We start from the raw sequence: 72,089 nt of genomic DNA on the forward strand, positions 1-72,089 counted from the left end.
TCATAACACCGCTTTTCAGCGTCCTTTTTCAACTCACACACTTTTCTCTGCAGTGATTTTTTTTTTTTGCTGTGCTGTCAGCCTCTACTGTACAACTTACAGAACATCTGACCTGCAGTAACCATCAGCACTCTCTATACGTAATAGAAGATGATGATGATGATGATGATGGTGATGAGGAAGGAAGGGGAAAAGGGGGATGGGGAAGTTGAATGCACTTTGGTAATACATTCCAACAAAGTTTTGATATTGACCCTGATTCTCATGGACCAGTGGTGTTATTAGATTCTCAGTAAACCAGTGGACTGAGGTATCTCACTATCTTCCATTCTTTTAGTTAGTTAGTGTGCTTTTCTCCAGCGCCACTGGCAGTATAGTCAATCAATAAGAAAGCTCACATGCCTGTTTCTATTTTATTGCATTTTTTTTAAAAAAAACACTCATGGACATACAAATGCTAACTAAAAGTGTGTGTGTGTGTGTGTGTGTGTGTGTGTGTGTGTGAGAGAGAGAGAGTATATTGATAGGGCCAAGTAGATACTAACTAAAAGTGTGTGTGTATGAGAGAGAGAGAGAGAGAGAGAGAGAGAGAGAGAGAGAGAAGGCGAGAGACTCTTTTCCTTTTCCTGATTGCAGGCCTCTGGTGATTTATCATTGTATTTTGATGAATGTTATTTTTTCCACTGTTTGAAAGAATGTAGAGCGTGAAGCACTTAACTGAGGCACTGGCATTTCACACGATGGTCAAGCAACGGTGGCTACCCGCGATGGGACTCATTTTCCTACCATCAAATGGCATGCAAGAGTGTGTGTGTGTGTGTGTGTGTGTGATGAGGAGGAGGATATCCCACTCATGATAAAGATTGATTTGAGCATATGCATAGACCCAGGCCACTGTCCTTTCTGCACGCCTGCTGATTGTGTGGCTTGTGTGCACACATGATGAATGACTGCTAGTTACGCCGCTTGATGGGTAATTTTCTTTTAACCTGCAAGTCTATGAGCCGCGCCATGCAAGCAATATGCAGCCGCTGAATGGATCTGTCGTGAATCCTTCTCTATAGAGGGGGTAATGGTGTGATCGTGTGTAGTTTGTATGTTGAGCATAAACTTAAAGTAAGCTTGGACATGTTTCACTGAATTTACACGACACTAGTATACACAAAGCAGTACATGGAACATTAGTATTCCTCATTGAATTGCTAGTTAAACAGATTCACACAGAACACTGTGACACAAGTATACTAAACAGAACATTTCACAAAACAATACACTCCACCATACTCCATAGAACAGTACAGTACATGATACATATAGAAAAGCTATAGAAAAGCACTGCATTAAGGGGCCTCCTGGTTTATAGAGCTGGAGCCCATGGAGGGAATGATATGAGGAATGGCCACAAGAAGGCATTGAAGGACCATCTGATTCCCCCAGCTTTGTGTGTCTGTGCAGGAGGAGACCATATCTGAGCATGATGGGGAAATAAATAATTGACTACATCTCAAATCCCAGGTTTTAATCATGTATGAACAGAATATCAAATAAAAAAAAAACCTCAATATAAAAATAAAATACACTTATATCAAACTGTAGTACTGCCAATTCAGAATGATCATGCCACAGGAGCTTGTTTGGAGATTAGCTTTCCAAAGAAACCTTTGATTTGATAAAATGCTGCTGTGTGTGTGTGTGTGTGTGTGTGTGTGTGTGTGTGTGTGTGTGTGTGTGTGTGTGTGTGTGTGTGTGTGTGTGTGTGTGTGTGTGTGTGTGTGTGTGTGTGTGTGTGTGTGTGTGTGTGTGTGTGTGTGTGTGTGTGTGTGTGCGTGCGCGTGCGTGCATATGTGTGTTTATGGATGTATGGATTGTGTGGGTAGACTAATAATGGAATCAAATGTAGTGACCACTTGACACATCTCCCAAGGTAACCAAGGCCTCCTCTTCCTCCTCCTCCTTATCGCTGACTTCACCTGCCACTGTGCTCTGGAGGTCAGTTTTCCTTCCTGTGTGTGTGTGTGTGTGTGTGTGTGTGTGTGTGTATCTTTTATTTCTCTCTCCACAGTGGCCTTGTGCAGTTTGTTTTTTTCTTTCTTCTCATCCCCCCCCCCCTCTCTCTCTCTCTCTCTCTCTTCTCTCTTCTCTCTGTGGCCCAACCTTGGTGCAGCTAAGTACAAAATGCATCTCATTAGGGAATATCAGCCGCCACTCGCTGGGCAACATTCATCAACGTCAGTGGGGAGGATTGTGCCAGGTCAGCTGCATCTCGCCCACTCTCGCGCTGCTCTGCGCTGTCCAGACTTCACCTGTCCTCTGCTCTTCATTCACTCAGCCCCTCAGTGGACACACAGGCGACTTTAAAGATCTTTTGGGGCTGCCTAGCTCTCATCCAGCTGGTAGGCTATTTATGAAGTGGCTCGAGGGCACTACGACTATCCCCTTCTGAACAGAAAAATCATTTCAGTAGATCTTTATGCTACTGGCAACCATGTGATTTGTGAGCGAATATACTGGTTGACAGCTGAAAGACAAAATGAAGCAACAGTTTTATCATGCTATTGGCAGAGGTGGAAAAATCCTGTTTCAGAAAGTAAAAATCCTACCACATACAGTATCTGTGCCAACCATTCATTTAAACCAGCTGATTCTAATTAGCACAACTCTTCAGCTAGGTAGAGCAGCTAATTGATGAGATCACCTGTGCTAAGTGCACAGGTAGAACCAGTACATGAGCAGACTTTTACTCTCTGAAGCTGGAGTTTTCCACCTCTGGATATTGGGGGCTGTCTGCCTAGAAAGCATGTGGGATCCATGCACCATTGCACAGTAGTCACTGATAAGCCATGCTAGCAACCTGGCATGTAGTGTTTTTGTGTGATTTGTCTGTATGCAGGATTACGCAGGAATGACAGGCCCAATTTCCATGCAGTTTGGTGGAAAGGTGCAGCATGGTCCAAGGATAAACTCATAACACTGTGGAGCAGATCATGCGACTGACGGACCAACTGTAGCATTTCAGTTTCACCTTCGTCACTGTTGTGCCAAATGGCATTCGCACGTTGGTTTGGCCTCCAGTGCTCAAAGCAAGATGGCATGATATCATATGCATGATATAGTGTGTATGTGTTCTCATAATGAAGCATTAATTCATTAATGTTACAGTGTAGCATTATTTTCATTTTCAGTATTATCATGTCAAACTATTTGCTTAATGATAATAATGTCTAGATGGACTGACAGATTAATATGTAAATGTCCAATATACTGTAGTACAATCAAAATTGATCATAGTGAAATGATATTATACAAAGTGCCAAACCATAATATACACTACCGATCAAATGTTTGCTTTATCAGTTAGCCTTTTAAAATGATATCAGATTAGTAAACAGATTATGCCTTTGGAACACTGAATGAATGGTTGCTGGTAATCAGCAATGTAGATATTGCATTAAAGATCAGCCATTTCTTTCTACAAGTCAAAAACCCTTTTGCAATTATGTAAGCACATAATGTACTCTGAAAACTGCTGCCCTGATTAGCTGGTATTCTGTCTATAATGGAGTGGAATGGACATTTCTAAATGACCCCAAACTTTTGACCGGTAGTGTATAAGGTAACAATATGGAACCCCTATGCAGCCCAAACTTCAGCGACGCAGAGAGAGATGGAGACTTGCAAACAGTGACCACCACTAATTGTGTGTGTTAATTAATGGGTAAACAGAATCTTCCTCGGTGCATCAGAGGCACACCCAACCCACCCACGCCCACCCCCACCCCTCCAGGCTGACCCGTGCCCAGCTGTGATGCGATGCTTGGACAGCGACGACCTTCTAACAAAACTCCCGAGGATAAGTGCTGTACTGCCATCGCTCCCAGCCATGTGGAACCTACGCACAGCAGCCAAAAGTCTGGTAATGCAATTTATACCACACATTCACACACACACACACACACACACACACACACACACACACACACACACACACACACACACACACACACACACACACACACACACACACACACACACACACACACACACACACACACACACACACACACACACACACACACACACACATTCTCTCTCTCTCTCCTTGAGAGCCAGATGTATGGAAGCATCCAAAATGGCACCAATCAAATCAGGCTCATCCCTATCTTTATATATTACCAGAGATGAATGGATGCCTCAGGCGTTGACATTACCTTACTGATGTATGTCTTCAGCATCATTTGACTTGTACGCGTCGACTGGTCGGACAGCAGACATTTAAAAATGTGTTTTGTAGATGATAAACTACAGAGAGAGAGAACACAAGTATGACTAAAATATGCATGGCAGCCTTGGAGCGTATGCAAATCAGGCCTTAAGAGTCTCACGGACACGGACGGGCTTGTAGGGGGAACATGAAAGATGTAGAGGAACAGCAGGACCACATCCAGCATCCGCATGCGTTTCACAGCCATTACGGCTCAAACAACACTTAGGGGGAACAGAGAACAAATCTGCTCAGTCTCCGAGTCCAGCGGATCAGCTCTCCAGCTCCCTTCTACTGGACACCGTCAAGAGTACGGCAGCTATACTTCTCTGAAGCGCATTTCAGTCTTCACTAAATGTGTAGTGTTTGTAGTGGAACAACTCTCTGGTCTTTTTTTTGCGCTGCTACACACACTGCAACTGCCTGGCACACTTGCCTCCAGTGTGCTTGAACATCACATATAGTGTAGTGTGCCTGCTTCCATATGTTCAGATGCGTGTCCCCCAAGGATTACTGGCATGCAAGCTAATTGGGCGTTAACTCAATTACGGCAAGGTTGTTAACTGCAAGAAGTTCTACTGATTTGCATATATATACTGTATATTGCATTGTATATTGACAAAATGCTTTCATCCAAGTACCTTGAAGGAAAATTATACACTTTAGTATGTGAGTTTCCAGTGAATGGTCATTGGCGTATAAATACCAATGGAAGTATACGTTAGTACCTTATAAACCCACTATGCTCTCGAATTGTTTGTTTGTTGTTGTTTGTGAATATACAACATGTGTTGGTAGAGTGCAGTGAGGAAGATGCAGTCTCCCTGGCGTCTTCATCCCCGAGCGTCGCTGTCACCTTTATGGCTGGTAACAGCAAATTGCCTCTGGTGACATCTCAGTAAGCACACTGAAGGTTGACCAAAGGTAATCTGGGCTGTTGTCAGCAAGACAGCCCTCGTCAGGCTCGCCATGACAGGTTCAGCGTAGCACGACGGCGTTCCTTCCTCCCCGGTGCCGACGCTCCGCCGACACCTCCGCCACAGCTGCTGCCGCCGCTGCCGCATGCAGCACACACGCCGCGGGAAACCGCTCCCACACCACACGCACAATGCGGCACCATCCCACGGCCCTCCGAGCGTATTGATTGATTCCTCTTAAACTAAAAAGGAGTAGAGGGAATGCACGCACACACACACACACACACACACATAAACACACACAGACACACACATAAACGCGCACACACACATAAACACACACAGACACACACATAAACACACACACACACACACATAAACACACAGACACACACATAAACGCGCACACACACACACACACACACACACACACACACACATAAACACACACACACACACACACACACACGCGTCGGTCTACTGCGTTGAACCAGACCATTTCAGTGGAGTCACACACACACACACACACACACACACACACACACACACACACACACACAAGGAGACACCTATTTTGATGTTTTTGCAACAAAACACGCTTGAAGCCATGCTAGTTGTGGTAGTGTATTTGTGTTGTGTGCTTGTTTTTATGTATGTATCCCTTCTCGTCAGAGCACTCAGGGATGGCTGGTATGTATCAGCTGCTCTAACAGGCTTTGTTTTTGCAGTCGAAAAAAAAAGCCGACGCCATCTTTTGGGCCACGAGGGCTTTGTCTGCATACCCCCTGGCCTGTCGCCAGGGACACCACCTGAAACTTTGAAAGGTATCGACGCGGCGGAATGCAACTCTGACTCCTTTTGCATTCCGCTGCGTTCCCCTGTACGCACATATTTAATAACGCGCCGACTCCGAGCCTTCTGACTCACCGCGTTTTTTTTTTGTCCTCCTCCCTTCCTCTCTCTCTCTCTCCGATGGCGGCTGTGCGCAGCGGTGCGGAGCCCCTCTCCTCGCCGGTGGGAATTGCGATCATACGGCAGCACAACTGAAAGCATTTCAAGGAGGTCCCGCCGGAGCCTATTCAGCTTTATCTCTGCATAATTACCCCAAAGTGATCGCGGAAATCAATGCGAGGCCTGTCCCATCTGTCCCAAGTGTGGGCCTTCGTAATCAAAGTGCACATACCTGTCCTGACGACGGGGCCCAGAGACAGCGAGAAGCATTCCTTAATATGCCAAGTCGCCACGCTTGCCAATAACAATGCCAAGGGGCCTTGGAAATGGGCTTGCTCCAACACTGGCGCTCAATGTGACTTGTCTTCTGCTGCATTCTCTTTTGGTGCCAAAGTAAATCCGCATTCAAAGTCAATTTTGTTGCTTTTTCGTATATATATACTGTGTTATCCAAGTCATTTCAGTGGAACTGTAATTGGGTTATGTTGAGTTGATTGACCTTTACGCAATCATAACAAAACAACTGCATTTTTATTGAGATTACCTGAAATACACAATTAAATAGCATGACTTATTAATGTTTTCAAAAATGGATTTATGGAGTTGGAAAAGAGCTCTTCATATATTCTATTCTGTCCAGTGTGATTTTTAGTTCTGTTGTGTCGTTAAATTGCAGATTATGTCAACCTTTGAGCAAGTGGACCTCCCAAATGACTGAAAGGCTTTCCCAGTGAGCTCCTCTGGTGCATAATCACACTACTGTGAGACATTATAGCAGTGCAGGTGGATTCGGAGAAAGAGGCCTATTCATGGCTCACGTGAGCGACGGCGTTAAGTGCCAGTCCGAGGTGGAGACTGAGGGCCATTTGTTCTGAGCCCACCAAATCAAGAGTGACGGGCGCTAATGAAGACAAAGGGTATTATTCAAAAGCCTCCATTTCACACTCTGCAACATCTGGCGACCGGAGGACAGAAACGCGTGTAACGGCGGAGGCGGCTGCCGCTATACGGCTCCGTTACGACCGAGCGAGGTCAAAATCTCTCTCCCGCGCCGTAATTAATTTCCCCTGTTGGACCATGCTGGAGAGGTCACACTGCTCCACAGTCCACAACTTCACTGCAGTGCACTCTCAGTGCGTCTGTACCAATGACTTTACACTGAAGAAGGAAAACGCTGTTGGTTCGTAGCCTGGCAGAGGAATGCGTACTTTGAAAGGATTCTGCCAGACTGTGCTCAATCTCCTGCACCACAGAGGCTGTGTGCTTTGCTCAAGCTTGTCAAATGTCAGCCTAAATCCATTAAGATTTACTGCCCAATTCATTGGATATACACTAAATATTCCATTACATCTGCTGCAGAGTAATGATGATGTAAATGCATAATTTAAACTAATTAGACGTGGCAGTGTATGTGTGTCCCCGTGTGTGTGAGTGTGTGTGCGTGTGTGTGTGTGTGTGTTTGCGCTTGTCTGATTGCTTCACTGTTGCCATATATTGCCAGGATTGGCCGTCCTTTCGTACGACTACAGGGGCCTTGGATGCTGCATGAATGAATGAAAGAGTAGGTGGAGGAGAGGAGTGAATGGAAAAAAAGAGGACTGACCTCTGTGAGCGGAGCTTTCCATTCACTCAAACGGCACTTCTGAATAAATCTAAAACAGGTGTCGCAAACGCCAGCCTTCTCTACGCTGAGGACTTTTTTTTCTCTCTCTGTGCGGCTTTTTGACATTGTTCTTTTTTCTTTTTCAGAAATCTTTGCTGCAGAGAATCTGGGGACCGCCACTATCAGTTGTTTTGACAGGCTTTGTTTTCATGTCAGATTAAGGTGCGACCTGTCCCAGATATCAAAGCCATGTCATCTTTAGGACTACTGAAGAGTTTTTTTTATGCTGTTCTCCCTGGTCCCATGCCAAGAGAAGCCCAAAACTTTTCAAGACATCAGTGATATGATTATGCATTTTTAGCATGTCTCCCTGTAGGGATTATTTCATAGGCACATTGCCTCCGTATTGCCATTTCTTACCAGTGTGGACCTTCATCGTATCGCCCCATGGACCTCTTTGCAGAAAGGTTGATAAGAGCAGGGAATTAAGACATGCGTTTCTTAATAAGGGCTGTCTAGTTTTCATTCAGATTGACTCATTGTGAAAATCTGCACATCTCAGAGACTGCTCGCTGCCGTAGAACTCACTTGCTTTCGCAGGGATGATAAGAATGTCATTAGTGTCTCTGTTTTGTCATTTAATTCTAATTTAATATGAAACTGTGCAATCTCTGAAGGTCCCTCAGTGACCCGCAGTGGGAGTAAACAGCTTCTCGACTCCGTCTCATTCCCTGCCTGTGTTGCCACTGTGGATGTAGCAGACTGTGGCGCAATCAAGCACCATTTATCAAGCCCCCCGATGCTGCCCGGATCCCTTTTAATAACTGTCAGAGTTAGTGGCTATTCAGTGTCCGGCACGTGACCGCGCTATCTGGCCCGCTCGAGTCGCCCGCGGCCGTTTTTATTTGACACGGTGATGTATGCGCTGCAATTGCCATGGTGATCAGCGCGCTGATTGGGTTTCCTTCTCACCTACTCAGCCGAAGCCCTTTTTCGCCAAAATGAACTGCGCTGTCCTGAAGTCACCCGTCGGCGCACGTGGTCGAGTTTCATCGGGCCGGGTCGGCGCCGCGAGGCTGTACAGTTCCCATCTCCCGTGCGCGACTCCGCGCCCATGCTCCACGGCCCTTTGCTTGGCCGATGCTGACGCGTGTCTTTTTCCTCCCTGCTGTAGCCTTCTGCTGCAAATTGATTCCACGCATCATAGGCTACGTTAACATCGTGTCAAGACAAGGTAAAACGCCTTTAATGGACCTCAGAACACGGAGCTTATAGAGATGATATTTCTTTTTCTTCGTTTATTTTAATTAAGCGACTAAATTCTGCTTAGCGAGGATTAGGTGAGGAGTCGCTTGCGTTTAGTAATGCACAACGCAGGAAAGTGTCCCGAAAGGCCACCTTTCCCCCTCACTTTTATCTCAGTGCTGTTACAGCACATTGACACCGGTTATTACTGCCATTGTTTTAGCCCTTCAGCATTATTCGAGACCATTTGCCCTTTCCTCTCAGAGGACCTCTGCGAGGCCTTTCCAAAACACAGCAGCCACCAGAGTCAATTCTCCATTGTAGTGCAGTCACTTTACTCAGGGCATGATGGTGAACATAACCATGCTGCAGCTGTCAAAAACGGTGTTTGTGTCGGTTCCAATTTCATTTTATATTGTTTTATGAACCATAGGCCTACATTACATAATGACGCTGGTCGCTTCTCTGAGACAAATGTTACAAATATTACAGATGGTCATGTACAGAACATCGTGAAACATACTTATTTTAATGTTTTCCATGATTTTTTTGCTGTGTTTTTTTGTTGTGTTGTTCCAGTTATTATTCACAAAGTAAGTTTTGTAGGCTATACGCATGGGAAACAATCGCAGATAGCAGTTTGCTTTGAAATGTGCTGACATAAATCAACTTCAGTCTGCAACACAACACCTGTGAAGCATATTGATAGTCCGGCATGGGTTTCCACACAGATAAGGTTTAACTATTAAGATATTGCTGCACTTTGTCAGCGTGGAGGTAAACAAAGATATCAGCTCAGCAGACATGAAGAAATATGCGTTGAGACATTGCGGAGTCACCGGTGCACAAAAGATTTGTCAGGTCGTGAATCACCACAGGCTGAGGCCCCCTCACGCTCCGAGAGTCTCTCGTCAAAAATGCCGCAGTGAGTTTGATCTATGGTAATGAGCTTGAGCTTGATTGTGCACGGCTTGTCAGGCGCTCCAGTCCACGCAAATTCCCAGACACGTGGGTGCCATCTCACTGAAATTTAGAGGTGTTGAGAGAAGGTAAGCGAGCCTTATGGTGATGTTTTTCTTTTTGTTCATTTGGGGGGTGGAGTATGTGTGTGTGTGTGTGTGGGGAGGGGGGGGGGGGGGGGAGAGGTGTAGGGGTGGGGGGTGGTTACACAGATAACGGTGGCTCTCATTGGGAAAGGCATGTTCCACTTTAATTAACACAGAAAACGCCACATAGCCTACAGGTGACCTTGACTATCCCATGAACTCCAGACCTGAGGCTGCATATTGACCCTCTCACAGTTCACATTCCTGCAGAATTTCAATAGTATGATAAATTGACTGTCATATTTTATGTGTATGTGCAGCAGATTGCATAACCGGAAGTACTGTAGCATGAGGAAAAATACTAGCTAATACTTGAACCATTCACTATTTTGTGTAGTGCGTAATGTAGATAATAACAGCCTAAACCCCATTAAATGGAAACAGTAGAGAGGGCTTTTGAGCGCTGTTATAAATTACTAACAGTTGAGATCAGGGTTAGAGCCAAATATGTGATCTGAATTCTGTGTGAATTTCAACATTAGCTTTTCTCCCTCTCTTCCGTTTCAGGGATGGGAGAATTCACACAGCAGGGGTCCTGCTCTCTATGACTTGGTAAGTGTTTTTCTGGTACTAATTTTATATATATTTTTAACCATTTTTAATTTGGTTCATGGCCCCAATTATCAATTTTAAAAAGCATGCTGTAACTACGTTTGCCAACTTCTGTTCAGCCACAGCAATTGCTTTGTAAATCCAAACCCTTCCACGCCCTCTACTGTACTTTATGTCTCCCTGATCTGCCTACACTGGTGACAGCCAGGTAACCATAACAACACTGTGCCCTAAGCTTCTGCACTCTTAACTACTTCTCTGAAGCAACTATTAAAACATTTGGATGACCCAACCAGCTAACCCATCTTAGCTTCATCAGCACAAACAAGCGTGTCCTACTAGTTTTGTTATCAGATAGCTTACAGTGATAAATGTCAGTTAGGCCTACATGGTTGATACATCTCTATAAAATCATACCAGATATGTCCTTTTCCTTGAAGAACACACCAACCAATCTAGTATTGACTCATCAATGAAAATCATATTTGAACGTCAGCCCATTGCAGCAATGAGCTGACGTTCAAATGATGTGAAATGACAAAAGATACGCTGATGTGAAATGACAAAAGATACGCTTGGTCAACATCATCAAAGATTGTGGGTTATTATTAATAGTGTGACACACTAGCTCATACGCCTACTTGAAACATTCAATTAAATAAGTAAATATATGTTATTTTTGTAAGAAAGTAATTTATTTTTAGAGCACACAAACACAGCTTGCACTGACTAAAGTGTACATAGTGCATAAGCCACAGAATAATAAAAATGGAATAAAATAAATACACTTACAGATCTGTGATTTGTGATCTGAAGGACCTGGAGGCTACATGGGAGAGAATGATACAGTAGCTGAGGGCCAGGGCGTGAACTAACCAAACTGCTTTACAAACCATCAGCAGTTTTTTAAATTGCATCCTATACACTAGACTGGAATGGAAGCCAGTTCAAGGAGACTATGGCAGGTGTAATGTCTTTATGCTTTCTTGTTTATAAAAATAAATGTTGGTGAGAGGGATGCCCTTTTTCACTTTGAGCACCTGCCTCTGGAAATGTCTGTGCATGGCCCTACGCTTGGTCAAGAGTTATGTAATCCCACTTCTGTAGTGGCTTTACATGGTCCCACACAAATGATGGTTCTGTTATCTCCCACAGCACGTGGCCCATTATTTTAGGCGAGGGGTATTAATTGAATCCATAAAAGGGTTACTCTTTGAAATGTGGAATATATTCCCTCTCGTAGTTTCTTCGTCTTCCTCTCCTTCTTTCCCCTTAAGCCAAATTATTAATAAGATTTAGCCCGGACACTTTCCCATGTTTCCTTTGTAGGCCACAGACTGAGCTCTACTGTGCTGAATGCATTACCTCCATCATGGGGTTAGGCTGTGAATGAACATTATAAATGCATTTAGCTCTGTAATGTAATAAATGGCTGTCTTGTAAGAGGTCTTGCTCTGAATAAGCAGCAAGCTTTCGGTACCAAACATTACATGTGCGCTGTAGGTACAAGATTATCCTTTGAAATCGACATATGCCTTACGTGTGTATATTCCTCTTTTTTCTTGGTGTTGGCGGGGGAGGGGAAAAGTGTGGGTGCACTGAAAGACCTGCATGGTGAATTTACAGAGGAGAGAACGAACACACAGTCGCTGTTATCTGTGAATATTGGTATGGCAACACAATGTTTTCACATGTGAGCAACTTTCTGTGTGACAGTAGCATTTCCATGGACTCGGCACCAAGGAGCAGAAAATTGCCTCAGCCGAGAGTCAGTCTCAGTACCCATTGGCTGTCTCTCTTTTTGATTTCTCTCAGACAAACAGTCTAACCTTGACGGAAGTGAATACATTTGGTCTCCACAGGTTCTGACCCATGGTCTGCTGACACAGGCTGTCACAGTCATAACCCGTCCTGCATGAATATAGAGCTTTTTTTCCCCTCATAAACTCCAGACGGTGGTTTCCAATTCTCCTTGTTTGACTGACAGTGCCCTGTCTCACACCGGAAAGTTATATTAAACTCTATAATATCAACATGAATATTTTCATAAGCAGTTTCCAGCATCCAGCAGAAGCCTTAATATATGCAGTGGCCTCAAAGGGAATGCTCCTAAGAACTGAGCTATTAGTTTCTGTCTCGGGAAATGCACTGGCTGTGAATTAAGGTTGATACTCTGATGCCTGGATCACCGTTGCCTGATGCATGCGCTGACCACAGACAGTGACCAATGTCCACCAGAGTGCAATAAATGCACACATTACCCTGTGTCTGTGGCATGCAGTGGAGGCGCGCGAGCAGTTATGCAGTTATATGTGTAAATGGTAAGGCCTATAATAATTTAATGGGCCATACATCACGCCGCTCGCCCGTGCAGATCTGCACTTTATTACGCTAATATAAAACCAGGAAACACATGGCATCATGCCTGACACCGCTGACCCACTGGCTTGTGCACAGACATTTTCTTGGAGAGGGAGGTAAGTTATCTTAGCAGTTTCCCCATTGACACAAACCTGATGGATAACTAGCGTTAGCTTAGGCCACATGTATCACTCTGAACCAATCCGGAACAAATTCTCTGATGACACTGAGCATAAACTATTCTAATTCACTTACATGAAGAAGAACTGTCACTTGTCTTTTTTAGATTTAGTCCTTATTGGATGCCGTTATAATTTTGGAAAGATCATAACAGTGGTAGTATAATTTGAAAGGGCCTGAGTGGTTTCACATAATAGAAATTACGGGCAACATTAGCCACTTTCCCCATTGGATTCCTTAGCTTCTGATGCAAAAATCCCAGACTCAACCACTGCTAAGCTTTTTCAACCAAACCGTGGAATCTCACATTTCAGATGATCTGCCTGTGTGAGACCCAGAGTCACAGTAGACCCAGTGAATCTGCATTCATTAAGAACAAGAACTATGAATGTGGGTAAATAACACTTAGCACATGCCTACAGCCCTGGGGACGTGCCCAGTATGAGGCCTGGAGAGAACTCAAACCATTCATATCTATTCCAACAATTCCAGAAAACAGTTCAGTTTGAAATATAAATGTGCTAACATAATGAATACACTCTTGAATGAATGACAAAAAAAAAATAAAAAATACTTTTCCAAAGTCATATATTTTACAATCCTTTTGTTTCTTGGTATGGTTTAATGCCTTTGTTTGAAATGCACCTGAAGGTACAGTACATATCATTGACAAGACAGGGTTCTGTAAGTCAGCCTCATTGAACAGTCTGGGCAGAATACATTATTCCCCCTCATATTCAATTGCTCAGTGAGTCTCATTCTTTACCATGCTGTGGTGTTTTTGTCTTTGTAATGGCTGGGCGCGAACTGTCCAGTTTGGGGGGCTGAATTGGGTGCCAGGACCAGTGTAGGACCAGAGTAATTGTATGGCTGTGTGTAACTGTATGGCTGTGTTTTCATCCGAATGAAATGTGGATTTTCAAGAGGGAATCTTGAGTGGAAGTGCATGAAATCTTCCAAGTCGAAGAAGAAATGAATTCGCTCGAGGGGGTGGATTAACTTCCCTATTGGCCCTTGGAATTATACAACTCAAGTTGATGGAAACGGGTTTATTAGCATCCAATCGTATGTGTTGAGCTCTTATTACACGTTTCCATTAAAGCTGGCCTTTTGAACCCGCAGCTGTTCACAACTCTTCCCTTGATTATGCTCAATAGGCATTACACAATGGGTGGAAGGCTGGGGGTAGTTCGCACACTGGAAAAGGTGACTAGTGTATGAACCACCCCCAGCCTTTTCCTCACAGATCTTTCTGTTTCTAACGCACCTGGACAAGAAAATGTGTCATCTGAGCGCAACAATGTCTCTGTACCCTCATAACACCATGGGTAGAAGAACACACACGTTTAATCATCAAATTTGCATAAATGTGCTTAGATGATGAGAAAGACTTCAGTGATAACCCAGCTTGAGTTTGTAGCTGTATGCCTGCAGTATGGTGGTGCTCGATTTGATGCCTCAGCGCCACCCTTCAAGTGTCACCCCACCTCCATCTTTATTGGAAATCAAACACAGAGAAGTCTATAAAATTGACTTAAAGGTGCATTCATTGATTTTGATGACGGTTTGTTGATTTGCAGGCAATTAGCAAATTCAGTTCAGCTCGATTCAGATGTATTCGTAGCATGCCCATAACAATCAAAGTGGTGTACAGGTTTGGTGGTTTACAGAACTCAGAGCCTGCACTTCTGATGACTATGGGTGGAGAAATTCCTAGAGACCCATGCGCCTGCAGCTATAGAGATAGAAAGGGAGTGTGGGGCCAGAAAGAGAGGAAGGAGAGGAGGAGGAGGAGAAGAAGAGAGAATCAGACACGGGCAGATGAATTCACATACAGACATCAGGAGAATACATTAGCATATACACGGCAAATATACATGATACATGAGGGGGAGAAATGGGACATAATGTCGGGCATATCCCTACTAAGAGTTTATGCACGTACTGTACAACACACACAAGGTTTTCATTCAACTCTTTTCTCATAAGTGCATTATAGAAAATACAACAGAGTCTGTGAGAAGCTGTAAGCCCAGGGCTTCTGCAAGTGGATCAGGTGGAGAGACTGCAGCAGTATCCCACAGCAGAGGAGGTAGTGGAGAGTAGGAGAGGACGAGAGGAGACAGAGTGACCCTTACCCCTCCCTTCTGGGCTTCGCCACCAATGTGGGAGCTTGAGCGGACCTTCTTAATCGGCTGGAATAGTGTATGCCTTGGTCTGAGCCAATTTGATTCACATTTACAGGCCAAGGACTACTGGGTGTCAAAACTAGAGTTCTTTTTTTTGTTGAGTGGACATTCAGGAGAGAAAGCTATGGGATCACGAAGAAGGACGGTTTCTCTGAATTGAATGAGAAGTGTGCCGGATCATAATCAAGGACTCCCGGTCAAATCCTTACTCATTGCAATGCACAATTTCTGAGCACTACAGAGATAGCAGCATTGAATGGCACTGCCGTACATTGAAAAACCATACCTGCAGGGCCAGTCTCTTTGCCCCTCTTTCCTAGCAGTTCCTGCGGAAGACTCTAGCTATGTCAACGTCTCTACCACAAAGAGCAACAGCAGAGAAAGCACCTGCTACAGGCGGCTTTTCAAGCCTACACTGAAATTACTGAAGACAGATGCTTGTACATGAAATCCAGCTTCAAAGGCTTCACTGTCATGTCTTCAGTTAGAGCTTCAAACATGCGCTGCGTATAGGCTTTCTTAATCTGTCATGTAGTGCTGTCATGTTTGTGTGTGTGTGTGTGTGTGTGTTCGCATGTGTCATTTTGAAATACAAAAATGTTGTTTGTTTATTTAAGACAAACAGAAGTGGCGAAAATAACTGTTCCCAAATCTCTCCACAGAGATGGATATTCTGGAAGTAATTGACAAGCTGGCTGATGGTTTTCACAGGTGTTTCCCAGAATCCCTCTTGAGAGCCAATTCTGTCGAGTATTTAAACGAGTCAGCATTTTTCTCTCTGACACACCATTAGATAGTCTATCCATTTTAATTTGACAGCTTGCACTATCACCAGTGGAAACTTCTAGATAATTCAGCCGCACTATTTTTGGGACAAGTGTGGCATGTCGGTAAGTAATGAGGTCCCTGCGCACAATGAAACATGCTCAATGTACACTTGGGTTGCCATGGCATGCCATGAAAACAAGGACACAACTGGAAGCAAATTGAATGGCTGCAATATGGAACAAAAATGGCACAGATCTGGCTGATTCTAGAGCCAGATTCTAGATTCTCTAATTCTAGAGCTGTTTCCATGATTGCAGGCTAAGTCATTTCATCCAACACAATTAGAAAGCACTGTGTTTCATAGTCCAAAGGTGATAGTGTCTGTCAATTACTAGAAAAGTGAACAAAACATCCGTTAAGAGAAGTTGCTCCCTAACAAGGTGGGTTTGTCCTTCTCAGGACCAAGTCTTTGGGACGGGTTAAAAAACTGGGCCATCTAAATGGGAGTACTGGTGCCAACAGCTAACTTCCAACTCATTAGTGGATTCTAAAAGTGAGTGCTGAAATGTCAGACCTTTCTGTGTGAAACTTTGTTCATTTATTTATTTATGATAAGTTGGAGCATTGGCACCATAGCTGAATATAAAATCTGTTATTTGATCTCTAAAAGTATCTATTACTCTGTTGTTTTCTAATATGTTATTACATGGTAATAAAACAAAGTATACTTTAAGTTTACATTTTCCTTTATTTGTTTACTATGTGTTGATAGAGCCAGGTGGGTGCTACAGTACACATTGGTGGTGGTTAGTTAGGTTCACCCTTCACAGTGAAATGCTTTGAGTGTGGAGAAAATTGCTATTAAATGTAATGTGTTTGTTGTTGTTGTAGGTCTGCTCATAAGATGATACTAAGAGAGTTCATGTTCCATAATTTGACACATTGTTACAATTGCTATCTTCAGAGAAGTTGATTCTCCTAAGTGTGCTTGCATAGTTCACTGAAAGTTCAGATGCTAAGTGGTTTAACATCTTAGCACACCATTCACAATCTTTGCTGACCAAGAGAAAGTATTTTCAGCAACCAACTGCAGTACTTAAAAACGTCATAATCTGCTATGGTCTCCTACACACACACACACACGCGCACACACACACACACACACACACACACACACACACACACACACACACACACACACACACACACACACACACACACACACACACACACACACACACACACACAATGTGAGATAGACACACTTTTTTGAAGAAATTTTTCATGCTAAAAGAACCATTAAAGTCCTCTTATTAACTTGACTGAAATAGAACAAAGACCAGGACCGGTCCAATGAAGCTCCCCAAGACTTGGCTTAGGCTACATGTAAAAATGTCCAAAAACAAAGTGAATAGCAAAGAAAGCTTCCGCTACAGGAAAACAGCTTTTAGTAGCAGCTTTAATTAACTCAGATGCTTCCCAATAATGCATTAACTTTAAGACAGGCAAAGCTCCCAAAATCTTCAGTCGTGAGTGGCAGAGAAATATCTGTCCCCCATGTTTACACAAGTGTTTGCTCTGCCTGTACTTAATGAGTAATAACTGAATAATGATCCTATATAATCTTCCAGTGTGAAATCCTGGAAGGGTTGAAAGCTTTGTATTCCGACTGCACAGGCATTCATTTCAAGGCTTCTGCCCAGCGCTATCGCAGTCATATATCTGGTGATTAATCCTTGAAATTGGATGAGAACGACTCTCGGAATTAATTTTGATCACAGCATTCAGCTGCAACCCAGTTACCATACTATGGTACTTTGTTCTCATTCAGACATACCTAACCTACATGGCTGAGAAAACTCTATTGGCTTCTCCCTTATGAAATGTCTAAATAGTATTTGGAAGTATTACATTTTCTGAGATATGTATTATTGTCGTAGCATAATTTTTTTGCTGTCTGTGTTGTGTTGTGAATTACAGCACAATGTGTTGAAGATTAAGCTAGTATCACGTTGTCGGGCTATTCTTTACACATCTTGACACAATGAAAGTGCTCAAAAGTTGCAAAACAGACAAAAGAATTAAACAAAATGCCAAGCACTACAAACAAGCAAAATCAACTAACGCCCAGCACCCTGTACATTACAACTTAATGCAAGAAAGAACTTTTTGGATCTTTTTTTTTTACCCATGCAGGCTCATCCGCTTTGAGGCATCAGAGGCCCGGATCTACAGTATGCTGTAAACATTAGAGCGGGTGCAGAGACAAACATGTTGCACATACTGTATTTAAAAGCTCAGTTTTCAAGCACTTCTAACACTCAAGGCCATGCATTAGAAACTTGTTTGTTTGAAGCACACCTCGGTTAGGATGTTACAATAGCCTGCCTGCCGTTTGGCAGCCAGCTAATGCGGAACAAACATGGAAGCAGAAGTGTACTGACTATATTTTTGGAGCATTTGGTTAACAAACAATAACATTAAAGCTATAACACAAAAAGATCTTTACCATTGTTTTGATATGATACGGTACACTGAGTGAACTTTTTGCATCGGCAAAATATGACACTATGCAATGTTTCACACTAATGCTCTAATGATCAGTAATGAATGAAGGATTGGAGGCCCTCCTCATCCGCTAGTGGTATTTGCTGAGCAAGACTAAAAGGATTCACTCGGTCAGGCGTTTCAGCCATTTTCTGCACGAGGTCAGTGCAGCCGTGTACTTGAGAGAGATCTTACGGGATCAAAAGTTCGATCGAACCAGAATTCAAAAGGTCACTCCCCCTCCTGCACGGGAGACGGATTTTGGATTTGGCAATCATTAGGTCATTATCGTGCAGAGAGTCCTGAAGGCACAGGAGAGGCCATACGTCCACCTTCAGGAAAACAACATTGAGCCATGCTATACATACTAATGTATCCGTTGGTCACTGGTGAACACACAAGGCAGACCAGTGGTCTTGTGAGAAAGATTGATCCTCAACGTGACCACACTTTTTAATCGTACCACTCTGCTTGTGTGTCTGTATTTTGGAGTTGTTTTATATCATTCCAGACACATGTTTTAAACTGAAAACCAATCAAATTTGCTTCCTGCCTGTTAAAGGTGGCAAATGGCCAGCACCTCCTGGTCAGTTCTATTTTGGGTTCTCTCCCAGGTACGCGAGTGCTCACCAGGCCAGATAGGTAATTGCAATGTCATTATGTTCTCCCGCGCCACATTAAAAATGGCAGACCCAAGACAGCCCAGCCTGCAGGAGGGGAGGCCAGCCTACTTGTCACACAATTGGCGTGGCGACGCTGTGGCGGGGTGGACACAAGGTCTCGGGACAGTTTGTGAGTTTGGGGCTGAAGGGGGATCCATTCCATTAACCTCGCCGTCCCGGCAAATGCGCCTGATTATTTACTCTGTCAGAGAGGTTTTGTTTGCGGGGGAAACAAACCTATTGTCACCATCAGTACAACTGGCACTCCTCCTATGAATTATGTATCAAGCTAGCAAGAGTGAACAGGCCTGTTATCTCTCCTTCCCCTCTCCCTCCCTCCACCTCTCCCTCTCTCGCTCCCTTTCTTTATCCTCTCTTCTGCTATATCCCACCTTCTGTTTCATTCTTCCTCTCATTTATCTCTCACTCCCTCTTTCTCTCTCTCTTTCACTGTCTCCCACTCTCTCCCTCTTTCATTTTACACTCCTTCTCTCTCTCTCTCTCTCTCCCTCTTCCTGTCTGTCAATCTGAAGAAAAGGGTCCATTGAGCAGGCATTAGCCCTAATACTCAGCTTTGGTTGGCAGGTAGAAAGAAAAATAAAACGCAGCAGGCTGCGTCAATCCGGCTTCCATCTAATTATTTCTCCACAGTCATTTAACCTCCGTAGGGGCTCCCCTGTCACGCGCATATTCTAATCCTCCACGCCCGCGTGCGTCCCGCGTCCGCCCCGCATGCGCCCCGCGTGCGCCCCGCGCCATCTCTCCATTGGCCGCCGCGCTGGAGGGCGGAGAGCCGCTCTCCTACCGCTCAGCGCTGGCCTTTTAACGGTTATTCCCGATCCTCCCCCCCCCTCTCCAACGGCCCCGCTCAATAATTCTCAGAAGAAGGGTCTCTCAAGATGGCTCCAATCAATACGTGTTTTTTTTCCCCCCTCTTCCCACCCTCTCCTGCTGCATTCATCTCCCAGCGCACATTTGCCTCTTCAGCAATGGGGAAAATCACTGCTTTTCCGCGCGACTGTCAGCTGGGTAAGTAGTGAGGGAGAGAGCTTGGAAGTGTTAGGCTCGCTGCTTCATGAACCCCGGCATTTTGATAGCAGGGGGTGCTAGTTTGTCTGTCAGTCATTATGGCCGCACATGGTGAGAAAATTGTCAATGCATACACGAACACATACAAATACAGACACACACACACACACACACACACACACACACTTGAAGTTGCAATGGCAAATGTGTAAACCCCACCCCATATGCTGCCAGTAGATGGGCTGGGAACACACACACACACACACACACACACACACAGGTGGTTATGACCGTGATTAGGTGTATTGTACCTTGTTCTGAGTGTGGGTTAGCAGCAGGCCCACTGGCCTACAGTATAGGTCTGACTTTTAGCCTCGAGCACTCCAACCATTTTGTCACTGGAGACTGGAGATTTCTAGATATGAGGTATCTTCACTTCCATGTCAAGTTTGGTCAAGAAAATTAAGTCAGGAATTTAAGCCAAATTCTTTCTTTTCACACCATGGACTCTGGTTTAAAAGGTGATCACAGAACCAATTCTATCAACAAGTAACGTTCTTCATAAGCTGAAGCTATGTCATGTGGGAACACTGAACTGATTATCAATGTCCGTGGTGAAGTCCTTGCCCATGGTTTTGAATTAGCAAATTGATTTTGCCTCGTTATTAAATTAGCTTTAGTTAGACTCATGACTTTGCTCACCATTTAAACTAAGGCCCTGCATCTTCCAAAAGTTCCAAACTTTCCGTTTTTGTTGTAATGCTCTGGTGAAGGTCAATTAGACCGTAACGTTATAGCAACCAGACATTTTCCGTCTTGGGCTTGAAAGGAAGCAGTGAGCCCAACGCCACGCCTGGGAGGAGTGGACACTGTGCCAGGGACTCGGCTGCTCTGGCTCTCCCCCAGGCAGTGGCTGTGTGGACGGGGGGAGTGGACAGACTCCATGCCTGGACCGGGACGCCCCAGTGCTCGTCCTAATGAGAGCAGCAGACGCAGGTGTGCGGACCGGGAGAGCGGGATCACAGGGGGACACAGGAAACTCTCCGCAGGTGGGGAGCACAACAGAGGATTCTCTTCCTCTCTCCTGCTCTTGTTCAATCTCTCATTCTCTCCTGGTTTTTCTCCCTTCTTTCTCTTACTTTCGCTCATGTTTTCTTCCTCTCTTCATCGTTATCTCCCTCCCTGTGTCTGTTTTTCCCTCCCTGCATCTTTTCATCTCTTTTTCTCTTGTCAGCGCTACCCTCTCTTTCTATCACTCTCTCTTTGTCATCCTCCCTGTGTCCCTCTGCCTTTATCTTTGTCTTTTCTCTCTCTTTTTTTATTTCTCTCCCTCTTTCTCTCTCCATCTCACTCACTCTGTCATTGTTTTTCCTTCCATCATTATCACCCTCTTTCTTTCTTTCTCTCTCTCTCTCTCTCTCTTTCTCTCTTTCCCTCCCCCCTTCCCTCTTCTCACTCTTCCTTTCGTTGGCTCTCTCTGGAGTGTAAACTGGGAATGTGCAGCTGAATGCGAGCCTTTTTGGTACGCAGGTCACACTCACACACCCCAACATACACAGCTGCCCCACAACAACAAATCCATTTCTTCTCAGAATTAGCTAGCGAGCGCGTAGACATGATTTTTGCATGCAATTAATATGAAAGCAATTAATTCCCGCATGAAGCCATGTATTATTACATGGGTAGTCAAGTGTTAACTTAACTTCTCCTTCTCCAGGCACTTCAATGGAGGCAAGCAAAGCGAACAAAGGGGAAGAATCCCTCACGAGTCTTCATGAGTTTACTTTGTGCTTCTGTAGTACATGCCTTTGCAGTATTGCATTTTCTGCACCAAATCTTTGTTGTCATGTTTGTAAACACGTTTCATGTTTTTGTGCGTTTCGGCTTCATACGTAGCATAGAGGCGTTGTTGTGTTGTTGGTGCGAGCCACGTCTCGGTTGTGTGGTTGCTCGGAGGATGTTGACCTCCCGCAGTCTCAGGAGAATGAAAGGCTTGTTATTGTAATTGGTTTCTTGTAAGTGTGAAATTTGGTTCAGGAATCATATTCTCACCTCTGATTGATTGGAATGCCACCCTATCAACCCAAAGCAAAAAACACGCACGCAAGGTGATTAATGTGTGTTGTCAGCACAAAGCAAAGCACTCACTCGCAAGATGCATGAAAACACATCCATTCCACACACATCCTCTCACAGCACACTTTATGAACGCGCTCCAGCACACACAAACATGTACTCTGTCCCATAAGGCAGCGGTCTCAGACAAGCCTTTAGTAGGCACACACACATCTCCTTAAACACTTCCAATCCACTGCAATACACACACACACACTCTCTCTTTCTCTTTTTCTCTCTTGCTCTCTCTCTTTCTCTCTTTTTCTCTCTGTTCTTCTCCTTCTCTTTCTCACACACACACACACACACATACACACACACACACACACACACACACACACATACACACACACTCATGCATTCCGCCACACATGACAAACCAGAAGAAAAAAAAAGGGTAAAAATGCTGATGAAATACACATGCAAGTGGCAGACAATTTCTTTAAAAAAATAAATAAAAAATAAACAATAAAATAAATAAATAGATAAATATATAAATAATGGACTTTGGTTTAATTTGTCTTCCTGCGCCACAGCCTGCTGAGGGAGCCGGTGCTCAGATGGCACTTTAATGGAAAGTGTCAGATAGAGCAGGCGCTCCTCAAAAGCACAACAACAACTGCATCAGAACACGGGCCTTCTGATTGGAAGTGTCAGGGCGGAGGAAGATAAAGGATGGACCCTATTGATGATGAAGGTTGGGGATTGTTTTATATTGGCCCTGATTAGAGGAGGAAACCTAAAGACAATCACCGTTTGTCAGGCTCTGGAATGGATGGTCATATGGCAGGTTTCTAACAGTAAGGACTGAAAGCTAATTATAGATGCATTCATTAACTTTCTTTTTTAGAACATGCTTTCTTTCATATAATCGGACGGTTGAGAAAGCGTTCTTCAGGATCTTTGATATAATCCTCATGTTTTGCAAATGTATCACAAGAAACAAGAACATTTCTACTGTATAATATACTACATTCATATTCAACAGCCTACTTGCCAGCACTTCTACTAACACACTTTCCTGTTATGGGCTGCAATTAAGAGTGCTTGGATAGAGGAATGCATGCTTTACTGTATTCATTACATTGGAAAGTACTGATGTATATTTTCAGAGTACTCATTTATTTAGTCTCATACCCTACTCTCTGCCTGTTCCACGGCTGATCATTAAACAGTGTTCCTTTTTTAAGGTGGCGGCGGATTGATCTCGTGAGATGTCGGATCAATCCGTGTCAACTGGCAGGAGATGCGCGCGGTGTTCGCACGCAGTCCCCCCGTAAGTATCATGCCAATTACTCGTGTCCTGGGAGAGCCATATGGGCAGGAGGAAGACATGACACTAGCGCGCGACAGCTTGTTATCCCCACCCTCGTATTCCCCAGCGCCGCTGGAGCCTGGCTGGCTCAATGAACAGCAGAGAGATAGGATCTCGGCAAAGGTCAGGCCTGGTGCTGCTCTCACGGCACTCACTCAAAGGCCTGTTTGTTTGTCGTGAGGAGGGAGGGAGAGAGGGAGAGAGAGAGAGAGAGATGGAGGGAGAGAGAGAGAGATGGAGGGAGAGAGAGTAGTGCATATATTTTAAGCTGACCACGTACAGCACACTCTTGTTCCCTGTAGGCAAGGAGATGTCCGGACTTTGATTGACAGCTCTCGCCTCACTGTTACAGAGGGGTGGTGAAAAGGAGGAGAAGTCTGTATTCAATAATGCAAGCTCCACCCTCACACACACACACACACACACACACACACACACACACACACACACTCACACCCAGGCGAACTAACACACACACACACACACACACACACGCACACACACACACACACACACACTCACAACTACACACACACACACACACACACACACACACACACACACATACACTGTATTCTGTTTTTTTTTTTACAGCCCTGAACGAGCCCTCCTCTGACCTGTCAATCATGCTGGTTAGTCGGCCAGGGGGAGAGGGAGGGGCGGGTTCACTGTAAGTCTGGAGATCTGCAGATGTCTGTTGTTTACCTCCTATGCTCACCAGCTCAGTAGCTTTCAGCTGGGCTACATAGTACTGCAGCAGTTCCTCTTCTTCTTCTTCTTCTTCTTCTTCTTCCATTTCCACATTATCTTTCCATCTTTTTCATCATCATTTTCGTTGTCTTCATACTTGTCATTTTGTTCGTCCTTCTTGTCGCAGTCTTCTTTTTTTCTTCCTCATCCTCTTATAGCTCAGGTGCTTTCCGCTTGAGTTGCCATTACTGTTAGACAATTAGCTCTTCTTCTGTCTCTTCTACTAGTTCTCCTTCTACCTTCACTTACTGCTTGAGTGCTTTTATGCTTTCAGCTTTCACTAAAGCTTTGTTCAGGTACAGTAGTTATTTTTAGTCTCTCTCTCTCTATTTTCTGCTATCTTCGTCCTGCTCTTTCACCTCCTCTTCTTGCTCTTCCACTCACCCTTTCCTCCCTCCCTCCCTCTCTCTCTCTCTCTCTCTCTCTCTCTCTCTGTCTCTCTCTCTCTCTCAGTGTTTCTCTCTTCCTAGTGGTCTTCCCAGTGTGCTAAAGGCCTCTCAGCTGCTAATTGTAATTTCAAAAGACATTATTGGAGTCGTTTCCAATTAGGCCATCCTCAATCAAACGGGTGATTTAACCCTAATGTCAAAGACTGCAGAGTGGCACCGTGACTGGCCCCATATGCAACACTACAGTAAAGCACATTGATGTGGAGGCTTTTGTTAGCACAGAACGACCATGAAAGTTTTAGGATGTAAAGTAAAAACGTTCATTTTCAGTGTTCAGTGAACAGCCGTAGCTAATGTAGCTCTCTCATAAGCTCAATCATCCTGATTTCCATTTTTTACACCCGCTGCACGGGCAGTTCAATGAAGAGTGTTATACACAAAAAAACCCATCCATTTTGAGCAATTTTAAGGCATGGCAAAAAAAACAGCAACAACAAAAAAACAAGCAAAATTTTTACTTTAATGATTACTTGATTATTTCTGAATTTTCTAGTCAATTAGATAAAGCAGAGACCCGCTTAGGATGTTGTGGTACCAATGTCTGTTTTATGAACTAGAGGCGTCACCAAAACTCTACTGAGACAGCTGTGTTGAAAGGTTGAAATACTCTGAAAAATATGAAAGTGGATGAGAAGGCTTAGCCTGGATGCCAGACCGAAGTTTAGCCCCGCCTCCATTCTTTTTCTGCAGGGAACTTCGGTCTGGCACTGCTCCGTTCAGCTGCTACTATTCGAGATACACTTCTGCTCGGACCAATCACATTTCACAGGGCGGGCTTTACGTGATGATTGACATATGAACAGCAGTGACGTTCACGGCTGCATGCGTCCTCGTTCAACGAGTTGGGTGTGAGACCATGTTCTCTTAGGTTGATTTTGATTGCAACAGAAACGCTATGGCTATGAATGCATAATTTGTTCATGCAGTTTGGCCTTTCGTTTATCTTAGATATTGAAACGGAGGTTTTATCACGGATTCGCACAACTATTTCTGAACACTTAGACCAACGAGGATATGTGGGAAAACTTCGGTTTCACTTTCACCAGAGAATGTCTAATAAGCTTTCACCCAGTTATAACAGCATGTTTGGGTGATGTTGTTCCCGTTTGTTTAAAAATGTCTGTTTGCTCGTTGGGTTAACGACACACTTCCCCAGCTGTTCATTGCATACAGTTTGAAGGAATTATTTTTAAAAACAAAGGAGGATGTTTTCCATAGCCTACCCTGCTACATATTTCTGTCTTAGATTTCGCAGATACTGACAGCCAATAACTTGTTCTGTTTGGTTTGGTCTATCCAATGAGTGCAGAGCTATCCCCCCCCCCCGCACTGTATCGGTTGAATCACGCCCCATAATTGCAGCTGAATGGTGCAGTTTCAGACTCATATTCTGATAAGAATTGAGTATGACGTCGTCAGGCTAGAGAAGGCTACAATACAGGATGAAACAACCCCCCCAAAAAAGAAAGAAGAAGCAAGAAGGCTTTTAGCCTGTCGTTCATAATCCTGATTCTTTTTCTGAGTGTCAATACACTGATTGCTGCATGCACGCTTCAATTGCAGTGCATGGATACTACATGGTTTGAATGTAAGGGTGTGCTGCTTTGACTTTGAGGACCAAAAGAGACTCCATGCTATTCCCGTTATTATCCATCCAATAATATAATTAATGTCTGAACTGCACAACATTTGCTCTGCAATTAACACATTTTTGTATTTCGAGAAACATATCTGTATTTCAAAAAGAAGCTACAATTTTTAAATTTGGCATGTTTACACATAGCAAAATTTGCTCGCCTATCCTTCAGTTTCATTTGGCGTACCATTATGTCCTTAGTGAGTGCTGCAACTGACAGGTTTCAATATCTGCTTGGAATGATCACTGCCTCAGGATGTCAGAATGTGCATCTGTGCATCAAATCAGTTTGGAAGCAGTATCATGCAGACTTTATACATTTACACAAACACGCACTCACACACACACACACACACGCACACACACACATGTTTACACATACACATACAGTACACGTGTGCGCACACACACACTGGTACATTGTCAGTGCACAAAAGGTTGTACACACACACACACACATATATACAATGACACACACACACACACACACACACACACACGCACACACGCACACACGCACACACGCACACACTTACAGTACATCCACACTGGTTTACACAGACACACATTGTAGAAATACGGCACAGCAATGTGTAATGTGGCTGCCACATCATGGGAGAAGTGTGCCATGTGGGTGCAGATGAATTAGATGATATTTGATTGTCACCAAAGAATGCTTTGTCCGTTGTTCGAGAATGGAGTGTGACTTTAAAACGCTTTTCAAACTAACTATTGTAAAATTTACATCTATACATGAGCAAAATCTGAGTTTCAACGATCATTGAGTCTACGAGGCAAGAAGACAGGTGTACAAGGAGTTGCAGGAGTAAGGAGGGAGAGAACTTCATGATTTATTTTCTTTGAATAGTACAGTACATGCAGCCTTGTGCGGCTTTCATATTAGAGTTGGATTCCAACCGTTTGAATGGTGGTCCATGTACGTGCATGGTTCTGATATATAGCTCAATTCAGGAGGGCAATTGATGAGAGGAATCTTAAAAGAGAGTTTAGAATGAAAACCTGCACGACATGTGAATGGATTTTTTTTTTTCTTTCACAAACTACCAGCTCCAACGTCTGAAACAGCATGGTGACTCATCGAGGATGGATTCACAGAGGGAAAAGCTGGCTTTTTGCAGACATGAGTGCTATTGATCAAGTTGTAACCTTTAAAAGCCCTGCATTGCCCATTTCCTCCCCCCCAAACCCACCTCCAAAATGCTGCTAATTGCTGTTCAGGCTGCTGCCTTTTAAAACGAACATATTTCTCCTGATTCCCTCCAAAGACCACTTACTTGTAAATGTAACACTACTACTCATTAATCTCCATGTCATTTCCGTATTACACAGACGGTGATTTGAAATGTCTTGTGTTGGTGGCCTCATGGAGACCAAATATCCATCCCTATTTCACATGCATGTCTGCGCCAACCTACAGTGGAATTCAAAGTCGCACCGTAACACATAATAATGTGTTCAAGATAATGTGTCACATTCTAAATTCGCCTTAACAGAAGTAGGCAAAAAAGTTTCCAGCCAGGGTCATGAAGTGCCATGTAGGGATAATGTCGGATTTATGTACTGTAAGGTTCTATTCCTAACCAAGCAAGACCTCAACCAGTGGGTTGGTAGCAAGTGCTTGAGCAAATGCCACAGCTTGCAGGTACAGTAGGCTGGAAGCAAGTAACCTGACAGAGTCTGATGACACAGGCATGGCAAATTTTGTCGTCCTGAACAAACTTCCACTTATGGAAGTTCCACGTATGGTCTGATGTAGACACACACACACACACACACACACACACACACACACACTCAAACAGATGTGCCAGCTGATCTACCAATGGTATGCACCAGAGATTGCTTCTTTCAAATGTGCAATATGAAACACATTTTATTCTAATGTAAAAACAATGTGGTTACCAATTCTCCAAAAGTAGATAAATAGGCATGATAAATATTCATGTACTGAGCACAACTCGTTCTCCCTTAAAACTGAATACAATGTTGCCCTTGCTGTTAATCTCTTTTATTAGACTCCCCATAACAGAGACAGACAAAACAGACAAAACCCTCATTTAAATAATGCTGTCTCAATTATGTTTACACTTTCTGTCTTGGTTGATCAACTGAAAAACCAACCAAATGTGTAACATTTTAGAATGGCCATGCATTTTAGACTCTACGTGGGGTCTTAAGAAAGCCACTTGTTGTTTGCATAATCATTATGCACTATGTACTGTGTTACAGTGGTAGGCTACTGTATGAATGTGTATGAATATGAATGTAAGGTAATATAGTGTCCAGTGAAGAGTTTTAAACCAGGCCAAAATCCTTCATTGGAAATAATGAGCGTGTCCAAAAGTGCCGACCAGTTGACTCATCTCAACTGAGCTAAGATGATACAATGAGCCCTTGGAGAAGGTCAGTTTTAGCAGTGGGTGGAACCACACAGAAAAGCACACATACTAACTAGGAATGGATGGCAGCGCATGCACACGTACGCGCAGGCACACTCACACTCACACACACACACGCACATGCACACGCACACGCACACACACACACACACACACACACACACACACACGCTCACACACATTTGCACATCACACCAAAGAAACCTTTCCGTTAGTATTAACAGTCTCTCCGCTGGCTTTTATGTGGCTTGTCTGGTTGCATTTACTGCTCATTTCCCATCTTTCATCCTATGTGCTGGTCTGCAAGACTGTCACAGGGAGAAGATGCAATCGGACTGTGTGTGTGTGTGTGTGTGTGTGTGTGTGTGTGTGTATGTGTGTGTGTGTGTGTGTATGTGTGTGTGTGTGTGTGTGTGTGTGTGCGGTGCGGTGCGGTGCAGTGCAGTGTGGGCCCCTGGCACACAAATGAGCTGCTAAAATATTTAAAACGGCAAGAAATCTTCTGGAGAAGTTCTCCTGGACACTTGACTAATGGGCGACGCCCTGGATCCCTGTTTAAAATAGGGGGTCAGAGCCGCTGATTGGGCTTTAATGTTCGCTCCCGTGCCATGCATAATGCATCTGTCTGCTAATTATGACAGGTCACACAGATGCTGCGGCTCACTGGGTTGAGCCCACACACACCCACCCAAAGCGTGACGGGTCAGAGGCAGGTCTCATTTAATCACACCGTAACTGAAACCAGATTAGAATCAAGACTTATGGAATCTTGATTGGCTCAATCACAGTGTTTCTTTCAAAGGGGGATATTAAAGAGGAATTATAGAGTTGACTGACTCTAAGATTAGCGAGCTACCGTTCTTAAAGCATGCAAAAAGGTAGATGAAAGTATTGGATCTGGTGTCATTTAATGATATTCATCCTATGAAGGCTTTTCTGTATCACACAATACTATAGCCTGTTAGTTGGGGACACCAGTTGTTTATATCCTACACAATTGAATGAAATGAGATAATACCAAAATACTTGTTTATTAAAAATACTTCACAAAGTGGCAAATAGGCTGTTTTTATTCCATGTGATTGGGAGCAGAGGAGAGATTTCTGTTTGAGCTACTAATGGAAAGTTTGGCTCCACAATGTCCACAGCAGCTGCCCCTTGAAATGGTTCAGGCCCAAGCCTGCCCCTGATTTGTGCCGAATGAGCCCCGGACCCGTCCGCTGCTCCAGTGTCTGGAGGGAGTTGAACCCATGACCATGTGGCTGGCTTGCGGTTGGCACCGCACTCGGCAAGCTGAGCTCCGGCAGAACAAAATGTCCCCGTCTGTGCCGTTTCATAACCGGAGGGCAGCGCCGAAGAGGAAATAAAATCCGTCATTTGGAGAGACGCTTTGACTGCCTTTAAAACGAACCGTGACCTCCACCGGCACCGCGGCTTTCGCTGTCTCTCCACCCGCCGCAGTGTCGTACGCTCCTAGAATTATGGATGACTCAAATTTGACCTTGGGTGGAGGGGGGTAATAACAGGCACCGCACAGTACAGTGTGTCCATTGAAGAGCCCCGTAGAACAGAAACATGCTGATGCTGGTGCTTTGGAACACCAGTGCAGTCCAATCGATCTTTGTCATAGCATGGCCGTTGCCATGGAGCACTGTCAATTCCTTTTGTGTCACCGGAGGTTCTGAGGATGAGGATGCGCTATGGCTGAAGAATTCTACTCTCTTCAGCGATGCTTCAGAGCCACACGTAAAATGAAAAGACACGATGATGGGGGGAAAGATGTCTCATTATCTCGTAGTTTTGTTGCTTTTTTTTTGTTGCTGTGAAGAGAAGTTATTCTCAGGTGAAGCAGGCAGGTGAACTGCACCTGTGCTAGGGATGGATTTTTGCCAAGTGACTTTGTTACAGCTGAAATATAATGGACACTGAAACCCCTGAGAGGTCACTGTGCTCTGGCTATATTCAGAGAAGGTACTTCTCTGTGTTACTGTAGGTGTTCCATTAAATATTCTGCATTCCCCTCAAAGTGAACCTTATTAACAAGATACAAATCAGAAACTCTGTTGGAAGAGATACACCAGATGTCATGGAGATGAGAAGGTCCTGAAGCACTATCTTTAGGAAGTAAACACTCCTTGTTTATTAACACGAAGACACCTTCAAGTTCCTGGTTTCTAGTTTAGTTTTAGAAAGTTCGAAGACAGAGGATGGATTTCGCTGGAGTCTTCTGGAAAGATAACCTCCTCACTTCACCATGACATTAGGGGTTGTCACAGAGAATAGAGCGAAAGAGAGGGAGGGGGGGAGAGAGAGAGAGAGAGCAAAAGAGAGTCTGAGGAAGAAGGACAGAGAAATAGAAGGGGAGAGAGAGAGAGAGAGAGAGATGAGTTTTCAGCCGTCCTCCTGCAGCCATTGAATGACTCTGACGTTTTCGCCGGCGATACTGTCAGCCGTCCCGAGGCTGTGCATCCATCATGCATCTTCCCTTCAACCTGCACATCCAGAGCAGCGGTGCCAATGCCACCGACGTCTATATTTAGCTCTCTCAATGGCACTTAAGGGCGCCCGCCCGACGCCAACGGTGTAAGCACAATATGCAAGTGAGCGCCGCCCGGCCAGGGAGAGGGAGACCGAGCTCTCTCAGCGTGCAGTTTGTGTTTAAAAATACACCGTGACTTAGGCCGCCTGTCAGACGAGCTCTTCCCCCACGGAAGGGCACCTGCACCGGCCAGGTCGCTCAGGTCAGGCCAGACAGGTCGCCTGTGCCGTCGCTAACACGTATTATGACTCAGCCTTTATTATCACAGCATAGCGGTCGCATTAATGTCAGCACCAACACATAACTGACCAGGTAGCACTTTTGTTTACACTTTTGTGGGTGCGACTGCCTGGTTAGCAATTACATACATTTATACAACAGTTAGGTCCGGTTGAACGATTTAGCAATATCTGATTGGACGAGACGCGTTCTATCAGTGGTGATATTAACCGATATCACCACTGGTGACTCTTCACAGCTAATAATCACTCTGCGACGTTGATTCTTCGCTTTGATTTAACCAGAGACGGCATTCCATGTTACACTTTTGTGGGTGCGACTGGTTAGCAATTACATACATACATATCATCATAGCTTCTTAGCAGCAGGGGAACCCATCATGAGTGTGGAGGAGGGTGGGTCTGTGACACCAGACACCACTGGTTGAACCTTCTGGAGGTGTTGTGGGCCTAATTCAACAGAGCACCAAAGAAAAAAGATGCCTGACTGAAAACCCCCAGTGAAAATGCACAATGAAGGCTGCTCTGATGGTGATGTTGTTTATTCCCACTTTGGTTCTTTGTCAAGGCACTCAGGCTATCTCCCCTGAGTGTAACTGAAATGTGATGTGAAATTACTAAAATGACTGCCCACTTCTGAAATGATTTATTATTCAATGCAGGTTGCCTGTTGTGTGCTGCAATATACAGTATATTGCACATCAATGTTATTAGGGCTCTATGTATTTAGCAGGAACATTTATTTCAAAGTAGTACACAATTGACATCATTGCATGTACACATTTAATATAACAAAAACAGTGATATTAAGAAATAAAAAGGCTCTGCTGGGGTTGATGGAGAGTGGGGTGGGCATGTAACACAAAAAGGCAATCTAGAAAAGGACTGAATGATGAGCCATTCTCCACTGGGTTACTTATACCACAGCTTAAGAAACATTGGTAGCTCCATGATTTAGTCAGTTGTGTTTTTCTCCCTGATAAATATGGAGGCAAAATTAGCCCAGCCTGAGGTCTCAGCTGGCCACTCTCCATATCTCTTAGTTCTTCATGCTGGTGGTCTTATTTATGCCACTGGGCCTGGACAGAGTAAGTGAATCATTACAGGTGTATAAGGATGACAAGTGGCACCGTTTTGGCGCCCGGGATTCAATTATACGCCCCTGGAAAGAATGCCCATACCCATGCACACCACTGTGTCACTGGTTCATTTAAGTGATTCATTTACAAGCTTTCCACAGAGTCTATTTTCGTAGAGGAACTGCTGGTGGGTATTGGTTGATATGGGCCACAGCATTAGTTTCGGAGATCATACTGTGGTATTTGATGTTTTTTTTTGCTTACCTGGTTCTGTTTTCTTTGGCTGATGACTGATAAGGTTTTCATTCTTTTTTTTCTTTTTTTTTCTCAGCAACAGAAATATAATCTTATAGAAATTGTTTTGAAATGATTCCAAAACAGACAAAGACAAAGAATGCAGAGACTGAGAGACATGCGGGAGTGTTTTATTACGTAAACAAAAGCAGGCTTTTTCTCCCTCAGTTGGACTATCCACAGCGCAGGCAAGCAGTTGATGGACGCAAATAGACACAAATTAGCCTGGAGTAGCTTCCATTGTCTCGAATCATTAAGCCCATCAGTAATGTACCACGTGGACCAGGAGTCAAGTTGAACATTAATGAAAAAAGGTTGCCAGTAGGTGTGTGTGTGTGTGTGTGTGTGTGTGTGTGTGTGTGTGTGTGTGTGTGTGTGTGTTTGGGGTGTTAATGTGCATGTTTGTGTGTGTGTGTGTGTGTTTGTGTGTGTGTCCGAACCATGGCTTTCTACTTTTGTGCCAATTTGCACATATTAAGTCTTACTGCTTATTAAGTCTACAATAGAGCCCTGAACATATTCCCACTGTTGCCAAAGGGAACAATATGGCCCAACCGCATTGTTACTTATGAACACTGTAAAAAGGATTGATACTAAGAATCTAATGTGAAGAAATTAAAAAGTGTTTTTCCCACTTCTCAGTTTCATCATAGTGAAATTAGACTCTCATGTCATTGCTCTCGTTCCATCCTTTTGTAATTAGCTTGCAGTATATTAGCTCTCTGTTTCTCTGGCTACCCTGAACATCAATACAAAGTTAATGGAAGCCAACTGTAAGTAAACACTATAAAGATCTGTGTGAAAACAGAACAATTTGAATCAATGGTGCAGGCCAGGCCGCTGGCTCTTATGTGAGAAGTAAATTAATCAGGGAAGTCATTAATCAAATGCGTTCCCCAAGAGGACAGGATCGTTGAGAGAATGATCTGTAGTACTTGAACAGGCAAGCAGCTGGGACAACAACAGCCATAACTTAACAAGACAGCCCTAAAGTTGAGCTGCACACCACGAAATTAAATGATATTTTTAGCACTTTTCACACAAAATTAGGTACGAACACCGAAATGATCTAAATATGGTCATGATGACTGACTTTTCTGAAAAGCACAAAATGTGCAATGCTTATGTTAGTGTACCATTATCCCAGGCTGGATACTTGCAGATGTCTTAACTGCACCCAGCAACCCTTTTAAAGTCAGTGTTTCTGCACATTCAGCTCCGCCAATAATAAACAGGAGGCAGCCATCTGTAATGGGCAGGCAGGAGCATGATGCTGCAAGGGTGCGTTGGATATATTCAGCAAACGCCACAGGCAACATATGAGTCAGCCCGGCAACTTAAAACAGCACTGACAGTTGATGTCACGGTTTGGGGTTTTCTGTCTTAATGTTTTGTGTTTCTAGCTTCATGGGTTTGGGCCGTTTAGGGCCTTCCATGCGCTTGTGTTCACCTTCTTGTTCCTATCATAGCCGTATACATAGAGTTTCAGACAACTCGAATCATGGATGCCATGTTTAAGACAAACGTCAGATGATTCTACGTTATGTTGAAATAAATAGCTTATTTTCACCATTAACAGTTAACTGTTATTATTATCAACTTTTGTCAATATGTAAAAGGCCCTTATAGAAATACTTCAATGTGTACCTATATTTACCTCCGATATCTTAAATGGGCCTGTAAAATGTCCAGTGTAGTGAGTGACCACGTTGCCTAATCAGTCTCGGAGCAGTGTTTACCTTTTTTCCTCTTCAGTCTCCCAAGTCTATAATAACGTAGTAGTTGTGCAAAGTTATGTGGTTTTCACAGAACATTTCATCTGAGTTAAGGGTGACAATTGAAAATATAGCCACAAGCGGCGATGCGGGCCCTTGCACCTGCGGTCCGCGACCCGTGACATTTTGGAATCGAACTAAGCCACACCCTAGACCAGAGCTCTGTCTCTGACTAGCGGCAGCAATAACACAAAAGCCTACCTAATTTGGTTCAATTTCGTACAGTATGTGTCAACCTCAACAGACAACGCGCTAGGTGGCGCTATAGAGTCCAGAAGCCACACCCTAGGCCATAGCTTCTGTTGTTGACATCTGCCCCTAGCGCATGTCCCCCTGCAAATACTGCAGAAGAGTCATGTTTCACATCTTAAAGTTTCAGTGTTCTTCTCTTGCCATCTTCATTCCCAAATGCCTGTGTGTGTGAAGTGGAAGAAGTTCTGCTCTGGGTAAACAACTGTGCGTGAAGAGGAGGAAGTTGTGCTCTGGGTAAACAACTGTCCATGACTGAGAGTGCTGTCAGTGACATTTGACTGGAGCAGTTCGGAGGAAACTCCGGGAAAATAGCGGAGCATTAACTGGAAGGAACAGCAGGCACACACACATGTTGTGCTTGTAGGAGTATAAAAGCGCTTTATGCAGATTATTTACCGGTACACACACACCTACAGGTACATGCATACTCAGGTGCACACACACACACACACACACACACACACACACTGACAGTACACGCATACTCAGGTACAGTACACTCACACACAAGTCAACCAGCTTGCAGTGAAGTGCAGTTTTTGTCAATCTTCTTGGAATGGGACATTCCCACCCAATGGTATCTTACAAAATGCTCTTCAAACCCATAGAGCCTTTACAACTGCCTATGTATTATAATAAACTCTGTAAATGCTCCAACACATGTATTCAAATAAAAGCCTCTTGTTTGTGTAGAAGGACATTATCAAAGTATAATTTTCTGTAGAAAACAGTGACATCTGTGTGTGTGGTGTGACACAGGTGATTTTGCATAAATAAAACCTTATCACCTCGACAGCCGCACCAGTCACAGTGGTGTCATTCTCACAGCAGCGTAACCAGAAGGGGTAACAACAGAGACGCAACTCCAGAGCTGTCTGACAGGTAAGAAGACCCTGTTAACTAATGTTCATCATAATGTTATAATCAAACCTGTGGTGTCTGACAAGTAAGACCCTGTTAATTAATGGTCATCATAATATAACCAAACTTAAGAAAGTGATGTTAAGTCACTAATAACTAAAAAGGAACAGTAACACATCCTTTTCCATGCTTAACCCTGACAGGAGTTCCTCCCATATTGGTGGTTTGAGGTTTTGGTTATGGTAACTTAACAGAGGTTTTTTTACAAGGCAACAGTAAACAATATCAATTGTGAGAGCATCAGTTCTAGTAAACAATTAGCATAATATCCATAAAATGATTATCTATGGAGTAAGTCTCAACAGATAGATTGTGATTTAAAAGCTTTTCTTGAATGTACCACTAGAAAGTACAGCACTAAATAGACAATTCCACCCGCAAAGAATCACTAAAGAAATTAAATTAGTTGAAGAAATCAAGGGCAAAAAGACAATGAAAACAATAGAATTGAACAAAAATATTTTACAGGTTTTAGTTATGGAACCAAAACATTGTGCAGACAAACTTAAAAGAAAATCTGAGTCGGTGCTGCAACCATTTTTCTGGATTTTGTCTGATTTCATACGGAATGACTCATGTATTTAAACCAAAGCCTCTTGTGTAGGAGGATATTACCAAAGTTTAGAAAACAGTGATGTGTGTGTGGCGTGGCACAGGTGATTTTGCATAAATAAAACTATATCAGTCATCGATACAGCTGCACCAGTCACAGTGGTGTCATTCTCACAGAGACAAGCAGCGTAACCAGAAGGGGTGACAACAGAGACGCAACTCCAGAGACACTGTTAATGAATGTTCATCATAATATAACCAAAGTTAAGTCAGTGATGTAAAGTCACTAAAAACTACAAATAGGAACCGTAATACATTTTTTCCCACACTTAACCCTGGTAGTCGAGTTCACTTCCACCCATGTTAGTGGTTTGAGTTTTTGGTTCAGTAAGGAATCACAAATGAAATGAGTTCTGTAACTTATCTCTTGTTGCTGAAGACTAAGTCCGTACTCTGCCTCCAGGTCACTCAGGTCACTGTCACAACAACTCCTCGCAGTCCCCCTCTGCGGTATGTCAATTGTGATTTAAATGTATGACCTATACGAATTACGAAAAATAACTTCATTCAGTCATTAAAATTCCCATCTTCATTCCCATTCTACAAGTGGTGTTTGGTCATGGTATTCAACACCCACAGTACCTCCACTTTCAAGGTTGAGGTTGACCCAAATCTATGTGTGTGGAACTGGAGACGTCACAGACGGTGTGCAGTATTGAACTTCTTGATTGGTACCCATATTGATACCATTTGTTGGTGACAGATTTGAGCCAACTACTAAATGCCTCATCTTAAGCCACAGCTGATTACTAATGTCATATGTTTCTATTTCATATTTTGGAATTAATAAACTGTACACTGCTCTGGAAAACATTATGAGACCATTGCACATTTGAATTTGACTATCGACTGAACCGACAGTCATAATTTACAGTTAGTAATTTTGAATATGACCATCAACTCTTTCAGGATATGTGCAGTGTTCTCTTATTTTTTTTTTTTTCCAGAGCTGTATAATTTGTTAATAATGTATAGTATTGTATGATTTGCATAATTAGTAATAGCTCAAATATGTAGCAATACTTGTAATACACTTGTCTTTATTGTCATTACATTGATGGTAGGTCTTGGTAGGATGGTAGGTCTTTGTAGGTCTAATTGAGTGCCTATCACTTTAAGAAGAACATAATCTGACGGTTTTAGTTCTAGTGGAAAAAAAAATGTGTGCATAGTGCAAAGATATGTGGATGCAAATCTGTCTTAATTTTCTGTCATGAGACAAAATAAATGTTTAGAAAACAAATGTTGCTACCCTACCTAGGCTATGGATTTTAGTTAATGAAGGTCCGTAGCCCAAATATTTCGTTATCTCCCTCGTCATTTGTGTAGGCCTGCCTAAGCTAGTGCTAAAATTATAGAAATTAACATCGCAAGACACAACTCTTCTATGATGCATTTTCTTTAGGTTGGGCTACTATTATTTGTGGCTTTGAGGTCATAGTATCACACACATGACAGTTGCACGTTGAAAGCTATGTGTGTGTGGGGAGAAGACTGTACAACTCTTCTATGATGCATTTTCTTTAGGTTGGGCTACTATTATTTGTGGCTTTGAGGTCATAGTATCATACACATGATGAAGGCTGTGTGTGTGTGGGGAGAAGACGGTACGGTAACACTTGAAGCATGGTTTGTGCACACTGACATTAAATACCTATCTTACAAAACAGCAGTCATAAACCCGCCTCAACCCTCTCTGGTGCAACGCGTGACCATAGATTGTAAAAGAAAGTTTGTGCAGGTGTCTGTTTAAGTCCATCCGACAAGTCAGTTTGCTGCTCTGCTGCATGGACCTTGTAGGCTAGTTGCGAAACGCTAACACCAGATTCCTCAGACAGAACTACAACAAGAGGAATCAATGAATGCCGCCGACCGCACATTTCTTGTAGGGAAAAGGCGATGGTAGAACAAATGACTGAACGAGCGTATGAATTTAAGACATGACTAAATGTAATTTTTGACCTTAAGGACGTTTTTATGACTTTTTAAGGCCTAAAATTCTTGTTATCAAATGTAAGACTTTTTATGACTTTTTATGACTCCGCAGAAACCCTGTGCGTGGTGTGGCAGAGGAGATTTTGCATAAATAAAAACAAATTATGTAGACAGCTCCAACAGTCACAGTCATGCCATTTTCCCAGATATAAGCAGTGAAACCACAAGGGTGACCAGGCCTTTATTGTTGCGGCTCCTAGGCACTGGAATAATCTCCTACCCCACACCATATTGTTTTTAATCTAACCTAAAGACCCGTGTTTTCTCTCCCACTTATAGCTTTGGTTTTCCACTCATTTCTGAACTAGCTTCTTCCTCACTTTGACATTTTAGGATCTCTATCTTGCTTCATTTTATTTTCTCATTTGTTATTCTCATTTACTTATTTTATCTTTAATTAAAATTGAAATAAAGGTTGGAATCGGACCTGGGTCCCCGTGGGCACTCATACCTGTATATGGCACGAGCGCTGTAGCCTGTTGCACCCCCCACATTGCTGGTTGTTAGACTTATTTACCTCCGCCAAGGAGGTATATGTTTTCATCGGGGCCCGGCGTTTGTCTGTCTGTTTGTCTGTTTGTCTGTCTGTCTGTCTGTCTGTTTGTCTGTCTGTTTGTTAGCAAGATAACTCAAAAAGTGATGGATGGATTTCGGTGAAATTTTCAGGGAAGGTTGGACATGACCCAAGGAAGAAATGATAAAATGTTGGGACTGATACGTAATTCCGTCGGGATTCCAGAGGTGTTTATGTATTTAGCTTAGTGGTGTAATGGCATGGTATGGCCACGTGGTGGCAATCTGAATAGTTTAGGTTCAAATGTATGACAACCTAGGAAGAGCAATACAGGCGGAGGTCTGCGCTCTCTGAGTGCTTTTCTAGTTTAGTCACTTATTTGCTTTAAAAAGTCTTTCATAATGTAAATGATGTCATACACACACACTTCATTGGCAGAATGTTAGTGTATTATGGGCAACAACAACTCAACCTTTAGGAAATCTTTCAGATGGCCACCAATAATGAAAATGGCCCAACTCGAGGGGCGGCACCAAACATGCGTTTGAAAATCTCGCAATTGGATAACACTACGACCAATGTTTAGTCTGATTGATTCTGGACTTCAACGCAATTGGAAAACTACGACCAAAACCGAAAGTTGTAGTGCTGTCGTCATCAGTTCAGCTTGCCTTTGTCCCGCCTACGCTGATTTGATTGGTTGCACCGATATTGGTGCAAAATTAAATGTGTATCCTTGCTCGTGGCCAGAGTATCTGGCAGACACAAAATTGTGTTCTCGCAAGAACTTTGGATTTCCAGGGTACCATAGACTCCCATTCATTTTGCACTGATGGGCGATTGCCCCCAGTGGAACTCTGTTGGAACTGCAACCAAAACTCGGTATAGTAGGACTTAAAAGGGAGTTACCAGGCTCTGGTAAGACTGAAATTACTGTAAGATGGGTTATGCAACATCTTGTGGCAGACTTAAATAATTGCAACACAAAAATGTAATGAGCAATTCGTTACACAGTGTGTGTTTCTCTCCTTGATGATGTGTACCAGTGTGTCCAATGTCTCTGAATGATCTTCTCTCTTCAGGCCCTCAATCATGATTCCACTTCTCATTACTATACTGCTGGTCTCAGGTCAGTGTGTGTGTGTGTGTGTATGCATATACAGTGCCTATAGAAAGTCATCATACCCTTTTGAAATAGTTACTTTTTTTGTCTTACAGCCTGAAATCAAAACCCATTTAAAAAAAAATCTTTTCCAGTTTTATTAACAAATTTAGCTGTACAACATCAAAATAATGAAAAAAAAGTAAACAGTTCTGAAAATTAATAAAAAATTAAAAACTAGAATAACAGGGTTGGAAAAGTCATCATACCCCTGACTTAATACTTTGTAAAGCTCCCTTTTGCTTTCATTACAGCCATCAATCTGTTTGGATATGTCTCTATTATAGCTTTGCACACCTAGATAGGGGAATATTTGCCCAATTTTCCGTACAGAAATGTTAAACTTTAGTCAAATTCTGTAGGGAATGGCGATGGACTGCTATCTTCAAGTCAATCCACATATTTTCTATAGGATTTAAGTCAGGGCTCTGACTTTGCCACTCAAGGATATTCACCATCCTATCCTTAAGCCACTGCTTTGTTCTTTTGGCAGTATGTTTAGGATTATTGTCGTGTTGGAAGGCGAATGACCTCCCCATCCTCAGCTGTCTAGGAGAGGGACGCAGGTTTTCCTTAAGAATGTGGGTGTACTTGGCAGCATCCATTTTCCCTTCTATCCTGACCAATTGCCCAGTTCCCGCTGAAAAGAAACATCCCCACAACATAATGTTGCCCCCACCATGCTTCACACTAGGTATGGTGTGTTTTGGGTGGTGTACTGTGTTGGTTTTCGCCAAACATTGCGCTTGGAGTTCAGTGCAAAAACACATCTGGAATATTCTGCTACCATGTGGAAAAAGCTTATATGGTCAGATGAGACTAAGATCGAACTTTTTGGAGACTAAGATTGAAGTTTTTGGACTGAGCTCCAGGCGCTAACCAAACACAGTATACACACCCAAACACACCCAAAACACACCATACCTACTTTGAAGCATGGTGGGGGCAACATTATGTTTTGGGGATGTTTCTCTTCAGCGGGGACTGGGCAATTGGTCAGGATAGAAGGGAAAATGGATGCTGCCAAGTACACCAAAATTCTTGAGGAAAACCTGCGTCCCTCTCCTAAACAGCTGAGGATGGGGAGGTCATTCGCCTTCCAACACGACAAAAATCCTAAACATACTGCCAAAAGAACAAAGCAGTGGCTTAAGGATAGGATGGTGAATATCCTTGAGTGGCAAAGTCAGAGCCCTGACTTAAATCCTATAGAAAATATGTGGATTGACTTGAAGAGAGCAGTCCATCGCCATTCCCTACAGAATTTGACTAAATTTTAACAATTCTGCACGGAAAATTGGGCAAATATTCCCCTATCTAGGTGTGCAAAGCTATAATAGAGACATATCCAAACAGATTGATGGCTGTAATGAAAGCAAAAGGAAGCTTGACAAAGTATTAAGTCAGGGGTATGATGACTTTTCCAACCCTGTTATTCTAGCTTTTAATTTTTTATTAATTTTCAGAACTGTTGACTTTTTTTTCATTATTTTGATGTTGTACAGCTACATTTGTAAATAAAACTGGAAAAGATTTTTTTTAAAATGGGTTTTGATTTCAGGCTGTAAGACAAAAAAAGTAACTATTTCAAAAGGGTATGATAACTTTCTATAGGCACTGTATGTGTGTCACATCACATGAAATATTGCCAAATATGTAATTGTACAGTATAAAATGCACTACAAGGGTCACCAAACTAAGGCCTGTGGGCCGACTCAGGCCCACCACCCCCCTTTGACTGCCCCCCAAAGAACATAATCTGCGTCGTCACCATGGAACCTGCCACAAAAAGTATGTTAGTTTGCGAGGGCCAGCCAGAAAAGACAGAATTCGGAGGATAAAAGACTGGATGCACAATAGAATGTATTCCTTCACCAAAGTCATGGCAACCAGGCTGCTGTCCGAGGTAGCTATAAGGTAGCTCACCTACTAGCTACCCATGAAAAGTCGTTTACTAATGGGGACTTTGTTCAATTAAGACTTCACCGTTTTTCATATTAAACTATGCTATTCCCTTAACTAAGACGAGTTGATGCATACCTCTCACGTTTCAATGCGTGCACTTTGATAGCACTTAGCTAGCCCAGTTCATTCATTAGGATCCAAAAAGAGATGAATTTAGAAACGATCAAACATCTCCATGTTTTCCCTTTTAAAATACAGTAACACGAGTAACACGACCAAGTATGCTGAGATAAAATAAAACATGGTGCATTTCTAAGCTGGTAAGAGGGATAACTATGGTGTGTGGCAGAATAACACTTTGGAGCACTTCGAATCGACACAGTAGTATCATCACTCTTGTACTTTCAGTTTCACTTTGGAGTGAGGATATTACTGCGCTGAGTTTAAGTGCTCCCAAGTGTTACTCCGCCACGCAATATAGTTAGCCCTCTTACCTGCTTAGAAATGCACCACGTTTTATTTTGTCTCAGCATACTTGGTCGTGTGACTACTCGTGTAACTGTATTTTCATAGGGAAAACATGGAGGTGTTTGATCGCTTCTAACTTCATCTCTGTTTGGATAATGAGTGAACTGGGCTAGCTAATTGCTATCAAAGTAGCGCCGCGCCAGAGCCAGTGAGTGCATGCATTGAAACGTGAGAGGTATGTATCAACTCATCTTGGTTAAGGGAATAACGTACTGTAGTTTAATATGAAAAAACAGTGAATGCATGTAGGTGTGTCCTGATAAAAAGGATATGCTCAACGTGGTGAGTCTCTCCGCACCGTAATTTTGGTCTGGGTCGTGCAATTCTATGTCATATAGCTGCCCCGGCCCCAGCCCCCCATCACAGTCAGGAACGAATTTGAATTGGAATGACAGGAAGTGGAATTCAACTCATGGCAATTCAAAACAATCACATAACAGGAAGAATGTTTTGAATTTTACATACATTCAGTTTTGGGAAGGTTACTTTGGAAATGTAATTGATTACTGTTTTCACTTATAAGTTGTGTGTTTGTTGCGATCGTAGGCCTATCTGACATATTTTGTGAAACTTCATTGTTACAGTAAACACTACCCTTAAATTATGTATTCGAATTTCTTTGAATTTCATTGAATTTCAATTTTATTTCCTTCAATTTTGCACAAGCCTGGTATGTCTGTGTAGTGGTGATGGTGGTGGTGGAGTTGTGTGTGTGTGTGTGTGTGTGTGTGTGTCTCTCTCTCTCTCTATCTAGGTATGTACAGTATGTGTGTGCCTTACTCTGTGTGTTTGTGTGTGTGTGTGTGTGTGTGTGTGTGTGTATGTGTGTGCATGTGTGTTTGTGTGTGTATCCTCTCAGGTCTGAGCAGTCTCTCGTCCTCTGTGCCACGTCAGTTCCATGTGGTGAAGGAACCGAAGAACTGGACAGAAGCTCAGCAGTACTGCAGAGAGAAGTTCACTGACCTCGCCACCATAAACGACATGACAGAGATGGAGAAGGTGAAGAGCATGATCCATGAAGCAGGTGCTGAAGAGGCGTGGATTGGGCTGAAGAGGGGAGAGTGGCAGTGGTCTCTGGCCAAGAGTGATTTCCACAGAGAAAATGAAGCAGAGTTCAGGAACTGGGATACAAATCAACCAAATGAAAATGGTGAAGAGTGTGTGGTTATGAGAGAACATGGAACATGGCATGACTTCAGGTGTAACAAAAGCTATTCCTTCATCTGCTATGATGGTGAGAATCCAATTTATTTCATTCAGAACAGAATTCTCTCAGCAACACATGCATCCAAACTGTGAAGATCTACAAATCAGTGTGTAATGACCTCATGTACACTCACATTAGTTCAGACTCATGAATACAGGCATCTACATACACTGTGCAACTAAATAGTTTGTTTCACTCACACTAGTTCAGGTTGTAAAGCTGTGCTGATTCCCAGTTAACCATGACCCATGCATTACCACAGGGGGGAACTCCACACATCCCTATGTGCTGGTTACTGATGGGAAGAACTGGACTGATGCTCAGAGATACTGCAGAGAGAAACACACAGACCTGGCCAGTGTGAGGAGTCAGGCAGAGAACAACCAGATAAATGAAACTATAGCAGATAGTCTGGATCCTCAAGAAGATGGAGGAAATAGAACTGCCTGGATTGGCCTGTTCAGAGCTAACTGGTCAGAGTGGTCTGATGGCAGCAGCTCCTCATTCCGCCACTGGAAAGCTGGAGAACCCAATAATCTCAAGGGGAAGGAGTTCTGTGTTGCTACCGGTGGTCAGTGGAATGATGCAGAGTGCCACCATCCTAAGAGCTTCATCTGCTATGAAGGTGAGTCGCAAGGGCTGCTGTTCTCTGATTGGTGGGAATTCAGTCCCAAACAACAGCATGATCCTGAACAGATGTGCTGATGGCCAAACACTAGCAGCTCTTGATGCTGATCCTCGCTGTGCTGTCGCACCTTCATGCTGTTGCCATCTCTCTGTGAATTGTCCATCCAGTCACCCTGCATATTAGTCACTGCAGATACTCTGAGAATCTCCAGCACTGAGCAGGAATCTGTATCTTTTGATTTTTTCCCTCCAGACAAGCTGGTTCTGGTCCGTGAGAATAAGACCTGGAGAGAGGCGCTGCAGTACTGCCGAGAGGAACACGTGGACCTGGTGTCTGTGACGTCTGAGCGGGTCCAGCACTGGGTGAGCAGGCTGGCTAAAGGAGCCGCCACTGCTCATGTGTGGGTGGGCCTGCTCCACTCCTACGGTGTGGGCTGGTACTGGGTCTGTGGACAGACCGTCTGCTACAGCAACTGGACTCAAGGGCACGAGCCAGTGGAGTCCTTACAACAAGGAGTCGGGGCAGTGGAGTCTAGAGAGGGGCAGTGGGTTGGCAACCTGAATAAGACCGACCAACTCAACTTCATCTGCACCACTGAGGGTGAGTCTGTCTGTACTCAGTTTATGGACTGAAAGAGAACCTTCAATGGAGGAAATGTATATCATTGTGTTACATTAACTTCAGTCTAATTGTGTGTGTGTGTGTGTGTGTGTGTGTGTGTGTGTGTGTGTATGTGTGTGTGTTCACACCCTCTTACAGATGGTTGTGACTGAATTCTCCAGTCCAGACAGAGCAGCCTTGGAGAAACTCTTCAAGGTCCTCCAGATACCATTCATATTCACTGATTTAATCATAAGCAAATGTACTACTATCACATTCACTTCATTGTGTTACTATTACCATATTCATATTTCCTATTACTAACAGGTCAAGATTTTGATATATTTTGATCATATGTTTGTATTGTTTTTGTTAGCAATGAGTGCAATTCAGTGCTGAATATTTGCTGTTCCAGACATGACTATTCACCTTAATTTGCATTTGAAAGAGACACTCACTAAGTGACCCATTTAGTCTGACTTTTTTCCAATTTGTAGTAAAACTACATAACATTTCTGAATGTTCTTTTTACTTATATGGAGCCAACACCATTGTTTTCAAGGTTCAAACTTCAAAAGCCTTAACTCAATATTTATAGTGTGTTTTTGACCTTTGACCTCTGACATTTGAAAATCATTTTTTTAAATAGTTGTGTTTACACTGAATTATAATAAAAAGTAATTTCATTACATCCACTTTACTCTCATATACTGTAATTATTGAGGAGGACCTCTAGAATATAACCATATGTGCCACTTTTGTATAGATGTTTTTAGTTAGATGAAAAACGTAAAAATCTCAAGGTATAGCTGACTGCCTCAAAGTGCCTGAAAAGGCCCCGGACCTCCAAGTGTTAAAGACTAATTTCATTCCACAAAGACTATGTAAGTAGCCTATAGGCCAGCACTGGTAGGCCATCTCCAAACTGTAGGCTATAATGAGTGCAGAGAAGGCTGATAACAAACCTGACCTTGTAAACTAAATGATGAGAAGAGTGCAACTCCACTTCCTTGTCCTTGTTGCCTTTATGATTTCCTTATCATTTTCTTAAACAAATATGAAATGCAAACTATGGCATGCCCAACACTGGAAACATAGATATTATAAATCTTTATAATAGATATTATAATTTGTATAACATCTATTTTAAATCTTTATAATATCTATGTCTGGAACTCTCTCGCTTGCTTGCTCTATCGTACATGCGCGCTCTAACTTCCAAATGTCAGGACCCGTATCCCTGCTTGTATGTTTAATTAATACATCCTTCTCATCTTAAAGTTGACGATCAGAATAGTGGTTTCTTATTTGTTAGTCAACTATGCTAAACACATTTGGGGCTACACTCAACATTCAGGGCTGAAATCAGCTGGTGATGTCCCTGGTCTGCACACAGCTGTGAGTGTGTATGTACTGTACTGTATGTGCTCACAGCTGTGAGTGTGCTGTGTGTGTGTCTTCACACAGCTGTGACAGGATGGGAGGGTGGGGGCTCAGGCCAGAGCTGATCCAAAATGGGACGCCTGTGAATTAGTTTGTAACTTTTGCATTTGCATTGAACTTTTCCTTTTTTAAAAACTTTTACTTTACTTTTCACAAAGAACTTTTTTACTTTTCACAAAGAAACACACCAGTCAACACAACACTATATGGGGTTTATGATGTGTGGCCAGAGAGGTTTCTGACGATAGCAATAACACACAAGCCCACCAAATTTGGTTCCTTTTTTGTGAATGTATGTGTCAACCACAACAGGCAACCCGGCAGAGTGTTCTTAAGCCTTCTTTAATCATTATCTAATATTAAGGAAAGTTTCAGACCCCTTACCAAGGTGTTGTCACACACACGCATTGCAAATAAGTTGCAGGATTGTGGTGCCTTCTCTCATCCTCAAATTGGGTTATCACCTGTTGGCCTCCTTACTACCATTGCACAACATGCATACACACCTTCAATATGTAACCCGAATAAAATCATTATAAACATGATCTTTTCTTTACCTTTTACTTTGCATCACACTGTCACTCTTGACTCATTTCAATTCTGGCCATTCATTTTCATGATGTTCACTCAGGAAGGGAGAAAATGGGGCTGGGATACAGAGAGGCATGGGGGATGGGAAGGGAGTGAGAGAGTGTGTATGTGTGTGTGTGTGTGTGGGGGGGGGGGGTATGCGAATGAGGGGGGTCATGGGGCTAAGATAGAGAGACGGAGAGAGAGAGAGGGAGGGTAGAGACAAAAGGGTTCAGATTCATACAACACATATGCCCACCAAATCTGGGCTATTTCCGTGAATGTATGTGTCAACCACAACTTATGACAGGCTAGGTGGCGCTATAGAGTCCCTGAGCCACACCCAAGGCCAGAGCTCTGTCAGTGAGTGGCGAGTGCAATTCTACAAATGGCTGCCAAATTACTAGAGTTTTACAGCATGCCAAGTTGGTGAAAAAAGGCCAAAAGGCTGTGGGACAGGTAAGAAGGAAAAAACTATAATAATAATCTGAGCAAAAACAATAGGGCCTTGCACCTATACGGTGCAGCCGCTTCAGTTGCCACACCTCGGTGCTCGGGCCCTAACTAGACAAGCTTAAATTAAAGTCATGACTATGGCAAGATCACAATGTAGTTTCTTAGCTTTTAGATACATGGAATGTTAACGCATGGACAAGGCTTGGCTAATTTCAAACTTCATTAATTTCTAAAGCAGTGCTAGAACTTTTTTTTTCAGCATGGTATACATTAATGATGGTATTATTTTATTTTTCCCAAGCAAATTCTAATAGTCAAAGAGAGAAATTGACATTTAACTCATACAAGGAAGTCATTATTTGCCTTCCAGTTTTTTTGCAAAGGTTTCCACTTCCCAGTCTTGCCCTGCAGCCATACACACAACAGTTGGGCATTTTCTTAATAATGAATGATATTTTTGAATAATTGATTTTTGATTTTTGCGGTCATTATTTTGTCCACTATTCACTGTACTAATGGAGATCTGATGAATGTTGGTATGAAACATGGAGTCCATGAACCATGTGACAGCCTTAGAACCAATCACATAATGGGATAGTTCAGACCATTTGATTCCCCAGTTGCCAAAACTCTCCATATGTACGGCTCTGGTTCCCTTATAATGAGTGGCTGGAATGCTGGCAGGAAATTGGAGTGAGAGTGGAGAATGTGTTGTGTAGAGAAAGGGAATGTGAGTGTGTGCATGAAAGTATATTGTGAGCATGAGCCTGTGTGTGACTGGGTTGAGAGAGAGAGAGAAAAAGAGAGAGCGAGAAAGAGAAGTTGGTCCGCACAGGTGTGGCTTAATTGTCAATCAAGCGCTCTGCTGTCTGCTGTCCAGCCAGCTAAGGCTCCGCGGTAGCAGACTGCCAGAGACAGAGAGGGTTGTGAACACCTTTTCCCCAAGAGGGTTCCTTCAGGAAGCCTAAGAGAAAACACAGAGACCCTCTGTGGATCTGCCCCATCCCTGCCCTCCAGTATCCTGGGCCCTAGGAACTGGAAACAGAGAGGACAGACCTAACATTCACAACACATTTACATTCAAATGAGCCATTTAACCTTAGCTATAACATAAATACTGAAAATACGGTATCATTAATTAATTCCACATGCTCAAACCATATGCACTGAATGAAAACTCTGATGAAAGGATATGCTTGCAATGGTGATGCACAGTTTTTGTTTGCATTCTTTTCTGATTAAATCAATGTAAATATGGGTTTAATTTTATTTTTAGCCTTTGATACTTATCGATGATCTGTAAATGACTACATAGTTTTTAGTACGGTTTTTAAACACTTGCTTGCTGACAGGATAGAATAGTAGTACTGACACACCCACTAAACGAGAGAACTACCCAAAAGCCTGTTGCATATTCGTATCTTTTAGTCCAGCACCTGGAACCAAACATGTCATTCAATCAGGAAACCGTAGCAGAACAGTGCAAAACGATTTGACCTTGAACTTGCCCATAGTCTGTCATAAGTGCTGATAGGAGAGAGAGAGAGAGAGAGACTTCAGCAAACCCCCAAACACATATACCCACTGATAGACACACACACACACACACACACACACACACACACACACACATTGCTCACTGCTCTTTCTACAAATGCTTGCACTCCTCACAATCCATTTCAGTCCAATACAGACTAAATTGCTGCGGATGAACAACTGTTGACTAACATCCACTGTTTTGATCCAGAAAGCTCCCCTATGGAGCAATCAATGTGCGTCGCCTGTCTGTCCTGTTCATCCACGAGTGTGTGTGTGTGTGTGTGTGGGGGGGGGGGGGGGGGGGTGCACCACCAAGGGTCTCTCAGGGTCTGGGTGAAAAGGGTATATGAAATAATAAACATGGCAAAAGGTGTCGTTTTATGTGTGGTTGGTATCAAATGAAAAACATAAGTGCAGAGTAGGGGGGAGTTGGGAGGGGCGTGTCCGTGTGTTACATTACACCTTCCTGTCCACTCAGTCATCACATTTCACACCGTGGGGAACATGCATTTGAGGACATGTCAGAAAGCATTCCATTTGAAAAAAGAGAGTGGGAGAGAAAGAGAGAAGAGAGAGAGAGAGAGAGAGAAGAGAGAGACTGTGCGACTGTGCATGTGTGAGAGAGATAGAATTTTCCATTACGCAGGTTATCTGCAGGTTTATATTTTTGTTCATTTTTTCCTTTTGTCCGGGGTTGTGAGTCATTTGGGTGAAATCGTTTTCAAACGCAGGGTTCTGTCATTTTCTGTGCTGTGTATAAAGGGGAATGAGGGGCACACTGACGCAGGCCGTGTGTGTGTGTGTGTGTGTGTGTGTGTGTGTGTGTGTGTGTGTGTGTGTGTGTGTGTGTGTATGTGTGTGTGTGTGTGTGTGTGTGTGTGTGTGTGTGTCTGTTTGTATGTGTTTGTATGTTTTGTACTGTGTGGCAAGAGATGGTACACAGTTGCCTTGACTTAAAAGTAGTGGGCTTTCACAGACTCCAAAGCTGCAGCAGCAACAGCAACAGAAGCCTCCATCACACCAGCTTCACTGACTGACCAGCTCTTCCCTCCATTTTCCCTTCGTTTCCAGATAGCCTCTGTCCGTGCACAAATGAGAACCGTGCCTAGCGGGCTCTCCCTTTAGAATGGGCTCTTTAAGGTTAATGGTCTGGTGTAAGGAAGGGTGGGAGGAGAGGTCATTTTGATGGGTAGGAGCCCAATGAGCATGACGCACTAATGCATACACAACCTCCATGACCTTCACCGGATCCCCCAGCCACACTAGCAGAGACCAGTGATCTATACTGGCCCCAGTCATATTCCCAGTAGCAAGTGAGTCATACTGGCCTCACTCAAACTCCAGCAAATCTCCCCCTCCACTGATCCATAAGGACCCCCATGCTCATCCATTTTCATGCTCAAAGTACAAGATGATCCATACTAATTCTACTCAAAGTACAAGATGATCCATACTACTGTAGTTCTATTCATACTAAAAGTACAAGATGATCCATTTTCGTTCTATTCATACTCACAGTCGCAGATTATCCAGGTCTTGACAACTATTGGTAGTCTCAGTCACAGATGATCCATACTAGTTCTAATCATACTCAGAGTAGAACATGATCCATACTCGTTCGTAGTCATACTTACAGTATCATATGATCCACACTGATTTCGCTAATACCCACAGTACCACAGAATCCAGCCAAACAGCCACATTTCCCAATATGGTATTGATATACGATAAGTTACAGTAATGGTGTTGTATGGCTACCGCATTAGATGATTTGATAGGATATTGTAGTATATAACAGTATGGACATTGTAGTACACCAATAATATTCTGGTTAAATTGACATGTATAAGGATGATGTGATGAATAGGTCTACTGGCAGGAGGAGAGATGAAAAGTGCTTTAGCCAATGGTCTGATTGGAGTTGTCACGCTAATAATAAATCTGTGATGCAGTCATGGTGCCCAATTCAGACTGGGAAACCATTTCAGCATCTCAAATGTCAGCGCATCTCTGGCGGGGGAGTGTGCGGCGCACCCTCATACTAAGAGGGATCAGGTGTTAAGCTGCCTCCTTTTCCCGCTCTCCGGTGGAGAGAATTAATCACTATTTTGTCATTTACTTTTTATTGTGTTTGCCGTCGGAGCGAAATGTCAGAAGCTCTGACTAATTCACTGTTAGACAAAATTTAACATCTCGGCAACGTGAGTAAAAAGTCACCCTCGGTAAGAACCCCCGTCAGGCTGCCTCCATCTCTCTTTATGACGGATGTAAATCTAAAAGTCTTGCCAGAGCTTAATCTGGGGATCCGATGTGCTTGTTTCTTTTCCTGGCCTTCAGTCTATCTCTTCTCTTGTCTGTTCTGAGTCATGCGTGAGAAAAACCAAAAACACACAAAAGCTGAAATCATACAAGCTTCAGAGTAGTGGCACAACTGGCCACGAGCCTGAGCTTTTATTTGTGTGGTAAGCTCCACTCCGTCATCAACAGGATAAGGTAAAGACGCGTGGTGGATTTTACAGCTGAACATGAAAGCCAGTCCCTCATTTTATTCACACGGTCTCTGCCGTTTTTTGTTCTCAGGTGAAGATATCCAAGGCTTTGATCAGCTTTCATCTCTGACAAATATGGAAATATAATTTGATGTTTGTCAGCAGCCGGCGATATGTGTTATTGACATTCGGACAGTTTTAGGCATCAGTGCGGAGCCTTGACAACTTGCAACAGTCTCGGCTCAGGTCTGCTCAGGTTGAGTTTGTGCTTAGGGCTGTTTGCTGCTGATGTGCCAGGATATCACAACGGACGGGAAAAAATACTTTTGACAAGAAGATTAGCATTTCTATGTGGAGTCTTATTTGTGTGTGTGTGTGTGTGTGTATGTGTGTGTGTGTGTGTGTGTGTGTGTGTGTGTGTGTGTGTGTGTGTGTGTGTGTGTGTGTGTGTGCTTGTGTGCATTCGCATTTTGTAGACTAGTGTTCTTTTTTTTCCCCATGCTGTATCAGATATCACTCCAACCGTAATCCCTGCAGATACGAGAAAACAGCATTAAAGTAAAGCATCTGAATCGCAACATCAGTGCCATTAGACTATTCGGATGAGCTGTCTCCTCACAGTGCTCTGTACTGAGCAGAAAAAACGAGGCCCATTCAGACACATAATAAAGTTAAGGGTTTTGGGAAATATACCATCTGTGAAAACAAAAACAAAAGGTTCAAAGTCATTTGGCATCGGAGCAGAGCGAGGGCATTACCATCCGACATGCCTTTGACTAAGAGAGATGACCCTGAGCTGTGGCACCGCTATGCGCTAGGAATTTATGAACATCAGCGCATAGGAACTGGCGCACGGACTGTTGGTGGTCAGACGTTTAAGATCCAACGGAGCGTGTTGAAGGGCATCATGCTCTTTATCACTAAACATCACACATGTGATAATCCTATATGTTTCCTATACATCACACATGTGATTCCTATAATCCTATATGTTTCCTATACATCACACATGTGATTCCTATAATCTTATATGTTTCCTATACATCACACATGTGATTCCTATATTCCTATATGTTTCCTATACATCACACGTGTGATTCCTATATTCCTATATGTTTCCTATACATCACACATGTGATTCCTAATCCTATATGTTTCCTACACAGACCTTTTTGCACGTAAGTGTGTGTAGAGATGCTTTGTGGAATTCTGTCGTCTTATTGTCATAACAGGAGATGAGTTATAAATTACTTGAGGGGTAAAGCTTCCTCTAAATGCATGAATATATTTGGCTGTGTAGTTTGTGAGAGCTTTCTCTACTATCAAGGTCTGGAACCTTTTTAGCTGGGAGAGCCATAAATACCAAATATTAGATTTTTTTCATTAGAGTCATATAGCAATTTGATGTGTCTACTTTTTAATGTTAGGCTTACCATTACACGTTCACTATAATTTACATTAGGCTTTAACTGTAAGACTAAATTCTTTAGTCGCCCTCACACAACCTGTGACCTGGCTGCACCATACCTGCATACCGCTGAAATTACACTGTGGGGCTTTTTGCAGGGTTTTTCCCTATTAGGCTATGCCAAACTGATTCTGATGCAAATGTTGCATTAACATTTAAGGCACAACAGATCCAGCTCCTTCTGTCCACCAATGGCCTATACGAACTATGGCTCTGATCTTTCATTTCCTTATGAGATCCTCATGACTGCCCAGTGTTGGCAACGAGTAAGCTTAGAAAGTAGGAAGAATGAACTTGAAGAGCTTGAAGTTGGCATTAAAGCGCCTGTGTTAGGCTCCACTGTCCAATGATTTTGTTTTGTTGTGCTGACTGAGGTTAAACTAGGCTGTATAATTTAGAATAATCTGGCTCACCATCCATGGGTTCTTGACGCCCTGCCCTACTGTTTTGTCAGTATATTAGTGCATAGTGCTGTTTGCAGGGTGAAAAGGGCCCTTTCAGGTCAATCCTTTTCATTTAAGCATTATTAGCAGTGAAAAGCAGCCCCCCACAGTTTTGCCATCACTTTCAATTACTGCTAAATTATTTAGGCGGCAATCGGCAAGTTTGGCTCGGAGACCCCGCGCACATGAACCACACTCATTATTTATTCAATTAAGTGCTCATTTGTACACGGACTTGACTTTGGTTAATAGGAACTGTCCAAGGACAGATTGCAGTATCAGAGCTTGTCTCCAGAGGAATGGCTGCCAACAGAATGTCCAAATAACGTATAAGCACACACACACAAACGTATAAGCACACACACACACACACACACACACACAAATGCATGCAAGCACGCACAAATGCATGTACACAGGCACACAGACAAACACACACACACACACACACACACACACACACACACACATACACATACACATACACATACACACACACACACACACACACACACACACACACACACACACACGCACGCACGCACGCACGCGCAGACACACACACAGACACACACACACACACGCTAGGGAACCCAAACTGACCCAGATCCCTGGGTCTGTTGATCAGAGAGACTGAAGTTGCCATCCGGGTTTGTGTTTGTTTCAGCGCGACGGCAGTTGCTTTCTGGGTTGTTTCCTCTCATCTTCCTCTTTGTGGTGGTAAGAAAGCACATTTGATCTTGATGTTGGAACTAAAACTTTAAACAGCCAGCAGGACCACAGGGAAGGCAGATGAGAAAAAGACTTGCACAATAAAGCCAATACTGAGTGGGAAAAAAGGCTCTGACAGCATAAAGATTCACACCAGAGTTCAGAGTAAGTTCAAGGGTGAGCAGCCATGAGCCTCCTGCCAGTTCAGTTTGTTTCTGTGCACAGAGAGGCTGAGCCCTCCCTGGCCTCTGCCATCTTAGAAAGCGATCTAAGACACACACACAGACATGCACGCACACACACACACGCACACGCGCGCATGCACACACTCACAAATACACACACATAGATGCACACAAGTATACACATGCAATGCACTCATGCATGCACACATAGACACACATACACAAACACGCACACACACGCATGCACATGCACACTCTCTCTCTCTCTCTTTCTCACACACACACCTAGATGCAAATACACATATGCACTCAGGCATGCACACACACACACACACACACATACATGCATGCACACTCTTACACATACACACAGACACATACACACTCTCACACACATACACACACACACACACACACAGCTCATATGCCTCAGACATGGTGTAGCTTCAGCTCGTGCCAACGCTTGTTTAATGTTTTATTCATTAGGCCCCTCAGAGGCCTGTCGTATATTGCACAATTCTGTTTGACAGACTTAGCGCCAACGTGCCGCAGAACATAAATTGTGTCAGTCTTTACGTAATTGATTATGAACTACATCCTTTTCACAGCGCATAAACCCTCTCGTTTGTGAGGACGAGTTGAGATCAGTTTAGTTTGCATGAATGCGTGTCCATGGTCTAATTGCAACTATGGTCACAATTCAAATGAATACATTTACTAGGAGATGTTTAATTATTCAAACCTTGTATGTATAATGTGTTTAGAGGTCTTTTATTTGAATATTAATCTATTTACAACCACTGATTAAAATCATATACTGTGTCTTCATTTTACTGAGGAGAAATAATATGACCATGAGTGGAACATTTTATGACATCTCTTGAGCTTTTATCCACGCTGTTAATACTATATTAATATGTTATAACTCATTTGCTGTTTAAAAGTAGCCTCAGAATCATAGTATATGTAAAAGCAATATCTTTAAAACCAATGACCTACAGTACCATCACCCATATCATGCCATTGTAACGTGTATCACTGTAACCTGTAGGCCACTGTATCATGCTGTGATCCTTTCATTTCTTGAGTGTGATAGCTATTGGTTTTGGCCTGACTGTAATCCTGCTTACTGTGCCACTAGGGCCCCATTGAAAAGAATGGCTTATAGGTTCAGGACAATTGAAGCTAATTTGATAGTTTATCATATCTTTGGTCCACTGTCCTGAAACCAAACAACTGCTGCAGCATCACATTCTTACCAGTCCTATTCTTCATTGTCACCATAGATACAGACGTGCACTTACAGTAAGTGACCAGTTTCCATTCAGTGTAGTTTCTGTTGCTAGGCACCATACTGTTTATTTCTTTATTGTACACATCCCATTATTAAACAGTATGATATGAGTGGGAGTGGGGTCAGTAAAGAATATCGCCACAGCTGTGATTTGGCCACAGGTACGAGGCTGAATGCCGAGTGCTGAAGGCAATTAATTTCTCTTTCGCCATTGACTACCGTTCATGATGTTTCCAAAGATTGGTCCCGTGGTGGCAAATGGAAAGGGCAGGACTTTGGCTCTCTATATTCTTAGACCTCAGTGATATAAGCAAATTCATTCAAAACCTCAAAATCCACAAAGATCAAAAACACTACCCTTTTAGAATGACAACGTCATGGATACAAAGCTCTTTTTGGACAACAAAAAATACCTGACTCCCCCAAGGCCAGTGCACCCCACATGGGTTATATTAAACTGTGATGTGTGGTTGTGTAAGTGTGTGTGTGAGTGTGAGTGTGTGTGTGTCTATCTGTGTGCCTCTGTGAGTCTGTGTGCCTCTGTATGTGGTGGTGGTGGTGGTGATGGTGGTGGTGGGGGTGCTGGACAGTAATTCTGCTGGACATGGTCTCCACAGGTGCTAGCAAAGCAAGGCCCCCGGGCCCTGGGTGTCTAATGCAGTCAGGGAAAGGGGAGGCGGCCTCCACCAGCAAGGAGACTGTCTGCTTCAGTGGCCCAGAGGAAAGCAGCGTCTCTGGGCATCTGGAGCCGGCGTCTCTGGGCGTCCCGGAGACAGCATCTCTGGGCGTCCGGGAGACAGCATCTCCGGGCGTCATGGAAACAGCATCTCTGGGCGTCTGGGTGACAGTATCCTTGGGCACGGGGAAAGATGGAAGACAGTGTCTAGGGACAGCAGCATCTCAGTGCATCTGGGGACAGTTTGTCTGGGTGTCTGGGAGGTAGTATTTCTGGGCATCTAACAGACGGCATTTCTGGGCATGTGCAGATGGCATCTTTTGGGCATTTTGTCTTTCTTCAGCTATAGGATATGGTTATGTGCTGAATCCTTGCTCTGTTGTATTAGTTGGACATATATGCTTATGTTTGTGTATGCTTTACAGTACTCTAATGTGTGTGTGTGTGTGTGTGTGTGTGTGTGTGTGTGTGTGTGTGTGTGTGTGTGCACTAATTCTGACGAGGACACACACACACACCAGCTCGTAGGGAGAAGCTTTGCATTGATCTCCAGACTCTACCTGACCCTGAGCGCCGGGGAACCCGATAAGACTCTCCCTGACAGTTCTCACTGCGTACGTCTGTCAGGTCTCCACATTCAATATTCAGATCGCTGCGGGGGGCTTTATCTGTTGGCAAGGATGGAAAATAACGGCATGTTTTCCCATTGATTTCTCATTCCCTCCGCTCAGCGCACCTATAGCCAACGCTAAGGCTACAGAGCGGCCCTTCCAGAGCGGGTGAGCTATGAACCTGAATGATCACCTCCATTATTTGGCCAATTATGGGGAAATAATGACTGACACTGATTCCTCTGAATGGGGCGTATCAATAATTCTGTTGGTACTCATAGGAAAGCCCATTAATCTCATTCTTGTCTCTTCTCTAGTCTGACTCATGTTCTGTATTACACATTTTAATAACGTTCACTTGGCTCAAATACAAGTCTGGCCTCTGAACTGGCTGTAATTTAAATGGTAGTCTAGTAATAGATGTTGGGGTATGATACTGTGACTGCTGTACTTAAATTTTCTCTTGAAGTCAAAAATAGCCTCTGCATGTTTTTAACAGGTGAGTTGGCATGGTCTGCCTTACTGAGTGGTTTCTGTGACTTGGTTCACCATTATTTGATCAAGAGAATTGGGCTGAATGTGTGGTTGGAACTTTAGAAGCTGGAAGATCCTAAGCTCCAACCACATTCTGTTAATAATAAAAAATAATGTTTCTTTTATCCAGTGGGTCTCAACTGTGGTTGCATCAACTTAGTGAAAATCTTGAGAAAGGTGAGAAATGACCTGTATGTGTGTGTGTGTGTGTGTCTTTGTATGTGTCTGCATTTCTGTACTATGTTCGGGTGAGCATGCATGCAAGTGTGTATCTCTTCCCTGCTGTGTGTGTGTGTGCTTGTGTCTGCATATGTGTTGGTGAGTGGGCGTGCGTCTGCATGAATGTGTGTGTGTGTGTTTGTGTGTGCTATTCAGTTTAGCCCGAGGTGTGCGCCGGCGTTTCTGTAGTCAACCTGGAGCCCGAGGTGGAGAGTGTGTGTGTGATAATGAGCCCCCCTCGCTGGGTACGAGCAGAGGAGAGGAGAGGAGAGGAGATCAGATGACTCACACTAGCAGTGCCTCATATTTGGGGTGTGTGTGTGTGTGTGTGTGTGTGTGTGTGTGGGGGGGGGGGGGGGGGGGTTCAAATGACTCACTCGCTCTCTGTCTCTGCTCTTCTGTGTTTGGGCCATCTTCTTTTTAATGGGAGATTGCCATTCAGGCATACAAAGAGCACATCACCTCTCCTAGCCTGCAGTCCTTATGCCACAGCTGCTCTAAAGAGGCTTTTGAGCAGCTGTGTGTGTGTGTGTGTGTGTGCACGCGCGTGCGTGTGTGTGTGTGTGTGCGTGTGTGTGTATTGGGGGGGACAGAAAACTGGCACTCGAGCGGATATTTCGTCTTCGTCTGTGACCTGGATCAGTGTTTGCCTTAGAGTGTGTCTGTATCAGAAGTCACTGTTCAATCAGACTCTCTTACCCACTCACTCATTCAGTCTCAATGGGACTGAGAACTGTACAGCCTTGTAGCTTTTTTTTCAATTGCGCACACACACACACACACACACACACACACACACACACACACACACACACACACACACACACACACTTTCTCTCTCTTGTATTCATGAAGCCAGATTGTGAATGCTGGTAGGTGTCCCTGGAGCTTATTCGATGCCTGGTGGCCAACAGATACACATACATTTATATGTATATAAAACGTATGTCAGCTGCTCTCCAGTAAAACTTCAGTCACACACACACACACACACACACACACACACAAACACAAAGAATCAATGCACCATACCTACATTGACTACAGAACCTATCCCTGGCATTTGATGCAGTGGCTATGAAGCAGAGAGCCTGACGTCATGTGAATCTCCAGTGTAAGCTGTGTGCGTGTGAAGGGAGGGTGCCGTGCTGAAGTAGCCTGACAGGATTCACTCTGTCAGGGGAATATTAGCAAGACGCCCCGGGGGGTAAAGACTCAGCTCGTTCACTTTTTTCCCTTTTTTTTCATACTGTTGTTGTTGTTTTTTGAGAGAGAACATCAAGATAAATAACTGGGATGAATCATTTCAGTCGAGACAGTGTTTGTGACATTATATACGCTAGAAGAGTCAGGTCCGACCACAGTATTTTGGACATGGTCTTAAGTCCATTTAATTTTAATCACCAAAAGAGTTCATCCATTTTTATGTCAGGGACAGTGTTTGTGTGTGTGTGTGTGTGTGTGTGTGTGTGTGTGTGTGTGTGTGTGTGTGTATGCCTGTGTATAGGTGTGTGTGTGTGTGTGTGTGTGTGTGTGTGTGTGTGTGTGTGTGTGTGTGTGTGTGTGTGTGTGTATGTGTGTGTGAGTCTGTCTGTCTATCTGTCTGTCCTGTCCATCTGTCTGTGGCGTCCCGTCTTGGAGAGGAGAGGATGTTCAGGACTCTCTCTGGAGCGCCTGAGCCTTTCCAATTTGTCTGTGTTGTGGGGATGCTGCAGCCCTGACAGGAGACAGAGCTCTGGCTGTGAGAGGCACAGATAACGACGTGCAGGAGCATTTCCATCTTTCAACCAGCAAATAGACTCAGCAGCCACGCACCAGCACCAGCAGCAACACGCTGCCTCTTCTCATTCCACACCACTCTGCTCCTTTCTGGAGCTTTAGCGCAGCTTTTTAGTCCCTCCCTGCTTTTTTGCTTTCCTAAGTGTAAGATGTTGAATTGATCCCACCTTCACCTCCAGTTAGGGCCACTCACATGTCCCAATCTCTAGACAAATACCATATGTATAGGTCATATAGGTTCCCACACATGACATATTCTTGAATTTCCCCTTGGGGACCAATAACGTATCTATCTATCTATCTATCTATCTATTATTAGTATGTAATTAATTGTATGCTTATATGTTTATATGTAATCGTATGTTTTAGTTTATTAGTATGTCTCTATATGTGCAATAATGTGCTCGGAAGAGACAAGTGGTGTAGTATACAAACGACCACTATGGTGGTTTCATGATCAGGGAAAGTGCTTGACTGATTATCTGGATACATGTCTGTGTATGTCAAAATACTGTATGTGATTATGTTGGATAATCATTTGTCTTTTTTTCCAACTACAATTTTGCTGTGAGCAGAAAACTGGAGCACACACAGGCATATTCTCTTCTATGTTGCATGTGATGTTGTAAAAGCTTGCCATACAGAAATGGCGTGTATGGAAAAATAGGACAAATTCCTGTTAAACATAAGTTCAGAAATACAGCTGACCTAGTTGAACTTATTTAGCAGAGGAAGTAATTTGGATATGCATCAAACTAAGTAACAGTCTAGCAACAAATATGAACTGATATACTGATATCCCATATTAGGTATCCCATCAGTTTCTGTCCAATCCAACTAATCAAAATATGCTATACAAAAATACAGCATATGAGGATGCAACCAGTTTCACTTCAATTATTTTCACTCGAGGCACAATAATAACCACTACATTATACAGTATAGAAATATATAACCTTATACTGAAGGCAAAAAAACAAACAAACATATTTTCATATCCGAGAATAGTTGATGACCAGTTGTCAGGAAACATTTTTTATTTATCCTTCAGTGTATATAAATGAAACAAAAGGAAGGTTTAATTTTTAGGCCTTTTAGGCCAATGAAACAAAACACTTCCTCTGATTGTGAAACTCCCCAGAAGTGTACTTCATGAAGTGTTTTAAGCTCTGAAGTGGGACTTCACTTCATCTTCAACAGTCCGGAGGAAATGATCCGCATTAGCTCAGCAAGCCTAAGCGTTGCGCTGACACAAATCGCGACCACATATGAGCGCCTCTTTCACAGGCCCTACTTAGCGCTGCATTGTGGTCTGCTAATCGACTCCAACCTGCTGTCAGCGGCGGCGTGCGCTTCGTCTGACCCCGACGTCTCCTCCGCGTGGAATCCGCCGCGCCGCCACCCGCAGCCCGGTAACAGCCCAGCACAGCGGTGCGCCGAGTCGAGGTTTAAGACGCTCGCTCGCTCAGTCCGCCTGGTGCATTGTGGGCATTTAATATGCATGGGCTCCCTAATTAAGCTCATCCAATTCTAATGAGGTGGCCTTGAGATTTCGCTGGCAGCCAGGAGGGGAGGTAGGTGTGCGGCGGTGCTGTACTCTACCGTACGGTTGCTCTACTAGACCAGCCGCCATGCAGTCGGAGACAGAACAACAGCCTTTGTGGAGGGCTGTGGGGAGCGACATATGAACGTGATTAAAAAGGCGAGGAGTGTGCCAAGATGGAATATTTGCACAGCGAGCAGATCCAGGTGCTTATGTGTGCTCGTATCTTAAACTTGCACGACAAACTGTCTTTGAACTGCAGATAGATTGAGTGTCAGATCAGTGTATGGTTATTTTGGTATCTAATAATACATCCTGCACACCAACAGCATCTACTCACAACATTTTTTCCTGTGCTGAAGAAGTGCGGTGTTATGAAACTCACAGAGACACAAATCTCATCAAGTGTATTGCTTTCCATGTCTGCGGTTGACCCGCCGCTTTTTCTGTCAAATCAGCATATTGCTTTGGGTCTCTCACAGAGCCACCATGCGGAGCAGAACATATGGTTTGGCCACAGCACATCTTGGGGACCCTGGCAGAACGAAATGAAACGAATAAAAACGATGACACTGACACCGCCCGCTGTCCCTCCATGTGGGCGGGCAGTTTTTTGGGGGGAGGTCTGCCGTTGCTCCGCGCGTCGCCGCTGCTCCGGTCGGCACTGGACGAGGCTGTTCCTGGCCAGTCTGAAATGACTGGGGAGGACCATAAATCCTCACTGAGGGCCTACTCCACTGCTGCCTTTCAGGAACCCCTGGGCTGCGGCGATTTGGGGCTGTGTGAGGGAGTGTGTTCTCGTGTGTGTGTGTGTGTATCTATGTGTGTGTGTGTGTATCTGTGTGTGTGTGTGTGTGTGTGTGTGTGTGGAAGAAGCACGGTGGCGTGTCACCTGTGTCACTGAGTAATCTGCCACCCACCCCGGCTCTAATCAACCACAAATTATGGTGCTGTCCGCCGCTCGAGGAATGCGCTGCCACCTCGCTGATGCATGGCACAGATTTTCGCCGCGCGTTATTATTTATCTTTCCGTTTCCTGGCTGCCGAAGAGTCGGCCGTGGCCTGTGGGGGGCCCTGGAAAAAAGCAAGACTTGCAGCTCAAAACAAGGGCAGCATTTAAATGACTGTTTACCCCTCCGAATCCCAACATTCAAATTCAGGCCGCGTATTTATGTGCTTTTTATATTTGGGAATGGCTGTAACCACTTATGAAACACGGGCATAAGCAGTTGCTCTTTTAAAATGATTAGGCTTATTTCGAGCTGCAGTCCTGAAAATGGTAAGATACCAAATGCTGATAACATCAAGGTAAAAGCATCGAACGTGCTGCGATGGTTGAAGGTTTATACAGGTCAGTGAGGGGGGGATAGTAACCCCCTTGCCTTTGACTGCATATCTTATTGTGATTCAAAAGGAGTTTCCTCACCAGCAAATTGATCAATTATTCAGTTCTCAGAACCGCATGATGATCTTGTCTGTCTCTCTATGACAATTAAGAGCGCTAGTCATAAAAGCCCGCTGCAGTTGCTTGTGACAGAGCGCCGCCATAGCTCAGTGATCTCCGTGGCGACTGGCGAGGTTTTATGAGCACCTCTGGGATGCTGCACTCCTTTAAACTCCATATGTCGCATTTCGCATGTTGCTAATTCGGCGTGATGCAACGTATACGCAGAGCGGCGCAGCTGCTGTTGCCATCATGCTAAATTATAATGCATGTGTATAATTAGGTATTAACAGATATGTGTAGCGTAAATACACTAGCATGTTCCTACCTATAGATGACCTAATTGAGTAAGTCATGTTTCTAACAGAATTATATGGCTAAAACCACCCAGTGCCTGTTGTGTTGTTGTGGCAGAGAGGCAATTTGCGATGCTCATTTAATTGGAGAGTTTTCTGCAATGCACAACAGAGGATAGCCTACTCTCTGTGAGAAAAAAAAAATAATGATAAATATAAACACGCATGGATATTCATAACAGCAACCCTGGCGTGTGATGGATACTGCATTATTTCACTTCAAGGAAATGATGTCGTCCCGCACTCCACTCCTCGTCGACACCGCAGATAAGGAAGTAAATCACGGGCGCGAGCAGGGGTGACATACCTTCCCCTCTCCCTGACATTGCCTGGTCTGTGCGGGTGCCATTAGTCTTGTGGGAGAACTCTGGCGCTTTTTGCAGGAGCAGGGAAAACAGATGCAGAGCAGGAGGAGCCATCCATCGTGCGCCGGCCTCCCATCGAGAGCGGGCCTGGGCTCCGCCGCGCTTCAGGTGAGACCCAGCTCAGCAAAGAGTGCTCGCAGAAGGCGCACATGCGAGTGCACCCACACACACGCACGCACACACACACACACACGAACACACACACACACACACACACACACAGACACACACACGAACACACATACACACACACACACACACACACACACACACACACACACACACACACACACACACACAGACAGCCTTGGCCTGGGTCAAGGACTCTGCTGGCCTGGCAGTTCTTAATAGCCTCGCCAGAAGTCAAGGAAGAGGCTGATGTACCATTCTTCTGGTGGAGGGTGCAGGGTGGCAGGGAGCTCATCAGCAGATGTTTACTACTGAATTGTGTCAACTTGCTGTAGGTAAATCAAAAGGACAATGAGGCAGAGGGTGTGATGAATGATGAAACCAAAGGAGAGAGAGAAAGAGAGAGAGAGAGAGTGGTGAGGGAAGGTGAGATGTACCAGGTTACCAGGTTGAGGCAAAAGAGGCCAAGAGAGTGATAGAGAGAGAGAGATGGTGATCAAAGACAGCAAAATAAAGAAAAGAGACTTAAAAAGAACAGACTAAAAACAGAAACACAAATGAAAAGAAACTGACAAGATACAGAGGAGGAGAGAGATAAAAGGAAAACGTGATGATGGATAGCATAAAAAAAATGATACCAGAGGCTGTCTTGAAAGGACTGTCACCATGGTAAATTCACATTAGTACAGCCTCACTCTAAAAAACACAACAAATGCTTTCGAGAAACATTTCCAAGACTAAACCGCACTGCTGCCAAGTCTCGCCTGAAGACCTTTCCTTTATCTCGACTCGACGCCCTCTTCATGTCGATTTAGCCTTTAGCCACCAGATTGTTCTCCTACATCAAACCAGAAGTGAGTAGCATACTCATAAGCCATGTAGTATCCCGTGGCTTCCTCTAGAAGACATCAGCCTGAGGTAGCTGAGCAGGTTGTTTGTTTATAGGTTAAGCACTTTAATTAGGAAGCCAACAGATTACGCCTGGGTGACCTCCGCTGAGTAACGGCGTCCTGTGTCACAGTGGTTAAGGGGTGTCTGTTGCAATTGCCTGCCTGAAAATATGCTATAGTTTCCATCAACCTACTCATCTGGTGACAGGCAAGAAGCTGGTCGTTCTCACCTACATTTTAAGATGACCTGGCATAAAATGCCTCAAACACACAACATGCACCCCACTCTACAACGACATACTGACTCCATCTCTAGCCTGCCTGAAGGCAGAAGCTATACATTTTCTATATGTCTGCATAGCCTCCTACAACCCCAAACACTTCTAATTACAGCGGATGTGTTTACATTGTATCTGCAGGTGGTTTGTTGGGTGAGAAAGCACCACATATGGATCTATTAGCACTATAGCTCAGGGTGGTGTTTATCTACATCTTCAGATCCCCGCTGGTTTGGCAGATAAGGACAGCCCTCACGATATCAGAGTTTTACTCCACCTCAGCTATCAGCTATGACTCCGCACTTAAACCTGTGTGTGTGCAGGTTAAACCAAATAAAAAGTCACGCCAGCCAAACGCTCACAGAAGTGTGACACACAGTCAAAGGCATGCAGAGGTTTCTCACAGACTTCAAAAACAACACACTCTTGTTTCAGGAGACGAAATAGTAGATGTTGACACTGAAAGTCAAGCCGGCGCCCCCGGACAAAATAGAGCTCATGCAATCTCAGGGGGGTGCTGTGACTTTTTTTTCCAAAAGTGCTTAGGGTTTAGCGGTGTGGAGGTAAACAGATTTATTTTCAGTTAAGCGCAACGATTCTAAAAGGGCAGTTGAGGGAAATGACTTGTATTTATTTATGTAGTGTATTAGTGGGTGTGTTGGTGTGTGTGTGTGTGTGTGTGTGTGTGTGTGTGTGTGTGTATGTGTGTGTGTGTGTGTGTGTGTGTGTGTGTGTGTGTGTGTGTGTGTGTGTGTGTGTGTGTGTGTGTGTGTGTGTGTGTGTGTGTGTGTGTGTGTGTGTGTGTGTGTGTGTGTGTGTGTGTGAGTGAGTGAGTGAGTGAGTGAGCATGTTCACTGCTGGCTGATGCAAAGGCTTACAGGATTCAACCTCTGCAAACCCCACTGTGAGAACACAGCATGTGCACCTGAGGGGCATTCAGAGGATACAGCACATTATGCAATCTATACAGTAATGTCATTTGGCATACGCATACCTCTTTCCTCTATTCCCCTCTTTCTCTTCCACACACCTGCAGCAGCATATAGAGGGACTGAGGACAGAAGGCAACGGGAGAGCAGACTCATGTATAACCTGACATCCTCTGAATCCTCTCAAAGTCAGAAGGGTTTAGACCAGTTAATTTCTCCAGCATCTCTTACTGTAGAACTCTTCCACTGACTCCAAAACGAGATTCGGGAATGGGACCATTTCCATGCTTTATGCATGACTGACTGATTGACTGACAGACAGGCAGACAGGAAGGAAGGAAAAAGTGAATGCTGTTGGGGTCTTTTGAAAAAGACAACAACAACATAAGTGAATGAAAGGATTACAGATGAAAAGGGAGAAACAGAGAGACAGAGAGTAAGGGGGATGGGTAAAAAAAATCAATGGAAAAAAGACACTACATTTTCCATTCTCTCTCTGTCACTCTCTCTCATTCTCTCTGTCTCTCTCATTCTCTCTCTCTCTGTAACTCTCTCTCTGTCACTCTCTCTCAGTCTCTCTCTCTCTCTCTATCTCTCTCTCTTTGTCTCTGTCACTCTCTCTTCAATTGCCTCAGCTGAGAGAAGCCCAGTAGAATGCAGCAGAGCCATCTGCTCCCAGCGGTCTGCTGCCGGCCAGGCTTCTGTTCATTCCGCTAAACACCTTGGCCACGCTTCCTGACGCTCCGCTGTCACCGCTCCGCTCACTTCCTGAGTCCGCCACGCGCGCACACAGCCAGCTGCACCCCACCAGATACTGTACTGCAGCGCTAACGCTAAAGCTAGGTGCTTTAGCAATGGGGATTTCATAGGCAGCACTTTAATCTAACTGTTAGCTTTAGATACTGTATGCTTAATGCTTACTTAATGAATAGATTATTACTTAATTAATAGGCACAGTTTTCGTCTCCTTTTAAATCCATGCAATTAGGGTTAAGGGTAGGATTTGTCTTTGGTTTAGTAACATGTGAGGAGGATGTACTTAGATGAAATGTGGGGTTGGAGATCTGATGACTGCACATTGATTTAGATCTCACTACCACTGGTGTGCCGCATAGGAATGCACATAGGCACATAGCCCAACTAAGCAAAGGGTTCGTAATTAATCCTTGTTTTTAAAAAAAAGAAAAAAAAGAATTAGTTTTCTCTTCTTTGAAGTCAACAAATGTTTTGTCATGCAAAACCCACCTCCGACTCTGTTTTGAAATGCACTTCCAACTAATTAGTCACTTAAAAGGCTCGCAGCAGGGTTAATTTATTTCATTGTTTCCTTTTCATTAACTTGCCATTATACTCGAGAGTTGCAATGGTAGAGGAGGGTCCTGTCACAATGAGGAAGTCTCAGTACATAGACAATTACACAGACTACAGAGATTTGCCTGGCGGAGATACCAGCCATGTGGTTTAGAAAAATTGAAAATAATACGGAGCGGACCATGTCTGTTTGAATTATTTAAATACCATATTGCAACATTTTGATTGAGCTCATTACTCAAGCATGTGTCCATATGCCACCCTGGTTGGTCCTATGTTTAATTCAGCACTGACACAGAGTCTTTCAGCTCGTTATTGAGTTTAATTAGTGGACTGCAGGAGAATATAATCGTCTGGATGATTGACCTGTTAATAAGATATGGAACAGCTATCACATTGTCTCCCTGCTTATTGCAAAGGAGTTGTGAGACAAAACAATTTGGTATGTATATCCTTTTTCAGTGCCATTTCATAACTATTGTTTAACGTGATCATGTTCATCTTCAATCAGTTTCATTCAATGTGCAAGTGGAGACTGTTTTCTTCATGCCAAATGTTCTTGAAAGCAAGTGAACATTAAATTGAGCAAGTAAAATGATGTGCTAATATCACAAGATAGCTTGGTCAATATTTGACCAATACTCGTATAATCATAGATTTGCCAATACCATGTAGTGATTAACACATCATTGAAATAAGTAGTAATCAAAGGTTTTATGTCTGTTTATAGTTGAAAATAGCCATTGTATTGTTCTTGTTTATATTGTTTATATATATAATCTGATGATCACCTGATATCAGTAATTCAACTGGTGTAACATTCATACTCCATCTGAAAAAGCAGTACTGGTGTATCCTGAAACATGATTCTGCCTGATTCTGTCAGTGTAGCTACTAACCTTATGCACTAACAAGATAATCAAATCATGTCAGTGATGCTGCAGTGTTGGCTTGCCTTCTGACCAGGTGTGAGACACACATTAAACACCATCTATCTTCATCCCATGCCGGTCTGAAACCATAATGAACAGCTCTGTTCAATCACATCGTCCAATTTCAAACCTGTCGCGTTGCTCTGAGGCAAACTGCCTGTCCCTGGAGTGGGAGGTTTTATTCAGCGCCATTGTGGTGAGTGACCGCACCACGCAGCCCCCTGTCACCGTGCCTTTAAATGCTATCATCAGAGAGCATGTGCCGGCTCCACTCACACACACACACACACACCACTGCCCTCCAGTTCCAACCCGGCAGCACGGCTCTTTTATTTCTCCAAATGTCATCCAGCTCACCAAATTGATGGTGGTAGTGGACTAATGATAGGCCGGAAAGGCTGTCAGTGTGAGTGTGTACGTGTGTGTGTGTCTGATGTGTGTTTTTTGAGTGTGTGTATATGCGGATATTTTATGTGTGTGTGATGGTGTGTGTAATGTGGCGTGTCTGTATGCACATGTAAGTGTGTCATTGCGCTTGTGCGTGTGTGTGTGTATATGTGTGTGTGTGTGTGTGTGTGTGTGTGTGTGTGTATATGTGTCTGTAGCTCAGGGACACTCAGGGTCCTCTCTCCCTCCCACCCCCCTCCCCATTGGCCCGGTGTTGTGGCCCAGCCCATGGAGTGACTCTCTCTGCAGCGAGCAGCCGCGCTCCCCCCCCCCCCCCCCACCACGCCGCTAATGAGGTCAAGTGATGAATTACAGAGCCAATTAGATGCCAGGACCGGGCCTGCCGGCCGTAGGAGGAACCGGGCAAGGGCCCGGGTACCGTGCCAGCCCATCGGCCACGGCACCACAGTCTGAGGCCGGGCACGGGGACTGAAGAGTGCCAACAAGAAAAAGAATGGAAAAAAAAGAAAGAGAGAAAAAGAGACAGAGGCACAGAGAGGAACAGAGGAAGTGAAGATGGGTGGGGGAAGTACTTCTGGCCCTAACCAGCCTTTAATGTAATTCACAGCAGGAGATAAGAAATGAGAGAGAGAGAAAGAGAGAGACAGGGAGAGAGAGAGAGTACAAAAGCTGTACTGGGGGAAAAAGATAATAATTTCTGGCTCAAGTTGGCATTACCATTTTTCTTTTGTGGAGAGGAGAAAGGAGAGAGAGAGAGAGAGAGAGAGAGAGAGAGTGTGTGAGAGAGAGAGAGAAAGTAGTGAGTATTTTGAGGAAAAAAGGGAAAGTGAGCCTAAATATCAGCCATTGGCAGCAGGAACTACAAGGCAGTTGACAAGCTGTGAGATCACGTACAATCAAAAGTAGCCTTAAAAACACCTGATCATGACATGTGGTCTAGTAAAACTTCACAGTCACAAAAATGCCACCGGTTTTGCTGGCTCAGTCATGGAAAGAGAGAGACAAAAAGCTGCAGTGGCAATCAGATTTGACAAATAGGTTCTGTCAACTGATGAGACGTGCAATAAAGTAGATGTTGACAACAGAAGCACCCATGAGTTTTAGCCTCTTTGCTAACATGCTGGCCTCCAATGCCCAGGGTGGCTGTACTGTGGCTATGCACATACTGTAGCACAGGGGTCACAAGTTGCACTAGTTCACTATTATGCTTGCTGCCATAGAGTTTGTTTGGCTTGGTCGCTGGCCTTGGTCCTGAAATGCCTGTAGTGGAGCTCGCCAGAGAGCCATGTCCACTAGCAATGTGAGTATAGAGCTGTATAGAGCTATATAGAGCTAGTATAGAGCTACTAGTGAAATGGGGGAGTAAGGGGGAGGAGAAGGGATAATTCGCCACGCCAGGGTGCATGACGTATGGATGAGGAGAGAGGTGTGGAGATATTTAAATCTCTAGAGGGTGGAGGAGGGATGAGTTATTTGCTGTCAATCATCCATATGGGCTTCTCCCAAACTTTGTTTAGAAAACTACATACTTGCTGCCATAGACCCAGAATAAACTTTTAAAATGAATGTAATGAAAACAACACAGCTCTGTGTCCAAATAGGAACAACAAATTCATTTTAAGAGTGTAGTCGTGAGGTTTTAGGGTAGTGAGTGTAATGGTAGCCAGTAGCTATAATGGTATGAGTCATGGTTGTGGATCTCTTAACTGCTGTGGTGATTGCTGTCGGCCCGCTATGGCAGAGATGGTGTTCTGCCTGAAATACGCTGAAGCAAAATGGTTTTGAAAAGTTTTATCAAACCCTCCTTGGTGTTGTGTGGAGAGATGTCCTAGTGACAGACGCTAGCACCAGTGACCCTAGCACCAGTTCCACTCTACTTACTAGCATGATATGCTCCTCCCATACCTGAGGTTGCACATTCAAGTCTGCTTTGCAGCTGTGCTTGTCCCTGGAATGATAGTCCTGGAAGATTAGACTCTAGCAACCATGAGCTCTACCCACCTTTCTGGCATACCTTACCTCCCTTGCCTAAGGTTGTGAGTTTTGGAGTCTACCGTGGGACAGTTCTCGTCTACACAACACAGGTAACGCGTGGGATGAGGGTTTGATCTGAAGGTGAACTGGGAGCACAGAGAGATGTATTTATGAAGTGTGGATTCTAAAGAGGAGAGCGCTCCTGCCTATAGTGCCTGCTTCACCTGTGCCCCTAGGCCGCCCTCTCAGTGTGTGCTCTCTTTGCTGCCTCGTGAATTCTTATGAGGGCCAGGTGTCATATTGAGGAGAATTGTTTGAAATAGATGAACAGGAATTAAACATGACCTCACAAGTGAAGTTGAAAAACAACCAGCTGAAAGTCAATGGTGTGACCGCAAATCTATCGTAAGAAAAACAAATGTATGTCATCACACACACACACACGCGCACACGCACACGCACACACACACATACACATACACACACACACACACAAACAAACAAAACCAATACACAGACATGCACACGCACGCATGCACACACAGACACACACACACACACACACACACACACACACAAACACACACTCATAGGCTTACACACACACACAAAGAAGGAGAGAAAAGAAAGCAGTAGGGAAGTGCTTTTTCTCCTCTGCCTGAGCGCTCCATAAAAAAATAAATATTGCCCGCCTCAGGTGTAAAGACAGATAGAGCGAGCCAAAAAGCGTGACTTGGCCGCCGGCTAATGTAGCATGACGACAACCGCAAATATTTGTTCATAGCCAAATGGCGCATTCTCTTGAAAGTGTTGTTTAATGAAGTACAAGCTTGCTGAATGACAAACAGATGGTGCTTCTTTTACCTAACAAACGCCCCTCTGCATCCTTAATGAGGTTAATCTGAGGCCCGTTGGGGCCGGCCTGCATTAGGCTCCTCCGGTCCCCCCCCCCCCTCACCCAGTACCCAGGTAGCCATGACAGACACGCTGCTCTTCGCTTAATGGACGGGACAAAGCGGTGACGGACTGTCTCAGGTACGCAGAATCATTTCTCAAGCAGACCATCATTAGTCGCTTATAGTCAAAATCAAATCAGCAGTAGTGTGTTGAGAAAGTGGTCCTCCGTGTCATTTTTTTCCGAGACTTTCCCCGGTCTTTGTACTTTTTACTGAGTGTAAATTCCGAGTCGCTCTTTTTTTTTTGTGGTAACCAGTGGAATCCCTCGATGTGCACGTCCTCTCCACACCTCATTGTGCCCAAATTTCATCATCCCAAAAACACCCTTACATCATGGGTGCAAACACTTACCCTCAGCCGCCTGTAGTAACACTAGCATAACCTTGCTATAAACAAGTCTTGGCCGATGCCATGTACGACCATATGATTTCGTCACATGAGATTATTTCAGATGACATGCAATGTCATGCAATCAGTTTTGGTAATTGCTATGACAACTCTAATCATGTTTGATGCTACGTCAGCCTAGCAGCGTGTGGCATCAGCTTGGGCCTGCTAGATGATGTGCTGCAAGTTGTCATGACGACCTCTGACAACTCTAACGGGGCAGTATTACATCATCTGGCACAAACCGTGATGGCGAAGGACAGGAAGAGTCCCGGCCAAGCTACATCAGGAGTGCAACTGAAGCGTTCTGCTCCCAGAGCGCTATAAATAGTTTTAGATAGTTCCATTTCTTTGAATGTGCGCAATGCTCTCATGTCTGGTGTGGACAACTCCATTGATTACAGTGGAAGCTGATTACTGCAAGACACACTCTACAAACAGATCACTTCATGATGTGTTTGTG

At 43.8% G+C, this 72,089-nt stretch overlaps 1 protein-coding gene across 1 annotated transcript; it reads left to right on the forward strand.

Annotated features, from left to right (window-relative positions):
• Positions 1-21,314: 21,314 nt before the first annotated feature.
• On the forward strand, positions 21,315-46,814 carry LOC134065809 (macrophage mannose receptor 1-like). The gene is made up of 5 exons (XM_062520897.1): positions 21,315-21,420; positions 43,731-44,021; positions 44,341-44,703; positions 44,959-45,306; positions 46,774-46,814. The coding sequence occupies exons 1-5, from the start codon at positions 21,315-21,317 to the stop codon at positions 46,812-46,814; spliced, it is 1,149 nt and encodes a 382-aa protein (XP_062376881.1).
• The last annotated feature ends 25,275 nt before the right edge of the window (positions 46,815-72,089 follow it).

Source organism: Sardina pilchardus, chromosome 19 (genome assembly GCF_963854185.1).
Source record: "Sardina pilchardus chromosome 19, fSarPil1.1, whole genome shotgun sequence".
NCBI classification, from domain to species: domain Eukaryota; kingdom Metazoa; phylum Chordata; class Actinopteri; order Clupeiformes; family Clupeidae; genus Sardina; species Sardina pilchardus.

Bases quoted from the DNA above. Each gene is read 5' to 3' on its own strand.
- LOC134065809 (XM_062520897.1), top strand. From the start codon at position 21,315: ATGCCTGGACCGGGACGCCCCAGTGCTCGTCCTAATGAGAGCAGCAGA. The intron at 44,022-44,340 runs GTGAAGAGTGTG...GCATTACCACAG, and splicing joins AAATCAACCAAATGAAAATG to GGGGGAACTCCACACATCCC. The intron at 44,704-44,958 runs GTGAGTCGCAAG...TTTTCCCTCCAG, and splicing joins GAGCTTCATCTGCTATGAAG to ACAAGCTGGTTCTGGTCCGT.